Here is a 72,089-nt window from a genome sequence, read left to right on the forward strand (position 1 = left end):
GTGAAAATTGCAGTTATACATCTTGAAGGGGATGCTATACAGTGGTTTGACTGGTTTGAAGATACTTATGGAGTCCTTTCATGGCGACAATTCAAAGAAGGACTGCTGATTCGCTTCAGACCAACCGATTACGAAAATATTGACGAACAACTAGCAAAGATCCGACAAACCTCCACCATTCAGGAGTACCAAACCAGGTTTGAAAGGTTATCTAATCAAACTCGTGATTGGTCTCAAAAACAGCTGTTGAGGACCTTCATTGAGGGCTTGTAGCCGGAGATCCGCGGAGAAGTTAAAGCGCGACAACCGTATACGCTTATGGCAGCCATCTCTTTCGCACGACATCAAGAGGAGCAATTGAACCATGAAGCTCGGAGGACCAGGGTCGCTCCTCAACCAGTAATATTGAAGCCCTCAACCCCCCCTACTATCGACCAAGTCCCTACACCAAAGAGGTTAACAAGAGAAGAGCTTCGGGAGCGATATGCGAAGGGGTTATGTTGGCATTGTGATGAGCCGTAGAGCCGTGAGCATCGCTGTAGTAAAGGGGGACTTCTTATGATTGAACCGATAGAAGAAGAAGTCATTGAACATCCAGAAGAGAGCCTTAAACATGAAGAAGAAGATGCAGAAGAAGATCCACAACCGATCGAAGTTATAGTATATACACTAGCTGGCTTCTCAAACCCGAAACGATGAAAGTTGGAGGCCTTCTCAAACAACAATCGATCACTGTTCTCATCGAAACGGGCAGCACTAATAACTTCCTAAATAGTAAGGTTGCTGTCCATATGAACTTACCTATTGAGAATTGCAGTAGGTTTGTCGCTAAGGTCGCCAACGGACGAATTTTGAAGTGTGATCATAGGTGCCCGCAAGTGAAACTGTTGCTGCAGGACCAAGAGATAATTGCAGATTTCTTCCTCCTCCCTCTTGATGATCATGAGGCCATACTCAGAATTAAATGGTTGATGACATTAGGTGATATTTCTTGGAATTTTATGCAACTATTTATAAAATTTTACAGTAAGGAGAAACAGGTGATACTGCATGGGAAACGTGAGGGCGACGTAACGATGATTTGCCCACAACAAATGGAGAAGGTTTTGCATAAAGCATGCAGGGGCTTTTTGGTACAACTTGAGCAGCAAATTAAAGGAGAGCCAATAGAATTTGAAGATCCAAACCTATTTCCTTTGCTTGCTAAATTTTCAGATATATTTGACGAGCTGCACAACCTACCTCTTACTTTTTTTTTTTGGTAAGTAACCTACCTCTTACTCGTCGGCATGATCATTGTATAATGATTTTTCCAGTCAAATCTCCAGCAAATTCTCATGCAAGATGGTCAACCACTCACATACACTAGCAAGGCATTATCTCCCTCCTATCAAAATAAGTCAACATATGATAAGGAGATGCTTGCCATTGTGCGCGCAGCAACGAGGTGGAGACCCTATTTGATTGGTCGACGATTTCAAATTAAAACCGACCATAAAAGCCTCGAGTACTTTTTGGAGCGAAAGATATCATCCCCTGAGCAGCAAAAATGGGTAACAAAACTTCTTAGATTTGATTATGAAATAACTTACAAAAAGGGGAAAGAGAATGTTCTTGCAGATGCGCTTTCGTAGCTACCCGAGCAAGCTGAAGTTTCGGCTATTTCACTTCCGACCAGCAACTTTCTAAAGGATATTAAGATGGAATGGCAGGAAGATTTAGAGACTAGTAAGATTATAAAAAAATTGGAGGAAGCACCAAGCTCCGTGGCTCATTACAATTGGGACTCAAACGAATTACACTATAAGGGACGCATCGTGCTTATGATAAATTCTACTTGCATCTTCACGAGTAGATTTTGGACCAAGTTATTCTATATGCAGGGTACTAAATTGAAAAGGAGTATGGCATATCACCCACAAATCGACGGCGAGACAGTTGTAAATAGGTGCTTGGAGACAGCCCAAAGCCACCCACCAAATATGACTACCCAAAGAGAACTCCAGACCCAGCGAAGTGCCATTATTGATCGACGGATCGCAACTCGATGACGATGACCCACTAATGAAGTTCTAATACAGTGGGCGAACCTACCAGGAGGAAAGTTTTGCAAAGCAGAAGTCTCGACAGCATTGGCTTACACTAGGATATTCCAATACTAAATTTTTCTATGCTTCAATTGCTACTCGAAGGGCTGTTAACCGTATCAGCAAATGCAGAGACAAAGATGATAATCTTATTGAGAATTTAGATGAGGTTAAAGCACACACAGAGCAATTTTTTTATTCCTTACTCAATCAAGCTGGGAAAACTAATAACATTCATGTGGAGCCGACTAGAAAACTTGATTCGGAAGCTATTTCAATCCTCAATGCCCCAATTACAGACGACGAAATTGTATGTGTTGTCTTTAAGTCACCAAAGCACAAAAGCCCAGGTCCAGATGGATTTTCAGCTGAATTTTACCAAACTGCTTGGTCTATTATTGGAAATTATGTGATCAAGGCTTGCCAACATTTTTTCTCTTCAGGTCAAATTCTTAGAGAGATGAATTGTCCTTTTATTTCTTTAATCCCGAAGAATGCAGGGGCAGATTCACTAGAGAACTATCGACCCATATCATTATGCAACTTTATTTACAAGATCATCTCCAAAGTATTGGCAAATAGAATGCAAAAGGTAATACACAAGATCATTAGCCCAAATCAAGCTGCTTTCATGAAAGGGAGAAGTATACATCATAACATTTTGCTTGCTAATGACTTGGTCAAAGATTTGCATTCAAAAGCAAGAGGGACAAAAATATGTTTTAAAGCTGATTTACGGAAAGCCTTTGATTCAGTTAATAGGAAATTTATCTATAAGATGCTCCTCGATATGAACTTCCCACAGCAATGGGTTAATTGGATTCAATCTTGCCTGGAAACTCCAAAGTTTTCGATACTCTTTAATGGCTCACCTATTGGTTTTTTTGGGAGCACGAATGACATCCGACAAGGTGATCCACTCTCTCCGTATCTCTTTACTATTGCGATGGAAGGACTTAGCTGTATGTTGGAACATGCAGTCTTAAATGGCAGCATTAAGGTACCCAATGCTGGCTCTATTCATATATCACATATAACATTTGCAGATGATTTACTTATCTTCCTCCTAAATGATCCAACTTCAGTAAAGAACCTGGCTACTATTATGAATGACTTTGGTATGGTTTCTGGACTTTAGTTAAATCATGCGAAAAGTAAAGTATATATGAGCCCTTACGTTGAGGATAAGGTCTTTATTGCACAAACTTTGGGGGTTAGTGAAGGAAGCCTGCCAGTTCCTTATTTGGGTCTCCCGCTCATATCCACAGGCATTCACAAAACCCACTGTCAGCCTATCATGCAAAAAATAAAGAATACAATTTCTTCTTGGAAAAATAGGCTTTTATCAAAAGCAGGACGACTCGAACTCATCCGTTCTGTATTGCACTCCTACTCTATATATTGGTGTAATGCATTTCTTTTGCCTGCTGGACTTCTCCAAGATATTGAACGGTTATTAATGAACTTCTTCTGGAATGGCACAAATGATAAGGCAATGCATATGGTAAATTGGGATAGCATTTGCAAACCGAAAGATGAAGGGGGGCTAAACTTGAGAAATACTAGAGATTGGAATCAAGCAAGCCTAGTACAACAATTGTGGGATCTTTTGCAAAACAAATGTTCCTTATGGTCACAATGGGTTTCTGCTAGGTATCTTTCAAAGGAATCAATTTGGGAAATTTCAACAAGAACATACCACTCTGCAGCTTGGAAAGGAATTTTAAAGGCAAGGAATTGGCTAATCAAACACATTTCGTATGCAATCTCTTCTGGAACTAGTACTAATATGTGGTACGATCCTTGGGTGAATGGGAAGAGTATATTTCAATTATATGGCGACAGAATACGAAAAGATCTTGGGGCTCCCAAAGATTGGAAGGCTTCCGAGTTCATTGCTAACGGTACTTGGTGTCTCCCTAATCCTATTTCTCCCGAAATGTTATCACTTTGGCCGACTATCATAGCTATTCCAAACAGGAACAACTCTTCAGATACACTTATTTGGCCTCATGACAATGGCAAATTTAGTGCCACATCCGCATCGAATCAAATTAGGCAAAGAAATAACAAGTGGGTCCCAAGCAGTTGGACATGGGATCGACCGGGATCACAAAGACACTCCTTATGTACATGGCAGGCCCTTCTCAATAAACTACCTATCATGTTATCCGAAGAGGTATCTATCATGTTAACCGATGCTCCCTTTGTTTGCAACAAGAAGAAACTGTTGACCACCTCTATTTTGCTTGTGATTATACAAAATGGATATGGAAGGAGATTCTCCAGCGATTTGAACTCAATAGACCGCCGCAACCAAACTTGCACCAAGAACTAGGCGACCTTATGCAATGTTTCTCAAGAAAAGGGCCTCTTACACAAGTGGCAAAGGTTACTTACAGATGCGCTATTTGAGAAGGGCCTGCCATGTACATAAGGAGTGTCTTTGTGATCCCGGTCGATCCCATGTCCAACTGCTTGGGACCCACTTGTTATTTCTTTGCCTAATTTGATTCCATGCGGATGTGGCACTAAATTTGCCATTGTCATGAGGCCAAATAAGTGTATCTGAAGAGTTGTTCCTGATTGGAATAGCTATGATAGTCGGCCAAAGTGATAAAATTTCGGGAGAAATAGGATTAGGGAGACACCAAGTACCGTTAGCAATGAACTCGGAAACTTTCCAATCTTTGGGAGCCCCAAGATCTTTTCGTATTCTGTCGCCATATAATTGAAATATACTCTTCCCATTCACCCAAGGATCGTACCACATATTAGTACTAGTTCCAGAAGAGATTGCATACGAAATGTGTTTGATTAGCCAATTCCTTGCCTTTAAAATTCCTTTCCAAGCTGCAGAGTGGTATGTTCTTGTTGAAATTTCCCAAATTGATTCCTTTGAAAGATACCTAGCAGAAACCCATTGTGACCATAAGGAACATTTGTTTTGCAAAAGATCCCACAATTGTTGTACTAGGCTTGCTTGATTCCAATCTCTAGTATTTCTCAAGTTTAGCCCCCCTTCATCTTTCGGTTTGCAAATGCTATCCCAATTTACCATATGCATTGCCTTATCATTTGTGCCATTCCAGAAGAAGTTCATTAATAACCGTTCAATATCTTGGAGAAGTCCAGCAGGCAAAAGAAATGCATTACACCAATATATAGAGTAGGAGTGCAATACAGAACGGATGAGTTCGAGTCGTCCTGCTTTTGATAAAAGCCTATTTTTCCAAGAAGAAATTCTATTCTTTATTTTTTGCATGATAGGCTGACAGTGGGTTTTGTGAATGCCTGTGGATATGAGCGGGAGACCCAAATAAGGAACTGGCAGGCTTCCTTCACTAACCCCCAAAGTTTGTGCAATAAAGACCTTATCCTCAACGTAAGGGCTCATATATACTTTACTTTTCGCATGATTTAACTAAAGTCTAGAAACCATACCAAAGTCATTCATAATAGTAGCCAGGTTCTTTACTGAAGTTGGATCATTTAGGAGGAAGATAAGTAAATCATCTGCAAATGTTATATGTGATATATGAATAGAGCCAGCATTGGGTACCTTAATGCTGCCATTTAAGACTGCATGTTCCAACATACAGCTAAGTCCTTCCATCGCAATAGTAAAGAGATACGGAGGGTCTCCCACTCATATCTACTGGCATTCATAAAACCCACTGTCAACCTATCCTGCAAAAAATAAAGAATAGAATTTCTTCCTGGAAAAATAGGCTTCTATCAAAAGCAGGACGACTTGAACTCATCCGTTCGGTGTTGTACTCTTACTCTATATATTGGTCTAATGCTTTTCTTCTGCCTGTTGGACTTATCCAAGATATTGAACGACTATTAATGAACTTCTTCTGGAATGGTACAAATGATAAGGCAATGCATATGGTAAAATGGGACAACATCTGTAAACCGAAAGATGAAGGGGGGCTGAACTTGAGAAATATTAGAGAGTGGAATAAAGCATGTTTGGTACAACAATTGTGGGACCTTTTGCAAAACAAATGTTCCTTATGGTCACAATGGGTTTCTGCTAGGTATCTTTCGAAGGAATCGGTTTGGGAAATTTCAACAATAACATACCACTCTGCAGCTTGGAAAGGAATTTTAAAGGGAAGGAATTGGATAATCAAACACATTTCTTATGCAATCTCTACTGGAACTAATATTAATATGTGGTACGATCCTTGGGTGAATGGGAAAAGTATATTTCAATTATATGGTGACCGAATATGAAAAGATCTTGGGGCTCCCAAAGATTGGAAGGTTTCCGAGTTCATTGCTAATGGTACGTGGTGTCTCCCTACTCCTATTTCTCCTGAAATGTTATCACTTTGGCCGACTATCATAGCTATTCCAATCAGGAACAACCCTTCAGATGTGCTTATTTGGCTTCATGACAATGGTAAATTTAGTGCCACATCCGCATGGAATCAAATTAGGCAAAGAAATAACAAGTGGCTCCCAAGCAGTTGGACATGGGATCGACCGGGATCACAGAGACATTCCTTATGTACATGGCAGGCCCTTCTGAATAAACTACCTACAATAGATAATATTAATAGAAGAGGTATCTATCATGTTAACCGATGCTTCCTTTGTTTGCAACAAGAAGAAACTATTGACCACCTCTATTTTGCTTGTGAATATACTAAATGGATATGGAAGGAGATTCTCCAGCGATTTGAACTCAATAGGCTGCCGCAACCAAACTTGCATCAAGAATTAGGCAACCTCATATAAAGTTTCTCAAGAAAAGGACCTCTTACACAATTGGCAAAGGTTACTTTCAGATGTGCTATTTGGTGGATGTGGAAGGAGAGATGTAGCAGAATCTTTGAATGTCAACACACAAACAATGCTCAGCTCTTGACAGAGATTATTAGAGACTCAAGATCATGCATGGAGAATAATCTCAAAATGGAGCACTTTACACGAAGAGAAAGAGATATTTTTGTCAAATTCAATTTTACTATTAGCTAAAGATCTTGACAACGATGTTAAATGCTGTAACCACTGGTAGTCTTGGCACATCTTAACATGCTCGTTACAGTTAGGAGTTAAAGTCTACAACATGTGTAGTCATAACTACCACATGTGTACTCAATGAGTTACCTGACTTTGTCTATGACTTGTATAGACAAAGCTATTTGCAGAAACATTACACATAATCAATTTACTTTTACATAAAAAAAAAAAGTTCATGAAAAACTATGGAAAGATCAGTGCACCACTTACTTACTTATTGGAAAAAGATGTCTTCCAATGATTGGACAGAACCTCCTCTGCCTTCGACAAACTTAGGGCAGCCATGACGACGACGTCGGTGCTAACACTACCAAATTTCAACCGACCCTTCATTATTGAGGCCGACACATCTGGAGTCAGAATTGGAGTCATTCTCATGCAAGATGGTCGACCACTCGCATACACTAGCAAGGCATTATTTTCCTCCTATCAAAATAAGTCAACATATGATAAGGAGATGCTCGCCATTGTGCGCGCAGCTGTTAGGATCGGAGTGGCACTAAGAGGGGGGGGGTGAATTAGTGCAGTGGATTAAAACTTCGGTTTTAGTAAATTCTTTCGTACGATAAGAACGGAACTTGAAAAGCTTAACTTGAAAGCGTATTCTTAAAGTTGCGCAGCAAAGGTAATGATGAAACAAAGCAAGTAAGAAGATTTGCAGTAATGTAAATGACAATAAGAAATGCAAACCAGAGATTACGCCGTTTTTAAAGTGGTTCGGTCAAGTGACCTACATCCACTTGCGAGGCCCCTCTTCGATGAGGCTTCCACCTTCCACTAGCAAATCTCTTGAAAGTGAAGGGTGAATACCCCTCTTACAACTTTTACAAGCGGTTCACTCTCTTACAGATTTTCAACAAGAAAGAAGGAGGTGAACACTAGCAAATTGAAAACAAGACAAGCTAACACTTTTCTAAGGCTTTTCTCTCAAACACTTGCTGCTCAAAAAGTTGTTATCTCAGCTGAGATTTGAGGGGTATTTATAGGCCTCAAGAGGATTCAAATTTGGGCTTCAAAATTTGAATTCTCTTTGGGTTCCCGCTGTTGGAGGTGCCACCGCCCAGCCAAGCGGTGCCACCGCCCAAGGCTCGGGTGCTGGGCGGTGCCACCGCCCAGCCAGGAGGTGTCACCGCCCAGCTCTCGGGTGGTGGGCGGTGCCACCGCCCAGCTAGGCGGTGCCACCGCCTACAGTGTTTTCAGCCCGACTACAGTGTTTTCAGCCACTAGTTGGGCTTCAATCTTGCCCCAAACTAGTCCGAACCTGGGCCCAATTGGCCCCTACTTGGGTTATAGGATTAACACCTAATCCTAACCCTAATTAACGTGCTAACTACGAATTTAAAGACATTTTCTAAGCTATTACAAAGTCCGCAAGTCAAGACTTCTTCCGGCGAGCTTCCAGCGAACTTCCGACGGTCTTCCGATAAACTCTCGGAAACCATTCTGCGGACTCCCGGCAAGCTCCTAGACTTCACGATTTGATCTTGGCGAGTTCCAACGAGCTTCTTTGGTAAGCTCCGATCTTTCTCGGCGAGCTCCGCGAACTTCCAACGAATCTTCCGGCGAGCTTCCGAAAAACCCTTCGGCAAGCTCCCTACTCATTCTCGGCTAGTTCCGGCAGCATTCCCGACGAACCTTCGGACTTCCGTCGAACTCTCGAACTCCCAACGAATCCTTCGCGCTTGACTCCAGCACTTTGTTTCGCTTTATGTCTTCATCGTTATCGTAGTTAATCCTGCACACACAAGCAAACACTCTACTCCGATCTAGACAATTATTATAACGCAAATTGACATTCTGTTGCCCGGCACGTCATTGGTTGGCGCTTCATCCGATTCTTCGGTGCATCGTCCTCTCTTGCAGCTTGTTGCCCAATCGGCGGTTGACTTCCGCAACCCCGATATCCTTGGCGCAATTTCGCTCTCCTTGGCCCGATGCCCGACGCCCGAAGCCTTCTGCCACCCAATATCCTGACGTGATCTCCTCCGACGCAACGTCAATTCCTCTTGCGTTAATTGTCTAATCCTGATCGAGTAGACCTGTATCACTCAAAATGTAGTCAAACATTTAAACACAATCAATTAGTTTCATCATCAAAATCCGAGATTCAACAATCTCCCCCTTTTTGATGATGACAACTAATTGATGACTAACGGAGTTAACCTTAACTCCCCGGAGTTTAACTAAACTCCCCCTATCAATATGCCATTGATAGAACACTTGGATTATCCCAAATCCAAGTAACATTCATCACATGTTATGAAAAACATTTAAACTATCATGCAAATATATAATATTTAATTCAATGCATGAAGTCATCAATATACTTCTCCCCCTATGTCATCAACAAAAAGGAGAAGTAGCTACTCTTATGTGTTTATTATATGGGTTCAAACCATTGCATGAAAAACATAATATTAAATTTTTATCATCATGCAATTTTGAAGATAGAAAATTTAGCAAGTAATGCATCATGCTTGGGACATTCAAGCTATCAAGTTTTAGATATACAAGTTTTACAGCATATAAGATAGCACTTTTGGTAATGTTCAAGATAGCAAGTTCTACATCATGCAAGCTAGCAATATTGAGATGTTCAAGAAAGCAACTCTTGCTTCTTGAAATATGCAAATTGTAAACTAGCAAATATTTGCTTCCTTTGCAATGTTTGAGCTAGCAATTTTGCTTCCGTTGCAAAGTGCAAGTTAGTATGTTTTGCATCTTGAGATAAACAAGATTGTATTTTTGGTATGCAAATTTATAGTATACAAGCTATCAACTTTTGCACATAAAAAGTTAGCAAAATTTTACATCTTTTGAGATGTGCAAGATGGACTATTTTGCCTCTTTTCAAATTGTGCAAGCTTGCAAATTTGCTATCTAGCAAGTTTTGCTCCCCCTTTGTCAGTGTCAAATAGAAGGGAATAACAATACAATCATGTAATTCATTTCTCTTTACTATAATATTCAAATCATGATAAGGGTAAATAATAAAGATGAAAAATGAATGTCAAAAGACATATATCATTTTTGACAAATTTCTTCTTTTGTAGATAGAAAACATGATAGGAAACAATCTTGATTCAAAAAGAAAACTCAAGTTATAAATTATCAAGATGTCAAGTAGCATGTCATGGTTTACAAAAACAAGTTTCTTGCTAGTTAATAGCAAAAAGAATCTCAATTCATGCATATAAAATCTTATGATTCACATAGAACATCTCCTCTTTTATAAAACGAGAGAATCATGATGAAGAATCTTGATTTACATAGAGTTTCAAAATATAATTATCAATATCATGAATACTAAAAGACCATGAAAATTTTGATAAATATCCTTTTAAATAGAAAACAAACTTGATTCATTCAATAGAAAATTGTAAGAAATCAAGATCATGACTTCAATAAAATCCATTAAATTCAAATCATTTTCATAATCCATGAGATTCATAAAAATAATACAAATAGATTCATCAAAATCAATAATATAGAAAAAATAATTTTCAAGAAGAAAAATGTTCTTCTCTTTTAGTTGCTTCAATTCATGTTATTTATTTCATTCAAGCATGCCTCCCCTTTTTTTTTTATGTCAAATAAAAACATGTATCATGTTTAAAACCGAAAGTGCTAGATTTATTATGACAAGGATCAATAAGGCACTTTCATTATGGTAAAAAGAAAATCGATAATCTGTAAATTACAAGATTCATTATGCATAATTTTAAAAATCTTATGCATAGAACAAAATCATTAATCATGATATCAAGACATTTATCATTTAAAGCATTCATGATTCACATCATATGCAATACATCACATATATTATCATAATAAAAGGCATAAGTATTGCATGCATCATTCCAAATTATAAATATTTCAAATCATAATGGTATTAATTTGTCAAATTGCATCCTACCATGCATGATCATAACTTTTCATTTGTATGCATCAAAATAATCTCAAGAGTATTTCATGCATGATTTTATATCACCAAATAAGGAATATCAAGAAGAAAATAATTGGTGATGAGATAAACATTTCATGAATATAAGGAATTACATAAAAATTTTATCATGAAGGATTAGAACATGTGAATACCAGAAGACATGATTTCTTTTTGAAAAACCTACTCATTAATAATCAAAAGAAAATCTTAGGAGATCGATTAATGAAAAATCTTGATTCATAATAAATCTTAATTTGTAAATATCACGGAATCAAGATCATGATTTTAGATAAAACTCATTCAAATTCAAATCGTCTAAATCATCAAAATCTCAACATTTCTTTCAAGAGATTCAAAATGACATAAATAATTTTATTTGTCTCTTAGGTATAAATCAATAAGATAGAGAAAAAGAAAATTTTCAATAAAAAATCTTTCCTCCTTTTGTTTCAACTTATTGATTGATTCCATGCATGCATCTCCTTTTCTTTCAAATCCATGCATCATCGTTTTAAAACAAAAAAAAATCAAAGATCATCAAGATAAAAAAGTGCAACACATAATTCCAAAAAAAAATGATTTCAACTCATTACTTCAAGTCAAATCAATATCATGATTTTGATATAACTCATTTGTAATTCAAATCATCAAACCAAAATCATTTTCAAGGGATTCATATAAATCAACAAGATAGAGAAAAATAATTTTCAAGAACAATGCTTTTCTCTTTTTAGTTATTTAAATTCATGTCATTTATGCTAGATAAAAATGTGCATCAACATTTAGGATCGAAAAATGAATTTTGTCATAAAAACCATCAAGACCAAAAAATCATCATGTATAACTTTACAATCTCATGCATAAAATCATCAAATCATAGCATCAAAACTTTCAATAGTTTCATTACAACATCAAGTAAGGTTTTATTGAACATAATTTTGAATGATTCTTATAGATATTTAAAATTTCTTTAGTTTTACTTTATATGATTGACTTTATATTAGCATGCTTCAAATTTTTGTTCTTATGTCAAAACTATACATCATGTTTGAAAACCAAAGATAAGGTTCATAAAAAAAATCATAAAACCTTCCATTCAAAAGTCATGCATCGTCATTGAAAATCAATATGGAAATCGTCAAAGTACAAATTCTTGCTTCTCAAGCACATATATAAGATTAATCTTACTAGGTGTATAAGCATTATATTTATATCTAACATTTTATTGCATTAACAAGCAATTTTCAAGAAAATTAATCCTAAACTAAATTAAAAATAACTCAAGAAAGTATTATGTAATTTCGAAATGAATTAGTGGGATTTTGATTACCTCATTGTTGAAAGAGGGTGAGGCATAGTTTGCCACCTCGCCTTTCTTGATTTTCTCCTCGTCTTCGGAAGAGCTCAATTCATCCCAACTTTTGTTCTTCTTGCGTTCAAAGCAAGTAGTTCCATTCTTTTTGCTTTTTAATTTTTGTTTCATTTGTTGTTTAAGTTCACCATCACTTGAGCTTATGCTCGAGTGGTATTCATGTGTTCTATGTCCCAAATCCTTCCTATCATTTGGAAGGTTGTTCTCGAGTTTCTTTTTTGCCACATTGTTTATTTCGTAGGTCATTAGAGACCCAATAAGTTCTTCGAGAGGGAATGTTTTAAGGTCCTTGGCCTCTTGAATGGCCGTAACTTTTGGATCCCAACTTTTTGGAAGGGATCTTAAGATTTTAGTGACTAGTTCAAAATTAGAAAAATCTTTACCAAGAGCTTTGAGTCCATTGATGACATCCGTAAACCGGGTGTACATGTCTCCGATGGACTCACTTGGTTTCATTCGGAAAAGTTCGTAAGAGTGCACAAGGATGTTGATTTTGGACTCTTTCACTCGGCTAGTGCCTTCATGAGTGACCTCAAGAGTTCTCCAAATATCAAAAGCCGAATCACACATTGAAACACGATTAAATTCGTTTTTGTCTAGTGCACAAAACAAGGCATTCATAGCCTTTGCATTTAAAGAAAAAACCTTCTTCTCCGATTCATTCCATTCGCTCATCGGAAGAGAAGATTTTTGAAATCCATTCTCGACAATAGACCAAAGCTCAAAGTCCATAGAAATGAGGAAGATTCTCATGCGAGTCTTCCAATATGTGTAATCCGACCCATTAAACAAAGGTGGTCGTGCAATAGAATGGCCCTCTTGCATGCCGGAGTAAGCCATCTCTCTTGGGTATTAAACCAAATATGAGAGATAACCTTGCTCTGATACCAATTGTTAGGATCGGAGTGGCACTAAGAGGGGGGGGGTGAATTAGTGCAGTGGATTAAAACTTCGGTTTTAGTAAATTCTTTCGTACGATAAGAACGGAACTTGAAAAGCTTAACTTGAAAGCGTATTCTTAAAGTTGCGCAGCAAAGGTAATGATGAAACAAAGCAAGTAAGAAGATTTGCAGTAATGTAAATGACAATAAGAAATGCAAACCAGAGATTACGCCGTTTTTAAAGTGGTTCGGTCAAGTGACCTACATCCACTTGCGAGGCCCCTCTTCGATGAGGCTTCCACCTTCCACTAGCAAATCTCTTGAAAGTGAAGGGTGAATACCCCTCTTACAACTTTTACAAGCGGTTCACTCTCTTACAGATTTTCAACAAGAAAGAAGGAGGTGAACACTAGCAAATTGAAAACAAGACAAGCTAACACTTTTCTAAGGCTTTTCTCTCAAACACTTGCTGCTCAAAAAGTTGTTATCTCAGCTGAGATTTGAGGGGTATTTATAGGCCTCAAGAGGATTCAAATTTGGGCTTCAAAATTTGAATTCTCTTTGGGTTCCCGCTGTTGGAGGTGCCACCGCCCAGCCAAGCGGTGCCACCGCCCAAGGCTCGGGTGCTGGGCGGTGCCACCGCCCAGCCAGGAGGTGTCACCGCCCAGCTCTCGGGTGGTGGGCGGTGCCACCGCCCAGCTAGGCGGTGCCACCGCCTACAGTGTTTTCAGCCCGACTACAGTGTTTTCAGCCACTAGTTGGGCTTCAATCTTGCCCCAAACTAGTCCGAACCTGGGCCCAATTGGCCCCTACTTGGGTTATAGGATTAACACCTAATCCTAACCCTAATTAACGTGCTAACTACGAATTTAAAGACATTTTCTAAGCTATTACAAAGTCCGCAAGTCAAGACTTCTTCCGGCGAGCTTCCAGCGAACTTCCGACGGTCTTCCGATAAACTCTCGGAAACCATTCTGCGGACTCCCGGCAAGCTCCTAGACTTCACGATTTGATCTTGGCGAGTTCCAACGAGCTTCTTTGGTAAGCTCCGATCTTTCTCGGCGAGCTCCGCGAACTTCCAACGAATCTTCCGGCGAGCTTCCGAAAAACCCTTCGGCAAGCTCCCTACTCATTCTCGGCTAGTTCCGGCAGCATTCCCGACGAACCTTCGGACTTCCGTCGAACTCTCGAACTCCCAACGAATCCTTCGCGCTTGACTCCAGCACTTTGTTTCGCTTTATGTCTTCATCGTTATCGTAGTTAATCCTGCACACACAAGCAAACACTCTACTCCGATCTAGACAATTATTATAACGCAAATTGACATTCTGTTGCCCGGCACGTCATTGGTTGGCGCTTCATCCGATTCTTCGGTGCATCGTCCTCTCTTGCAGCTTGTTGCCCAATCGGCGGTTGACTTCCGCAACCCCGATATCCTTGGCGCAATTTCGCTCTCCTTGGCCCGATGCCCGACGCCCGAAGCCTTCTGCCACCCAATATCCTGACGTGATCTCCTCCGACGCAACGTCAATTCCTCTTGCGTTAATTGTCTAATCCTGATCGAGTAGACCTGTATCACTCAAAATGTAGTCAAACATTTAAACACAATCAATTAGTTTCATCATCAAAATCCGAGATTCAACAGCAGCAACACGGTGGAGACACTACTTGATTGGTCGACGATTTCAAACCGACCAAAAAAGCCTTAAGTACTTTTTGGAGCGAAAGATATCATCCCCTGGGCAGCAAAAATGGGTAACAGAACTTCTTAGATTTGATTATGAAATAACTTACAAAAAGGGGAAAGAGAATGTTCTTGCATATGCACTTTCGCAGCTACCCGAGCAAGATGAAGTTTCGGCCGTTTCACTTCTGACCAGCAACTTCCTTGAGGATATTAAGATAGAATGGTAGGAAGATTCAGAGACTAGTAAGATTATAAAAAAAATTGGAGGAAGCACCAAGCTCTATGGCTCATTACAATTGGGACTCAAAAGAATTACACTATAAGGGATGCATTATGCTCGTGACAAATTCTACTTGCATCTTCACAAGTAGATTTTGGACAAAGTTATTCCATATGCAGGGTATTAAATTGAAAAGAAGTATGACATATCACTCACAAATCGATGGCGAAACGAAAGTTGTAAATATGTGCTTGGAGATAGCCTAAAGTCATCCACCAAATATGACTACGCAAGGAGAACTCCAGACCCAACCAAGTGCCATTATTGATCGACGGATTATGACTCAACGATGACGACCCACTACTGAAGTGCTAATACAGTGGGCGAACCTATTATCAGAAGATGCCACTTGGTAGAACTATTACGACTTGAAGATCAAATTCCCAGAATTCATGAATCGTCAGCCTCGAGGACAAGGCTATTTTGAAGAGGGCGGGTCTGTTAGGACTCTAGCTAGGAGAGTCCTAATTGAGAGGGTCATTCATGTAAAACCTACCTAAGCCGGCCCCTATTAAAGAGGTAAAGAGGTCGGCTAGGGTTAGGAGGTTGTTTCTTAGAGAAGAATTAGGAGTTGTAAAGGAATAGGAGTCTTAAGTAGGAGTCATATTAAGAGTTGGTTAGTAGTAGGAGTCTTGAGTAGGATTCCTATTAGGAGTTAGGGTTTAGAAGCCCTATAAATAGTCATGTATTCCTCCTCTTTTGATAAGCAATAGATGAATCTTTTCTGCAGCCTTTGAGCAGCAACTTGGAGGGAGGAACCCCTATAGAGTTCCAAGGAGGCCGATCCCCTAAAGAGATCAACCCCAAGTTTAGAATCTGCAAGGGTTCTAACACATCACTATTCTTCTAAACAGCAGTAGTTATGAGATCTAGAAGATCCTCAAGGGACAAAGGAAAGAGGAGATTAGTAGAAGATTTTGATCTCACCCTTTTCGATTCAAAATACCATGCTGAAAAGTTTTCCTCTTTCGAACTTAGGAGTATCAATAAGGGAAAATATGTAGATTTAAATGGTTTGCAAACTTAGATCTACTCCCTATTTTGTAAATTAATGAACCCATCTATCCAAGACTTGTTAGATTGTTTTACAACAACATACAAATAGATGAAGAGAAAAGAATGTCTACCTATCTTTTAGGACAACACATCTCAATGACGGATAAATTCATTTGCGACATGATAGGCATTCCCATAAAAAGTAGAGGACTTTACTTTAGAGGATCATGGGATGATGAAACTGTTGGAACAACATATGTTAAAGCCTTAGGAATAATTTTTGCCAATCCCAACTTAGCATTTGTTCCTAAAAGTTGTGAACATCTACTACCTCTAAACACTAAGATACTTCATCATATCCTAACTAGCATCATTCTCCCTAAACAATACCATCATGATGAAGTAAGTCAATTAGAATTAGGAACTATGTATTTGATCATGAAAGGACATGACATCTGTCTTTGTTATCTTATCCAACAAAACATGTTAGAACTATCTAAGAAAGACATGATGCTCCCATATGGTGGTATAATCACTAGAATAATGAAAGCCTACGATATTCTAATACCACTGGAAGAAGAAGTAATAAAAGTAGATAGGTTTAGCATAATAAATAAAAATCTACTTCATCGAGTAAGATGTTTTTATAGAAACGGTAACTGGGTTAGAATGCCTAGAAGAACCGATCCCCCTCAACCTGAACCAGAACCGGAAACACCAGTCTTTAGGGGTACCCAATCTCCTCTGATCTGTCCCTTTGAGGAAACACATTCATTTGAGCAAACTCATACATCATCTGTCGAAGATATTGGGATTCGGATGGACCGATTCGAACAAAGACAAGAACGGCTTGAACATCGACAAGATCAAATCCTATCTGAGCTACAGCAAATTCATCGACAATTTGACTCTTTATTTAGGCACTTCAATTTTTCATCTCATGAATGAGCTTGTATGAACACAATCATCTATTGTTATTGTAAACTCCTTATGTTACTCATCATGATGGGCTTTGCCTTGATCCTTGATATGGTTACCTGATATATTTTGTGAGAATATGTAGAGTTACAAACATCTCTCATTGTTTATCTCGGATTTTACATTGAAACTAAATGTTTTGAAAACCTTGTGTCTTGATTTCCATGATAAATATAATTTGAGAAAGTGATATACCAATGCAGTTGATAAGTCATGACATTGCCATGATATTGATACTAAACATCAACTAGCTGATATTTTTACAAAACCTCTGAGTGAAGTGCAATTTGATTTCATAAGAAGAGAATTAGGAATGTTGATGTGTCCGAATACATAAACTAGTTAAAATTATTTTTCGGACTTTATTAAATGCTCAAATCACTTGATTGCCATTACATGCCTAAATAACATGTTGTAAATTATGTGTTGAATACAAAAATGTTTTGTCTTCATGATTGTATTTGAAAATCTATAGCATAGTCTTGTCCGAATGCATGAAAAAGTTCATTTCATTTTCGGATTCGCTTAACAATCGGAATACTAAAAATCGGATTTTCTCATACATTCTTATGAAAAATATTTCTTCTAAAATGAATTTGATGAAATAATTCCTGCTTATGAATTCCATCTTGAAATATGGATGATAGTATTTTCACTTGCAAAAAGTTGTTTCACACACATATCTTGACTCAAAGTAAACTCACAAATAGCTGGTATTACAAATGGCTTTCCTCCTTCATGCAAAAAGGATTATAACAAAAAAGAGGAAGAAGTATTCAACGCAATCTACGTATCATGCCTTCCTTTATATTCTTGATAATTTGCTGGTATCATAACTACCATGCTTTTTGTTGATAACAAAGGGGAGAAATATATGAATTGATGCTATAAACACTGATGCTATGATTATGCCATGTTTGCATCATGCGTTAAGATATCAAAAACTTGTATCGTAATTTTACGCGTTGATATCTTACCATGTGATGAAATGCTACAATTGATAAACACTTGAAATTTTCGCGTTATGATATCAAAAGCTTACATCGCAATTTTAAATGTTGATATTTGATAATAACAAACTTTTTTTTTGGTAAGTTGCATGATGATAAAACTTGCATGATAATAGCAAACTTTTTTTTTGGTACGTTTGATAATAGCAAACTTGCATGATGATAAAACTTGATATTATGTTTTTCATGCAATCAGTTGAACCAATATCACAAACACTTGATTGTGTGTTAGGACTCTAGCTTGGAGAGTCCTAATTGAGAGGGACATTCATGTAAAAATATTAGGGCTCTAGCTAGGAGAGTCCTAATTGAGAGGGACATTCTGTTAGGACTCTAGCTAGGAGAGTCCTAATTGTGAGGGGCATTCATGTAGGAGGTTTTTTCTTAGAGAAGAATTAGGAGTTGTAAGGGAATAGGAGTCTTGAGTAGGAGTCCTATTAGGAGTTGGTTAGAAGTAAGAGTCTTAAGTAGGAGTCCTATTAGGAGTTGGTTAGAAGTAAGAGTCTTAAGTAGGAGTCCTATTAGGAGTTAGGGTTTAGAAGCCCTATAAATAGCCATGTATTCCTTCTCTTTTCTTAAGCAATAGATGAATCTTTTCTGCAGCCTTTGAGCAGCAACTTGGAGGGAGGAACCCCTATAGAGTTCCAAGGAGGCTGATCCCCTAAAAAGATCAATCCCAAGTTTAGAATCTACAAGGGTTCTAACACCTGGTATTAGAGCAGCGTTCTTGGCATCTCGCTGCCCTTCCACAGCCATCCATCGACCCTCTACAACCATCCAAAGCAATTCCCACAATTGCTTAAAAGATCGTCACCGAATTCCGTCATCATCTCCACCACCACGGATCATCCTTTGATCTCCCCGTGAATTGCAACAGGTTCTGGTTTCCTACCTTACTGCTGCTGCAATTTAGTTATCCTTATTCGAAAATCCAAAAAAAAAAATTGTTCCTATATTGTTGCATAAACTTTTCGTCACAAAGTTTTGATCTCTACGACGAAAGATGAATTGCAGAATTCCAGCCGCATAGCACCATCTGTTTGATCTTGCTACTGTGCCTTTTCTATCCAAATTTCTACGAAATTTTTATGACATCTTTTAAACTTCCTAATAGTATATTTCCCTTTGGTTTCATCAAAAAATTCTCAATATAAACTACTGATCTTTTTGTTAGGATCGGAGCGGCACTAAGAGGGGGGGGTGAATTAGTGCAGCGGATTAAAACTTTGGTTTTAATAAAAACTTTCGTACGAAAAGAACGGAACTTGAAAAGCTTTAATCTTGAAAACGTATTCTTAAATATGTGCAGCAAAAGCAATAAGGAACTTAAAGCATATAAGAAGGTTTGCAATAATGTAAATAGCAATAATGAAATGCAAACCAAGAATCACGCCGATTTTAGAGTGGTTCGGTCAAATGACCTACTCCACATGCGAGGCCCCTCTTCGATGAGGCTCCCACCTTCCACTAGCAAGTCTCTTGAAATGGAAGGGTAAATACCCCTCTTACAACTCTTTACAAGCGGTTCACTCTCTTACAGATTTTCGAGAAGAGATGAGGTGAACACTAGCAAATTGAAAAGAAGACAAGCTAACACTTTTCTAAGACCTTTCTCTCAAACTTTTGCTACCCAAAAAGTTATGCTCTCAGCTGAGATTTGAGGGGTATTTATAGGCCTCAAGAGGATTCAAATTTCGGCTTCAAAATTTGAATTCTCTTTGGGTTCCCGCTGTTGGAGGTGCCACCGCCCAGCCAAGCGGTGCCACCGCCCAGGGCTCGGGTGCTGGGCGGTGCCACCGCCCAGCCAGGAGGTGTCACCGCCCAGCTCTCGGGTGGTAGGCGGTGCCACCGCCCAGCTAGGCGGTGCCACCGCCTACAGTGTTTTCAGCCCGACTACAGTGTTTTCAGCCACTAGTTGGGCTTCAATCTTGGCTCTCTAGTTCGCTAGTTTAGCTTAATTTTTAGCCTAAACCAACTCTGACTTTGGGCTCAGTTGGCCCCTAACCAGGATATAGGATTATCTCTTAATCCTAATCCTAATTACAAGTGGACTACATAACCAAAACACATCCTAAGCAAATTTTCAACCGCGAACGTCGAGTCTTGTTCCGGCGAGCTTTCCGACGAACTTCTTCCGACGGACTCCCTGCAAGCTCCCAATCTTTGTGATGACTTTAACGAGTAGCCGAGCCTTCTCGGTGATCTCCGCGAGCCTCCGACGATTTCTTCGGCGAACTTCCGACACGTTCCCGATTTCTTCTCGGATGGTTCCGGCAGCATCTCCGATGATTCTTCGGTCTCTTAAACGTCCATCGAGCTTGACTCCGGTATTCTCGCTTTGTGTTTTTTGGTTATCGTAGTTAATCCTGCACACACAAGCAAACACTCTACTCCGATCTAGACAATTATTATAACGCAAATTGACATTCTGTTGCCCGGCACGTCATTGGTTGGCGCTTCATCCGATTCTTCGGTGCATCGTCCTCTCTTGCAGCTTGTTGCCCAATCGGCGGTTGACCTCCGCAACCCCGATATCCTTGGCGCAATTTCGCTCTCCTTGGCCCGATGCCCGACGCCCGAAGCCTTCTGCCATCCAATATCCTGACGTGATCTCCTCCGACGCAACGTCAATTCCTCCTGCGTTAATTGTCTAATCCTGATCGAGTAGACCTGTATCACTCAAAATGTAGTCAAACATTTAAACACAATCAATTAGTTTCATCATCAAAATCCGAGATTCAACACTTTTATGTCCAATCTGCTGCACTTGAAAATCTATGCTGCAGAAAATTTCAGCTGCATATCGTTGCCTTAACCCATCTATTTGCAATCTTTTTTGAATGAAATTTCTTATACACTTCATAGATCATCTTGGCTTCCATCTAAGATTGATCTATTAAGAAATTCATCTCTAAAAACGATTTTATGTTGCTGCAAATTTTCATCGTAACCCGCTGAAATTTTTCGACGATAATTTTGCAATTGCAACTTGCACCAATTTCCTTGCTGTTATACTGCCGAAATTTTCTTGATTAAATTAGATATCCTTGCTGTCATATAAACTGTGATTTTGCTATCAATTCCCTCCTCAATTCTCTCAAGTTTTTGGTGGAAATCACGTCGAGAAATCGTTGTTTCTTCGACGACAATTCTACTCTTACAAGACAGCACATACTTGCTGCAACTTCCACGGATTTCTGTCAAACCTTTGCTACCATCTACCACAGATCCAAAACTTTCAACCACAGCCCTAAAACTCTACTAAACCACACCCTCAAACTGCACCCAAAACTGCCACAGAACAAGCCTAAATCGTAGCCTACATCCACCAATCCACCAACCCTTTTGACCATCACTTCTCTCAACCTATACATGCCTTTAACCTAACAACAAAAGAGAGATCTTAACATCATAGATTTGGAGGCATATATTATGGCATCTAAGGAGGCAATCAATGCTAAATTCGAAGCCTTGGAGGCGCGAATGGAGGATAAGATTCGGACGCTCTTTACCGAACTCAGATTGTGCCGACCACTAAGCCTGAAGAAATCATATCAAGAAGAGAGCTTTGCCCAATCACACCAAGCCCGAAGAGATGACTTCCAAGGGAGGAGAGGCTCTATGACCGACCCCAACTATCCATGCATGAGAGTGGACTTCCCTAGATGGGAAGAAGGAGACCCGATTGGTTGGATCTCACGTGCGGAGCGAAATTTTCGGTACCACAAAATCGCAGATGCATCTATGGTGAAAATTGCAGCTATACATCTTGAAGGGGATGCTATACAGTGGTTTAAACAGTTTGAACATACTTATGGAGTCCTTTCATGGCAACAATTCAAAGAAGGATTGCTGATCCGCTTCAGACCAACCGATTACGAGAATATTGACGAACAACTAGCAAAGATCCGACAAACCTCCACCATTCAGGAGTACCAAACCAGGTTTGAAAGGTTATCTAATCAAAATCATGATTGGTCTCAAAAATAGCTATTGAGGACCTTCATTGAGGGATTGAAGCCGGAGATCCGAGGAGAAGTTAAAGCGCGACAACCATACACGCTTATGGCAGCCATCTCTTTCGCACGACATCAAGAGGAGCAATTGAACCACGAAGCTCGGAGGACTAGGGTCGCTCCTCAACCAGTAATATTGAAGCCCTCAGCCCCCCCTACTGTCGACCAAGTCCCTGCACCAAAGAGGTTAACAGGAGAAGAGCTTCGGGAGCGATATGCGAAGGGGTTATGTTGGCATTGTGACGAGCCGTGGAGCTGTGAGCATCGCTGTAGTAAAGGAGGACTTCTTATGATTGAACCGATAGAAGAAGAGGTCATTGAACATTCAGAAGAGAGCCTTGAACATGAAGAAAAAGATGCAGAAGAAGAGCCACAATCGACCGAAGTTACGGTACAAACACTAGCTGGCTACTCAAACCCGCAAACGATGAAAGTTGGAGGCCTTCTCAAACAACAACCGATCACTATTCTCATCGAGATGGGCAGCACTAATAACTTCCTAAACAATAAGGTTGCTGTCCATGTGAACTTACCTATTGAGAATTGCAGCAGGTTTGTCATTACGGTCGCCAACGGACGGATTTTGAAGTGTGATCATAGGTGCCCGCAGGTGAAACTGTTGCTGCAGGACCAAGAGATAATTGCAGATTTCTTCCTCCTCCCTCTTGATGATCATGAGGCCATACTCAGAATTAAATGGTTGATGACATTAGGTGATATTTCTTGGAATTTTATGCAACTATTTATAAAATTTTACAGTAAGGAGAAACAGGTGATACTGCATGGGAAACGTGAGGGCGACGTAACGACGATTTGCACACAACAAATGGAGAAGGTTTTGCATAAAGCATGCGGTGACTTTTTGGTACAACTTGAGCAGCAAACTAAAGGAGAGCCAACAAAATTTGAAGATCCAAATCCACTTCCTTTGCTTGCTGAATTTTCAAATATATTTGACGAACCGCGCAACCTACCTCTTACCTGTCGGCATGATCATTGTATAATGATTCTTCCAGGCAAATCTTCAGCAAATGCTCAGCCATATCAGTATCCACATCTCCAGAAGGATGAAATAGAAAGGATTATAAAAGAGATGCTCGAAACAGGAGTTATTCGGCCAAGTAGCAACCTCTACTCTTCGCCGGTGCTACTTGTACGCAAGAAGGACGGAACAAGGCGAATATGTGTTGATTACCGAGCTCTCAATGGCATAATCATCAAGGACAAATACTTTATTCCAATAGTAGATGAATTGCTAGATGAAAGGGAGCACAAATCTTTACAAAGCTGGACCTTTGATCCGGGTATCATCAAATACGAGCATGCGAAGAAGACATACGGAAAACCACCTTTTGAACACACAACAACCACGAATTTTTGCTTTCTTCAACAAAAGGTGGAATATCTTGGGCATATCATATCAGAGGAAGGTGTGACAATGGACCCCTTCAAAATTGGAGCAATGCAAAACTGGCCGATCTCGAGAAATATAAAATTGTTACATGGCTTTCTGGGTTTAACAGGCTACTACCGCAAGTTCGTGAAAAACTATGGAAAGATCAGTGCACCACTTACTTCCTTACTAGAAAAAGATGTCTTCCAATGGTTGGACAGAGCCTCCGCTGCCTTCGACAAACTTAAGGCAGCCATGACGACGATGCCGGTGCTAACACTACCAGATTTCAACCGACCCTTCATTATTGAGGCCGACACATCTGGAGTCAGAATTGGAGCCATTCTCATGCAAGATGGTCGACCACTCGCATACACTAGCAAGGCATTATCTCCCTCCGATCAAAATATGTCAACATATGATAAGGAGATGCTTGCCATTGTGCGCGCAGCAACGAGGTGGAGATTGTACTTGATCAGGCGATACTTTCAAATCAAGACCGACCATAAAAGCCTAAAATATCTCTTGGAGTAGAAGATATCTTCCCCCGAGCAGCAAAAATGGGTAACAAAACTTCTTGGATTTGATTTTGAAATAACTTACAAAAAGGGGAAAGAGAATGTTCTTGCAGATGCGCTTTCGCTGCTACCCGAGCAAGTTGAAGTTTCGACCGTTTCACTTCCGACCAGCGACTTCCTTGACGATATTAAGATGGAATGGCAGGAAGATTCAGATACTAGTAAGATTATAAAAAAATTGGAGGAAGCACCAAGCCCCATGGCTCATTACAATTGGGACTCAAAAGAATTACATTATAAGGGACGCATTGTGCTTGTGACAAATTCTACTTGCATCTTCAATAGCAGATTTTGGACAAAGTTATTCTATATACAGGGTACTAAATTGAAAAGGAGTACGACATATCACCCATAAACCAACAGCCAACCGGAAGTTTTAAACAGGTGCTTGGAGACAGCCCAAAGCCACCCACCAAATATGACTACCCAAAGAGAACTCCAAACCCAGCCAAGTGCCATTATTGATCGACGGATCGTGACTCGACGACGACGACCCACTAATGAAGTGCTAATACAGTGGGCGAACCTACCAAAAGAAGATGCCACTTGGGAGAACTATGACGACTTGAAGATCAAATTCCTAGAATTCATGAATCATCAGCCTCGAGGACAAGGCTGATTTGAAGAGGGCGGGTCTGTTAGGACTCTAGCTTGGAGAGTCCTAATTGAGAGGGACATTCATGTAAAAATGTTAGGGCTCTAGCTAGGAGAGTCCTAATTGAGAGGGACATTCTGTTAGGACTCTAGCTAGGAGAGTCCTAATTGTGAGGGGCATTCATGTAGGAGGTTTTTTCTTAGAGAAGAATTAGGAGTTGTAAGGAAATAGGAGTCTTGAGTAGGAGTCCTATTAGGAGTTGGTTAGAAGTAAGAGACTTAAGTAGGAGTCCTGTTAGGAGTTGGTTAGAAGTAAGAGTCTTAAGTAGGAGTCCTATTAGGAATTAGGGTTTAGAAGCCCTATAAATAGCCATGTATTCCTTCTCTTTTCTTAAGCAATAGATGAATCTTTTCTGCAGCCTTTGAGCAGCAACTTGGAGGGAGGAACCCCTATAGAGTTCCAAGGAGGCTGATCCCCTAAAAAGATCAATCCCAAGTTTAGAATCTACAAGGGTTCTAACATTGTGGTACTTCTCCTTTTTGTTGATAACAAAGGGGGAGAAGTATGTTGATGACATGACATGTTATGCATAAGTTTATGCATAAGTTCATGATAACGTGTTGCAAGTATTCATGATAAATATTGCAATGACTTGAATTCAGTTTGAATTCAAGATTCTATCAATATGGCATATTGATAGTGATACCGGGGAGGGTAAAAATGCAGAATGGATTTCCAAATACCACCGATGGAAAATTTGTTCAGATAGAAAATGTCACAGTAGACAAGGAAGAACTGATACTAGAACCACTAACGAAGCAGCTTAGATAAAAACGAAAAGTAGCTCACCACCAAGTTTAAAATCGCAATGGGATACAGAAAGTTCACCACCCAACGGAAATTAAACGAGGATACAGAACTAGAAAATAAAAGACTCACCACTCAAGGACGCATCCAAGAGATACAGAGTTTAAGGGGTTCTCTAAGAGCTTCTGCCCAGATATCATCAGTTTCTAAAAAAAATCCTTTCTAAGTCCTAAATGCCAAAATAAATACTAGTGAATGAAACAACCCTTCATGCATAGGGAATTTCGAAATTAAGTGTTTACAGCTACTAACCAACTATTTTAATGCACTCATTGGTAATGAAGAAATGTTCACAGCTGCCAACCAACTCCTTTAATGCATTCCTTTGTCTTGAAGAAAAGCTCCTTGAAACAGCTTTAACTTTGTGCAGAGAATATGCTGATGAGCTGTCATATTTGAGTGTGCTGAGATAAAGATTATGTGGCATCATTATTGACTGAAAAATATACTAGATCATAATCAAGGCTCATATAATCAGATTGTAGTAAATTAGACACTCCCGTGTCAATCTCCCCCGGTTGAATGAGACTTGTCCTCAAGTCTTCGTTTGATTCATCAACATGATTATAAAAAGGACTCAAATCAGCCACATTAAATGTTGGGGATACTCCGTAATCTTCAGGTAGCTCTATCTCATAAGCATTTCTGCCAATTCTCTTAAGCACCTTGAATGGACCATCAGCCTTTGGTTTCAATTTTCCAAATTTGCCCGGTGGAAACCTCTCCTGCCTTAGATGAATCCAGACCAAATCACCTACATTAAACTCCACATGTTTTCTGTGTTTGTTGGCAGCATGCATGTATCTCTCATTTTGCTTCTCAATGGTTGCTTTCACACCCTCATGCAGCTTCTTTATCTGCTTAGCTCTTTCATCAGCATCTCCACTAAATTGCTTTGTTATAGAGTGAGGGATTAAGTCCAAAGGACCAGCAGGATTAGCACCATAAACTACCTCTAAATGACTCTTACCAATACTATGATGCATAGAACGATTGTAAGCAAACTCAATTTGTGGAAGAATGACATCCCATTGCTTAATATTCTTGCCAACATAGCTTCTAAGTAAATTTCCCAAGCTTCGGTTTATTACCTCAGTTTGCCCATCGGTTTGTGGATGATGCGAGCTACTGAAATTCAAAGAAGTACCCAGATTCCTCCAAAGAGTTCTCCAAAAATGACTAACAAATTTTGAATCTCGATCAGACACCATAGTTCTTGGAATAACATGCAATTTAAAAATCTCCTTAAAATATAAATCAGCAATATGAGATGCATCATTTGATTTATTGCATGGAACAAAGTGAGACATTTATGAAAATCTATCAACAACAACCATGATAGAATCCTTGTTCCTTTGAGTTCTTGGCAGTCCCAAAACGAAATCAAGACTCACATCCTCCAATGGAGCATTTGGCAATGGCAATGGAGTGTACAACCCAGAATTTTGACTTTTTGTTTTTGCCAAATGACATAATCGGCATTACTTCACATGTCTATCCACATCTCTGAACATTTTAGGCCAGTAGAAATTTGATTGAACAAGAGCTAGAGTCTTGTCCCTACCGAAATGTCCTCCCAAAACACCACTATGAGCTTCAGCTAGAATTACTTGTCTCAAAGAACAAGTTGGAACACATAAAGCATTAGCTCGAAAAAGAAAACCATCAAAGATCGAAAATTATTGAAAGGAACCTGATTTGTAATTCTGCCATATCGAGCCAAAATCCACATCATTCTCATATAGATCTTTGAATGTTTCAAATCCAACCACTTTGACTTCCATTGCTGATAATAAAGAATGCTTTCTGCTCAATGCGTCAGCAACTACATTTTGAACACCAGATTTGTGCTTGATTGTAAAGTTGTAAGATTGTAAGAACTCCACCCAAGCTGCATGCCTCTTGTTTAGCTTGTGCTGATGATTAATGAACTTTAATGCCTCGTGATCAGAATATAGAACAAATGGCTTGGCGAGAAGATATTGACTCCAATGAGACAAAGCTCGATAAATCGCATAAAACTCCTTATCATAAGTAGAGTATTTCTTTCTTGTATCATTCAGCTTTTCACTAAAAAATGCAATGGGCCTTCCGTCTTTGACTCAAAACAGCACCAATTCCCACATTAGATGCATCACATTCAACTTCAAACACATTATCAAAATTTGGTAGAACTAAGATAGGAGCCTCAATAACCTTTCTTTTCAAAAGCTCAAAAGCATCGTTAGCCTCACTAGTCCATTTGAATTTGTCACATTTCAGACATTCGGTGATTGGAGCGACAATAGAGCTGAAACTCTTGATGAATCTTCTATAAAAAGATGTTAAGCCATGGAAACTCCTCACATCATGTAATGAAGCAGGTGTTAGCCAATTGAGAATAGCTTCAACCTTACTTTGATCCATCATGATTCCATCTTTTGAAACAACATACCCCAAAAACACCACACTAGAAGTAAAGAAATCACATTTCTTTAGATTAGCATAAAGTTTTTGCTGCCTCAAAATAAGAAAGATTTCTTTCAGATGAGTCATATGCTCCTCTTCACTCTTGCTGTACACCAATATATCGTCAAAATAAACTACAACAAATATTCCAATGCATGGCTTAAGTATGTGATTCATAAATCTCATGAATGTGCTAGGAGCATTAGATAGTCCAAATGGCATAACCAACCATTCATATAAGCCTTCTCTAGTTTTAAACGCTGTTTTCCACTCATCTCCGGGCCTCATTCTTATTTGGTGATAGCCACTCCTCAAATCAATTTTAGAGAAAATATAAGCACCACACAATTGATCAAGTAAATCATCTAACCTTGGAATAGGAAAGCGATAGTCTACTGTGATTTTGTTGATGGTTCGACTGTCCACGCACATTCTCCAAGAACCATCTTTCTTAGGCACCAACAAGGCTGGAACTGCTCAAGGACTTATGCTCTCCCGAATTAACCCCTTTTTAACCAATTCATCAACTTGCCTTTGAAGTTCTTCATGTTCTTTAGGACTCATTCTGTACGCAGCCTTATTAGGTAGAACAGCCCCCGGAATAAGATCAATGTGATGTTGAATGTCTCTCAAAGGTGGAAGGCCATGTGGAATCTCTTCCGGTATAACATCTTGAAATTCTTCTAGAATTGGTTGCATGATTTTCGGTGTCTCCTTATGTTGTTCGTTCTCCTCTACTACCATTAGGGCCAAAACATGACCGCCCTTGTCCAATTCATATTTGCATTCTCTATAAGAAATAAAAGCACTAACTTCCTTCTTTGGCGCACTGATTTCGGAAGGTTGTAATGGAGCTAAGATAATCTTCTTTTCATTCACTTTAAAAGAATAAGTATGTTTATAACCATCATACAACACTCTTCTATCATAATGCCAAGGTCTTCCCAATAGTAAATGACAAGCATCCATAGGGGCAACATCACACCACACTTTATCTTTATAATACTTGCCAAAAGAAAATGAAACTAAACATCTTTTAGTTACCTTGATGTCATTTCCTTTTTGCAACCAACATAATTGGTATGGATGTGGATGAGGGATCGTATCCAACTTCAGCTTCTGCACCATCTCCAAAGAAACCACGTTCTCAAAACTGCCACTGTCGATGATCACCAAGCACACCTTGCCAAAAGAAGTGCATTTAGTGTGAAACACATTTTTTCTCACCCAACTTTCATCGTCGGCCACATATGACACTTGTAAACTACGTTGCAATACAATAGACAAACCATGATCAGCATAAGTAATCTCTTCCTCATCATCAAAGTATTTTGGTTCGTCGTCAGCTTCATCTTCGCCTCCATCACTATGATCTTCAACCAAAGTTACAATCCTACTATTTGGACAATCCGAAGCAATATGCCCAAAACCATGACATTTGAAGCATTTTCGGCCACTTGGGGTAGAAGAATTAGGTGTTTTTTTGCTGCCAGCAGATTCTTCACCCTTTTCTTGCACCTTTGATATCACCTTACTTTGGACAGTAGGCTTGGAACTTCCTCCTTTTGTGTAGCCTTCTTTTGAGCCATACCGAAAACTCTTTTCAAACTTCTGTTGCTTTTCAACTTTTAATGCCAGCTTGCTCACATCATTTAAAGACCAATATGGTTGTAGCTGAACAACTTTAACAATCTCATACTTCAGACCTCCTAAGTATCTTACAATTGTTTGCTCTTCCGGTTCCACAAGCTCTCCTTTTAACATCAAATTATCAAATTCTGCAGTGTACTCCTCCACACTAAGATTTTTTTGCTTGAAATCATGTATTTTGAGAAAGATCTCTTGTCTATAATTATCAGGTAAATATTTTCTCTTTAGCTCCCTTTTCATTTTCTCCCATGTAACGATCTTACTCTTCCCCTCACGTTCTCTTTGTTTCTTCAGATTTTCTCACCAAAAAGATGCATTCCGCCTGAGTTTGAGTGCCACAAGTTTGACCTTCTTTTGTTCTGGTGGTTCATGAAAATCGAAGATTCTTTCTACTGTATTAAGCCAATCGATAAAGTCATCAACATTTATTTTCCCTTCAAATTCTGGAATATCAAATCTGGGATTATATTTATTCTGCCACTCATCTTGGACTTCATTTCTTCTCCGACATCTTCTTGACTCCCTTGGAAGATGAGGTGTTTCATCATCAGAAGTAAACTCTCGAGCGTCATTTTCATGCTAGTTGTGTCTACTTTGAAGTTCGTCGATTATTTCATTTTTTTCTTGTAGGCTACGCAGCAATTTTTGTAGCTGCAGCCTCAACGACTCAACGTCATCTCCATGGTCGCTACCTTCACCAACTACACCTTTTCCATTCCGCCTTGCCATGATCTCTAGCCTTTAGCTCTGATACCAAACTGATACCGGGGAGGGTAAAAATGCAGAATGGATTTCCAAATAACACCGATGGAAAATTTGTTCAGATAGAAAATGTCACAATAGACAAGGAAGAACTGATACCAGAAGCACTAACGAAGCAGCTTAGATAAAAACGAAAAGTAGCTCACCACCAAGTTTAAAATCGCAATGGGATACAAAAAGTTCACCACCCAACGGAAATTAAACGAGGATACAGAACTAGAAAATAAAAGACTCACCACTCAAGGACGCATCCAAGAGATACAGAGTTTAAGGGGTTCCATAAGAGCTTCTGCCCAGATATCATCAGTTTCTAAAAAAATCCTTTCTAAGTCCTAAATACCAAAATAAATACTAGTGCATGAAACAACCCTTCATGCATAGGGAATTTCGAAATTAAGTGTTTACAGCTACTAACCAACTATTTTAATGCACTCATTGGTAATGAAGAATTGTTCACAGCTGCCAACCAACTCCTTTAATGCATTCCTTTGTCTTGAAGAAAAGCACCTTGAAACTGCTTTAACTTTGTGCAGAGAATATGCTGATGAGCTGTCATATTTAGTGTGCTGAGATAAAGATTATGAGGCATCATTATTGACTGAAAAATATACTTGATCATAATCAAGGCTCATATAATCAGATTGTAGTAAATTAGACACTCCCGTGTCAGATAGGGGGAGTTTGTTTAAACTCCGGGAGTTAAGGTTAACTCCGTCATCAAGTAGTTGTCATCATAAAAAAGGGGGAGATTGTTGAATCTCGTATTTTGATGATGAAACCACTTTATATAGATTTATTATTTAATATTTTTTTTGAGTGACGCAGGATGCTTCGATCAGGATGAGACAATTAAAGTAGGAAAATCATGTTGTGCCGGAGGAACATGTCAGAAGATTGGACGTCGGGCCGGTGGATCGGTCGACGTATCGACAGAAGGCTTCGGGCCGTGGACTCGGGCATCGGGCCAAGAAGAGTGGGTATTGTGCCAAGGATATCGGAGTTGCGGAGTCAATTGGCCGATTGGGTAATAGGCTGCAGGAGAGGGCGATGCGCCGAAGAATCGGACGAAGCGTCGAGGGACCAATGACATGCCGGACAACTTGGTTAATTGCTTAGGATTAATTGTCTCGATCGAAGTTTTGTTTTAAGTGTGCAGGATTAACTACGATAGAAGAAAGACATGCAGCAAGAGTTGCGCCGGAGTCAAGACAATGATCACGTTGGGAGTTCGAGAGTTCGATGGAAGTTCGGACAGTCGTTGGAGGTTCTACGGGAACAAATCCGAGAAGGCCATGAGCTTGCCAATGAAGCTCGCCGGAACTCGCCAAGTGGATCGTCGCAAGTCCAGGAGTTTGCCGGAAGTCCGCAAGAGCATCACCGAGGGTTCATCGGATGATCGACGGAAGTTCGCTGGAAGCTCGCCGGAAGAAGCGATTGACGCACCGGAGCAAGTTGGAGTAAATGTCTTAGGAAAAATCGTTGTTAGCACATTGATTAAGTTGGAAATGGGAGGTGATCCCATTAACTTAATCTTGGGACAATTGGGCCCCTGAAAAACCAAAATTGGGCCGAATGGATCAACCCATTCGGACCCTGATTTCTGCCAGGCGGTTGAACTGCCCAAGACAGGAGGTTGCACCGCCTGGGCTCAGTCTCCGAGCGAGACTGGGAGGGTGTTAGAACCCTTGCAGATTCTAAACTTGGGGTTGATCTCTTTAGGGGATCGGCCTCCTTGGAACTCTATAGGGGTTCCTCCCTCCAAGTTGCTGCTCAAAGGCTGCATAAAAGATTCATCTATTGCTTATGAAAAGAGGAGGAATACATGACTATTTATAGGGCTTCTAATAGGACTCCTACTCAAGACTCCTACTTCTAACCTTAACTCCTAATAGGACTCCTACTCAAGACTCCTACTTCTAACCAACTCCTAATAGGACTCCTACTTAAGACTCCTATTCCTTTACAACTCCTAATTCTTAAGACTCCTATTCCTTTACAACTCCTAATTCTTCTCTAAGAACAAACCTCCTAACCCTAGCCGGCCTCTTTACCTCTTTAATAGGGGTCGGCTTAGGTAGGTTTTACATGAATGTCCCTCTCAATTAGGACTCTCCTAGCTAGAGTCCTAACAGAGGTGCAACCGCTCCAGCCAGGCGGTGGCAACGCTTGGGGCTCAGTCTCCGAGCGAGACTGGGCGGTGCAACCTCCCTTGACAGGAGGTGGCACCGCCTGAGCTCAGTCTTCGAGCTTTGCCAAGCGGTGCAACCGCCTCAGTCAGGAGGTGCAACTGCCTGAGCTCGGTCTTCGAGCTCTGTCAGGAGGTGCAACCGCCCCTGACAGGAGGTAGCACCGCCCAGAGGCTTAGTCTTCGAGCTCTACCAGGCGGTGCAACCGCTCCAGTCAGGAGGTGCAACCGCCTGATCCCGGAATTCCGGGAATTGACAGTTTTGAGGTCCAAATTTGAACTGGGTTGGGGCCTATAAATACCCCACCCATTCAGCACTGAAAGCACAGAACTTACACCGAAATCTTGATCTTTTTCTGTGATTCTAAGAGCTCAAAATTGTTGAGAGAAGTGATGGTTGAAAGGGTTGGTGGATTGGTGGATGTAGGCTGCGGTTTAGGCTTGTTTTGTGGCTGTTTTGGGTACAGTTTGAGGGTGTGGTTTGGCAGAGTTTTAGGGTTCTGGATGAAAGTTTTGGATCTGTGGTAGATGGTAGCAAAGGTTTGACAGAAATCCGTAGAAGTTGCAGCAAGTATGTGCTGTCTTGTAAGAGTAGAATTGTCGTCGAAGAAACAATGGATTCTCGACGTAATTTCCACCAAAAACTTGAGAGAATTGGGGAGGGAATTGATAGCAAAATCACAGTTTATATGACAGCAAGGATATCTAATTTAATCAAGAAAATTTCGGCAGTATAACAGCAAGGAAATTGGTGGAAGTTGCAATTGCAGAATTATCGTCGAAAAATTTCAGCAGGTTACGATGAAAATTTGCAGCAACATAAAATCATTTTTAGAGATGAATTTCTTAATAGATCAATCTTAGATGGAAGCCAAGATGATCTATGAAGTGTATAAGAAATTTCATTCAAAAAAGATTGTAAATAGATGGGTTAAGGCAACGATATGCAGCTGAAATTTTCTGCAGCATAGATTTTCAAGTGCAGCAGATTGGACATAAAAGATCAGTAGTTTATATTGAGAATTTTTCAATAAAACCAAAGGGAAATCTACTGTTAGGAAGTGTCAAAGATGTCATAAAAATTTCGTAGAAATTTGGATAGAAAAAGCACAGTAGCAAGATCAAACAGATGGTGCTATGCGGCTTGAATTCTGCAATTCAAGTGCAGCAGATTGGACATAAAAGATCAGTAGTTTATATTAAGAATTTTTTGATGAAACCAAAGGGAAATCCACTGTTAAGAAGTGTCAAGATGTCATAAAAATTTCGTAGAAATTTGGATAGAAAAAGCACAGTATTAAGATCAAACAGATGGTGCTATGCGTCTGGAATTCTGCAATGTATCTTTCGTCGTAGAGATGAAAACTTTGTGACGAAAAGTTTATGCAGCTATATAGGAATAATTTTTTTGGGATTTTCAAATAAGGATAACTAAATTGCAGCAGCAGTAAGGTAGAAAACCAGAACTTGTTGCAATTCACGGGGAGATCAAAGGATGATCCGTGGTGGTGGAGATGACGGTGGAATTTGGCAACGATCTCTTAAGCAATTGTGGGAATTGCTTTGGGCGGTTGTGGAGTGTTGATGGATGGCTGTGGAAGGGCAGCGAGATGCCAAAAACGCTGCTCTGATACCAGGTGATAGAACCCTTGCAGATTCTAAACTTGGGGTTGATCTCTTTAGGGGATCGGCCTCCTTGGAACTCTATAAGGGTTCCTCCCTCCAAGTTGCTGCTCAAAGGCTGCAGAAACGATTCATCTATTGCTTATCAAAAGAGAAGGAATACATGACTATTTATAGGGCTTCTAAACCCTAACTCCTAATAGGACTCCTACTTAAGACTCTTACTTCTAACCAACTCCTAATATGACTCCTAGTCAAGACTCCTATTCCCTTACAACTCCTAATTCTTCTCTAAGAAAACACCTCCTAGATGAATGCCCCTCTCAATTAGGACTCTCCTAGCTAGAGTCCTAACAGAATGTCCCTCTCAATTAGGACTCTCTTAGCTAGAGTCCTAACAGTTTTACATGAATGTCCCTCTCAATTAGGACTCTCTAAGCTAGAGTCCTAACAGCAAACCTCTAGCAAATACTCGGCCATATCAATATCTCCCGAAGGATGAAATAGAAAGGATTGTAAAAGAAATGCTCAAAACAGGAGTTATTCGGCCAAGTTGCAACCTCTATTCTTCACCGGTGCTCCTCATACGAAAGAAGGATAGAATATGGCGATTATGTGTTGATTACCGAGCTCTCAATGGAATAACCATCAAGGATAAATACCCTATTCCAATAGCAGATGAATTACTAGATGAAAGGGAGCACAAATATTTACAAAGCTTGACCTTCGATCCGGGTATCATCAAATACGAGTATGCGAAGAAGACATACCGAAAACCACCTTTTGAACACACAACAACCACTATGAATTTTTGCTTTCTTCAAAAGAAAGTGGAATATCTTGGGCATATCATATCAGAGGAAGGTGTGGCAGTAGACCCCTTCAAAATTGGAGCAATGCAAAACTGGCTGACCCCGAGGAACATAAAATTGCTACATGACTTTCTGGGTTTAACAAGCTACTACTGCAAGTTCGTGAAAAACTATGGAGAGATTAGTGCACCAGTTACTTCCTTACTGAAAGAAGATGTCTTCCAATGGTCGGGCAGAGCCTCCGCTGCTTTCGACAAACTTAAGACAACCATGACGACGACACCGGTGCTAACACTACCAGATTTCAACCGACCCTTCATTATTGCGGCCGACGCATCTAGAGTCGGAATTGGAGCCATTCTCATGCAAGATGGTCAACCACTCACATACACTAGCAAGGCATTATCTCCCTCCCATCAAAATAAGTCAACATATGATAAGGAGATGCTTGCCATTGTGCGCGCAGCAACGAGGTGGAGACCCTACTTGATTGGTCGACGATTTCAAATTAAAACTGACCATAAAAGCCTCGAGTACTTTTTGGAGCGAAAGATATCATCCCCTGAGCAGCAAAAATGGGTAACAAAACTTCTTAGATTTGATTATGAAATAACTTACAAAAAGGGGAAAGAGAATGTTCTTGCAGATGCGCTTTCGCAGCTACCCGAGCAAGCTGAAGTTTCGGTCATTTCACTTCCGACCAGCAACTTTCTTAAGGATATTAAAATGGAATGGCAGGAAGATTCAGAGACTAGTAAGTTTATAAAAAAATTGGAGGAAGCACCTGCCTCCGTGGCTCATTACAATTGGGACTCAAAAGAATTACACTATAAGGGACGCATTGTGCTTATGATAAATTCTACTTGCATATTCACGAGTAGATTTTGGACCAAGTTATTCTATATGCAGGGTACTAAATTGAAAAGGAGTATAACATATCACCCACAAATCGACGACGAGACAGTTGTAAATAGGTGCTTGGAGACAGCCCAAAGGCACCCACCAAATATGACTACCCAAAGAGAACTCCAGACCCAGCGAAGTGCCATTATTGATCGACGGATCATGACTCAACGACGACGACCCACTAATGAAGTTCTAATATAGTGGGTGAACCTACCAATAGAAGATGCCACTTGGGAGAACTATGACGACTTGAAGATCAAATTCCCAGAATTCATGAATCATCAGCCTCGAGGATAAGGCTGATTTGAAGAGGGCGGGTCTGTTAGGACTCTAGCTTGGAGAATCCTAATTGAGAGGGACATTCATGTAAAACTGTTAGGACTCTAGCTAAGAGAGTCCTAATTGCGAGGGGCATCCATTTAAAACTGTTAGGACTGTAGCTAGGAGAGTCCTAATTGAGAGGGATATTCTATTAGGACTCTAGCTAGGAGAGTTCTAATTGAGAGGGGCATTCATGTAGGAGATGTTTTCTTAGAAAAGAATTAGGAGTTGTAAGGGAATAGGAGTCTTGACTAGGAGTCATATTAGGAGTTGGTTAGAAGTAAGAGTCTTAAGTAGGAGTCCTATTAGGAGTTAGGGTTTAGAAGCCCTATAAATAGCCATGTATTCCTTCTCTTTTGATAAGCAATAGATGAATCTTTTCTGCATCCTTTGAGCAGCAACTTGGAGGGAGGAACCCCTATAGAGTTCCAAGGAGGCCGATCCCCTAAAGAGATCAACCCCAAGTTTAGAATCTGCAAGGGTTCTAACAAAATTCTGTAAGGGTTGTCTCCTAAGCCCATCAAAAGGAGTGAAACTGTAAAAGGATGGTTGACCTTCGCCTATTGAAGGAAGGTCTTTAGTTGACGTCGGTGACCTCGTCGGTGGAGGAAGCCAAAAGTGGAGTAGGTTAAGATTGACCGAACCACTCTAAATCTCGGTTTGCATTTACTTTGAGCATATCATCTTTACTGCAAACCTCTTCTAAAGCTTACTACTTTCTGCGCATATACGATCGGGTTTCATGTTTTGCACTTTCCGAATAAGCGTTTAGACGTAAATCTATTTTTCGTACGGTCATCATATTTCAGTTTGCGTTTACATTTGATTTCTATCTTAACTGCAAACTGCCTTTATATCCTTGCCTAAGCTGTATCTCGCCTAATCAAAGTGATTTACGAATCAGCATTTAGACGTAAATCAGTTTCTTCGTACGAACGTCGTATTTCAGTTTGCGCTTATATTATAGTTTTCATCATAACTGCAAACTGCCTTCATAGATTGACTTTAACGTCATCTCGCTTGATCTTAAGTTAAAGTAATCTTAGAATCGGCTTTCACACCGAAATCGTCTTTATCGTTCGAACGTTTTTTTTATCGTCGAAAGATTTCCGCTGCACTAATTCACCCCCCCCCCCCCCCCCCTCTTAGTGCTCTTGATCCTAACACGATGGCCATTAAGGTTTAATGAGCAACTTGCTCAGTGTTGGACTCCCCTTCTTCGGACGCGCTCGAGTCATCCCATGTTTTTTTTTTTTTGTAAGTAAAAGTAAATTGATTATGTGTAAAGTTTCTACAAATAACTTTGTCTATACAAGTCATAGACAAAGTCAGGTAACTCATTGAGTACACATGTGGTAGTTATGACTACACATGCTGTAGACTTTAACTCCTAACTGTAGCGAACATGTTAAGATGTGCCAAGACTACCAGTGGTTACAGCATTTAACATCATTGCCAAGATCTTTAGCTAATAGTAAAATTGAATTTGACAAAAATATCTCTTTCTCTTCGTGTAAAGTGCTCCATGCATGATCTTGAGTCTCTAATAATCTCTGTCAAGAGCTGAGCATTGTTTGTGTGTAGACACTCAAAGATTCTGCTACATCTCTCCTTCCACATCCACCAAATAGCACATCTGAAAGTAACCTTTGCCAATTGTGTAAGAGGTCTTTTTCTTGAGAAACTTTGTATGAGGTCGCCTAGTTCAAATCGCTGGAGAATCTCCTTCCATATCCATTTAGTATATTCACAAGTAAAATAGAGGTGGTCAATAGTTTCTTCTTGTTGCAAACAAAGGGAGCATCGGTTAACATGATAGATACCTCTTCTCTTAATATTATCTATTGTAGGTAGTTTATTAAGAAGGGCCTGCCATGTACATAGGGAATGTCTCTGTGATCCCGGTTTATCCCATATCCAGCTGCTTGGGATCCACTTGTTATTTTTTTGCCTGATTTGATTCCAAACGGATGTGGCACTAAATTTACCATTGTCATGAGGCCAAATAAGTGTATCTGAAGAGTTGTTCCTGATTGGAATAGCTTTGATAGTCAGCCAAAGTGATATCATTTCAGGAGAAATAGGATTAGGAAGACACCAGGTACCTTTAGCAATGAACTCGAAAACCTTCCAATCTTTGGGAGCCCCAAGGTCTTTTCGTATTCTGTCACTATATAATTGAAATATACTATTTCCATTTATCCAAGGATCGTACCATATAAAAAGGATCGTACCATATATTAGTACTAGTTCCAGAAGAGATTGCAGAAGAAATGTGTTTGATTAGCCAATTCCTTACCTTTAAAATTCCTTTCCAAGCTGTAGAGTGATATGTGTTGAATCTCGGATTTTGATGATAAAATCAATTGATGGGTTAATTGATCTAATCCATATTATTGAGTTAAGTATGCAGGAGTAACTACGATAACCAGAAAACACAAAGCAAGAATACCGGAGTCAAGTTCGATAGACGTTTAAGAGTCCGAAGAATCGTCGGAGATGCTGCCGGAACCAACTGAGAAGAAATCGGGAACCTGTCGGAATTTTCGGAAGTTTGCCGAAGAGATCGTCGGAGGTTCACGGAGTTCACTGAGAAGGCTCGGCTACTCGTTAAAGTCATCACAAGTTCGGGAGCTTGCTGGGAGTCCGTCGGAAGAAGTTCGTCAGAAAGCTCGCCGGAACAAGACTCGACGTTCGCGGTTGAAAACTTGCTTAGGATGTGTTTTGTTATGTAGTTCACTTGTAATTAGGATTAGGATTAAGAGATAATCCTATATCCTGGCTAGGGGCCAACTGGGCCCAAAATTAGACTTGGTTTGGACTAAATTTGAAGCCCAACAAGTGAACCGAAGGGTCTGGCGGTGGCACCGCCCAGCACTGTCAGTGTCTGACACTGACAGGCGGTGGCACCGCCAACATCGGGAACCCAACGAGAATTCAAATTTGGAGCCCAAATTTGAATACTCTTGAGGCCTATAAATACCCCTCAAATCTCAGCTGAGATTACAACATTTTGAGAAGCAATTGATTGAGAGAAAAGTCTTAGAAGAGTCTTTGCTAGTCTTGTTTTCAATTTGCTAGTGTTCACCTCCTTCTTTCTTGCTGAAAATCTGTAAGAGAGTGAACCGCTTGTAAAAGTTGTAAGAGGGGTATTTACCCTTCCCTTTCAAGAGATTTGCTAGTGGAAGGTGGGAGCCTCATCGAAGAGGGGCCTCGCAAGTGGATGTAGGTCATTTGACCGAACCACTGTAAAATCGGCGTAATCTCTGGTTTGCATTTACTTACTGTCATTTATATTACTGCAAATCATTTGCACTTTAATGCTATACTGCTTTGTCTCCGTCTTACTTATCTCTTCAAGTTAAAACACAATCGAAATGGTTTTAAACGAAAACGTTGCTTTTATCCTACGAAGTTTCCGAAAAGTATTTAAATCGTGAAAAGTTTATCGCACTTCACCGCTGCACTAATTCACCCCCCCCTCTTAGTGCCGCTCCGATCCTAACAATTGGTATCAGAGCTAGGCTCACTCTCATATTTGGTTGAATACCCAAGAGAGATGGCTTACTCCGGCATGCATGAGGGTCATTCTATCACACGTCCACCCTTGTTTAATGGGTCGGATTATACTTATTGGAAGACTCGGATTGACACGGGAGTGTCTAATTTACTACAATCCGATTATATGAGCCTTGATTATGATCTAGTATCTTTTTCAGTCAATAATGATGCCTCATAATCTTTATCTCAGCACACAAAAAAAATGACAGCTCATCAGCATATTCTCTGCACAAAGTTAAAGCTGTTTCAAGGTGCTTTTCTTCAAGACAAAGGAATGCCTTAAAGGAGTTGGTTGGCAGCTGTGAACATTTCTTCATTACCAATGAGGGCATTAAAATAGTTGGTTAGAAGCTGTAAACACTTAATTTCGAAATTCCCTATGCATGAAGGGTTGTTTCATGCACTAGTATTTATTTTGGTGTTTAGGACTTAGAAAGGACTTTTAGAAAACTGAGGATATTGGCAGAAGCTCTCTTGGAGTGCTCTTTTGAACTCTGTATCTCTTGGATGCGTCCTTGAGTGGTGAGTCTTTCGCTTTCAGTTCTGTATCCTTGTTTATTATCATTAGGGTGGTGATCTTCTGTATCCCTTTTGATTTTTAAACTTGGTGGTGAGCTATATATCGTTTTATCGAAGTTTCTTCAAAAGTGCGTTCCTTGCCTTTTGTGACATTTTCTATCTGAACAACTGTTATATCGGTTTTCTATCGACATCCATTCTGCATTTTTACCCTCCCCGGTATCAGTTTGGTATCAGAGCTAAAGGCTAGAGATCATGGCAAGGCGGAATGGAAAAGATGTAGTTGGTGAAGGTAGCGATCACGAAGATGACGCTGAGTCGTTGAGGCTGCAGCTACGAAAATTGCTGCGTAGCCTACGAGAAAAAAATGAGATAATCGATGAACTTCAGAGTAGACATAACAAATATGAAAATGAAGCTCGAGAGTTTACTTATGATGATGATACACTTCTTCCAAGGGAGTCGAGAAGATGTCGGAGCAGAAATGAAGTCCAAGACGAGTGGCAGAATAAATATAACCCCAGATTTGATATTCCTGAATTTGAAGGCAAAATAAATGTTGATGACTTTATCGATTGGCTTAATACAGTAGAAAGAATTTTTGATTTTCATGAACCACCAGAACAAAAGAAGGTCAAACTTGTGGCACTCAAACTCAAGCGGAATGCATCTTTTTGGTGGGAAAATCTGAAGAAACAAAGAGAACGTGAGGGGAAGAGTTAGATCGTTACATGGGAGAAAATGAAAAGGGAGCTAAAGAGAAAATATTTACCTGATAATTATAGACAAGAGATCTTTCTCAAAATACATGATTTCAAGCAAAAAGATCTTAGTGTGGAGGAGTACACTGCAGAATTTGATAATTTGATGTTAAAAGGAGAGCTTGTGGAACCGGAAGAGCAAACAATTGCAAGATACTTGGGAGGTCTGAAGTATGAGATTGCTAAAGTTGTTCAGCTACAGCCATATTGGTCTTTAAATGATATGAGCAAGCTGGCATTAAAAGTTGAAAAGCAACAGAAGTTTGAAAAGAGTTTTCGGTATAGCTCAAAAGAATGCTACACAAAAGGAGGAAGTTCCAAGCCTACTGTCCAAAGCAAGGTGATATCGAAGGTGCAAGAAAAGGGTGAAGAATCTGCTGGCAGCAAAAAAACACCTAATTCTTCTACCCCAAGTGGCCGAAAATGCTTCAAATGTCATGGTTTTGGGCATATCGCATCAGATTGTCCAAATAGGAGGATTGTAACTTTGGTTGAAGATCATAGTGATGGAGGAGAAGATGAAACTGACAACGAACCAAAATACGATGATGATGAGGAAGAGATTACTTATGCTGATCATGGTTTGTCTATTGTATTGCAACGTAGTTTACAAGTGTCATATGTGGCCGACGATGAAAGTTGGGTGAGAAAAAATGTGTTTCACACTAAATGCACTTCTCTTGGCAAGGTGTGCTTGGTGATCATCGACAGTGGCAGTTTTGAGAACGTGGTTTCTTTGGAGATGGTGCAGAAGCTGAAGTTGGATACGATCCCTCATCCACATCCATACCAATTATGTTGGTTGCAAAAAGGAAATGACATCAAGGTAACTAAAAGATGTTTAGTTTCATTTTCTATTGGCAAGTATTATAAAGATAAAGTGTGGTGTGATATTGCCCCTATGGATGCTTGTCATTTACTATTGGGAAGACCTTGGCATTATGATAGAAGAGTGTTGTATGATGGTTATAAACATACTTATTCTTTTAAAGTGAATGAAAAGAAGATTATCTTAGCTCCATTACAACCTTCCGAAATCAGCGCGCCAAAGAAGGAAGTTAGTGCTTTTATTTCTTATAGAGAATGCAGATATGAATTGGACAAGGGCGATCATGTTTTGGCCCTAATGGTAGTAGAGGAGAACGAACAACATAAGGAGACACCGAAAATCATGCAACCAATCCTAGAAGAATTTCAAGATGTTATACCGGAAGAGATTCCACATGGCCTTCCACCTTTGAGAGACATTCAACATCACATTGATCTTATTCCGGGGGCTGTTCTACCTAATAAGGCTGCGTACAGAATGAGTCCTAAAGAACATGTAGAACTTCAAAGGCAAGTTGATGAATTAGTGAAAAAGGGGTTAATTCGGGAGAGCATGAGTCCCTGTGCAGTTCCAGCCTTGTTGGTGCCTAAGAAAGATGGTTCTTGGAGAATGTGCGTGGACAGTCGCACCATCAACAAAATCACAGTGGACTATCGCTTTCCTATTCCAAGGTTAGATGACTTACTTGATCAATTGTGTGGTGCTTGTATTTTCTCAAAAATTGATTTGAGGAGTGGCTATCACCAAATAAGAATGAGGCCCGGAGATGAGTGGAAAACAGCGTTTAAAACTAGAGAAGGCTTATATGAATGGTTGGTTATGCCATTTGGACTATCTAATGCTCCTAGCACATTCATGAGATTTATGAATCACATACTTAAGCCATTCATTGGAATATTTGTTGTTGTTTATTTTGACGATATATTGGTGTACAGCAAGAGTGAAGAGGAGCATTTGAGTCATCTGAAAGAAATCTTTCTTATTTTGAGGCAGCAAAAACTTTATGCTAATCTAAACAAATGTGATTTCTTTACTTCTAGTGTGGTGTTTTTGGGGTATGTTGTTTCAAAAGATGGAATCATGATGGATCAAAGTAAGGTGGAAGCTATTCTCAATTGGCCAACACCTGCTTCATTACATGATGTGAGGAGTTTCCATGGCTTAACATCTTTTTATAGAAGATTCATCAAGAGTTTCAGCTCTATTGTCGCTCCAATCACCGAATGTCTGAAATGTGACAAATTCAAATGGACTAGTGAGGCTAACGATGCTTTTGAGCTTTTGAAAAGAAAGGTTACTGAGGCTCCTATCTTAGTTCTACCAAATTTTGATAATGTGTTTGAAGTTGAATGTGATGCATCTAATGTGGGAATTGGTGCTGTTTTGAGTCAAGACGGAAGGCCCATTGCATTTTTTAGTGAAAAGCTGAATGATACAAGAAAGATATACTCTCCTTATGATAAGGAGTTTTATGCGATTTATCGAGCTTTGTCTCATTGGAGTCAATGTCTTCTCGCCAAGCCATTTGTTCTATATTCTGATCACGAGGCATTAAAGTTCATTAATTATCAGCACAAGCTAAACAAGAGGCATGCAGCTTGGGTGGAGTTCTTACAATCTTACAACTTTACAATCAAGCACAAATCTGGTGTTCAAAATGTAGTTGCTGATGCATTGAGCAGAAAGCATTCTTTATTATCAACAATGAAAGTCAAAGTGGTTGGATTTGAAACATTCAAAGATCTATATGAGAATGATGTGGATTTTGGCTCGATATGGCAGAATTGTAAATCAGGTTCCTTTCAACAATTTTTTATCTTTGATGGTTTTCTTTTTCGAGCTAATGCGTTGTGTGTTCCAACTTGTTCTTTGAGACAAGTAATTCTAGCTGAAGCTCATGGTGGTGTTTTGGGAGGACATTTCGGTAGGGATAAGACTCTAGCTCTTGTTCAATCAAATTTCTACTGGCCTAAAATGTTCAGAGATGTGGATAGACATGTGAAGCAATGCCGAATGTGTCATTTGGCAAAAACAAGAAGTCAAAATTCTGGTTTGTACACTCCCTTGCCAGTGCCAAATGCTCCATGGGAGGATGTGAGTCTTGATTTCATTTTGGGACTGCCAAGAACTCAAAGGAACAAGGATTCTATCATGGTTGTTGTTGACAGATTTTCAAAAATGTCTCACTTTGTTCCATGCAATAAATCAAATAATGCATCTCATATTGCTGATTTATATTTTAAGGAGATTGTTAAATTGCATGGTATTCCAAGAACTATGGTGTCTGATTGAGATTCAAAATTTGTTAGTCATTTTTGGAGAACTCTTTGGAGGAAGCTGGGTACTTCTTTGAATTTCAGCAGCTCGCATCATCCACAAACCGATGGGCAAACTGAGGTAACAAACCGAAGCTTGGGAAATTTGCTTAGAAGCTATGTTGGCAAGAATATTAAGCAATGGGATGTCATTCTTCCACAAATTGAGTTTGCTTACAATCGTTCTATGCATCATAGTATTGGTAAGAGTCCTTTTGAGGTAGTTTATGGTGCTAATCCTGCTGGTCCTTTGGACTTAATCCCTCACTCTATAACAAAGCAATTTAGTGGAGATGCTGATGAAAGAGCTAAGTAGATAAAGAAGCTGCATGAGGGTGTGAAAGCAACCATTGAGAAGCAAAATGAGAGGTACATGCATGCTGCCAACAAACACAGAAAACATGTGGAGTTTAATACAGGTGATTTGGTCTGGATTCATCTAAGGAAGGAGAGGTTTCCACCGGGCAAATTTGGAAAATTGAAACCAAAGGCTGATGGTCCATTCAAGGTGCTTAAGAGAATTGGCAGAAATGCTTATGAGATAGAGCTACCTGAAGATTACGGAGCATCCCCAACATTTAATGTGGCTGATTTGAGTCCTTTTTATAATCATGTTGATGAATCAAACGAAGACTTGAGGACAAGTCTCATTCAACCGGGGGAGATTGACACGGGAGTGTCTAATTTACTACAATCTGATTATATGAGCCTTGATTATGATCTAGTATCTTTTTCAGTCAATAATGATGCCTCATAATCTTTATCTCAGCACACAAAAAAAATGACAGCTCATCAGCATATTCTCTGCACAAAGTTAAAGCTGTTTCAAGGTGCTTTTCTTCAAGACAAAGGAATGCATTAAAGGAGTTGGTTGGCAGCTGTGAACATTTCTTCATTACCAATGAGGGCATTAAAATAGTTGGTTAGAAGCTGTAAACACTTAATTTCGAAATTCCCTATGCATGAAGGGTTGTTTCATGCACTAGTATTTATTTTGGTGTTTAGGACTTAGAAAGGACTTTTAGAAAACTGAGGATATTGGCAGAAGCTCTCTTGGAGTGCTCTTTTGAACTCTATATCTCTTGGATGCGTCCTTGCGTGGTGAGTCTTTCGCTTTCAGTTCTGTATCCTTGTTTATTATCATTAGGGTGGTGATCTTCTGTATCCCTTTTGATTTTTAAACTTGGTGGTGAGCTATATATCGTTTTATCGAAGTTTCTTCAAAAGTGCATTCCTTGCCTTTTGTGACATTTTCTATCTGAACAACTGTTATATCGGTTTTCTATCGACATCCATTCTGCATTTTTACCCTTCCCGGTATCACGGATGAGGATCTTTCTCATTTCTATGGATTTCGAGCTTTGGACAATTGTTGAAAACGGATTTCAAAAATCTTCTCTTCCGATGAGCGAATGGAATGAATCGGAGAAGGTTTTTGCTTTAAATGCAAAGGCTATGAATGCCTTGTTTTGTGCACTAGACAAAAATGAATTTAATCGTGTTTCAATTTGTGATTTGACTTTTGATATTTGGAGAACTCTTGAGGTCACTCATGAAGGCACTAGCCGAGTGAAAGAGTCCAAAATCAACATCCTTATGCACCCTTATGAACTTTTCCGAATGAAACCAAGTGAGTCCATCGGAGATATGTACACCCGGTTTACGGATGTCATTAATGAACTCAAAGCTCTTAGTAAAGATTTTACTAACTTTGAACTAGTAACTAAAATCTTAAGATCCCTCCCTAAAAGTTGGGATCCAAAAGTTACGGCCATTCAAGAGGCCAAAGACCTTAAAACATTCCCTCTTGAAGAACTCATTGGGTCTCTAATGACCTACGAAATGACATGTCAAGCTCATGACGAGCTCGAGAACCCCCTTCCAAAGAACAGGAAGGATATGGCACTCAAATCATAAGAAGACCACTTGAAAGGAACATCAAGTGATGAGGACAGTGACAATGACATTGCACTTTTGACTCAAAAATTTAAAAAATATTTAAGAAAGAACAAATTTAAAAATAATACAAAAAATAAATTTGAACAAAAGAAGGACCAAGTGATTTGCTATGAATGCAAAAAACCGGGACACTACAAGAATAATTGTCCTCAAGCCAAAAAGAGAACATCAAAGAAGAAGGCGCTCAAGGCAACATGGGATGATTCAAGCGCGTCCGAAGAAGAGGAGTCCAACACCGAGCAAGTTGCTCATTACGCCCTAATGGCCATCGGAGATGAGGTAACGGATTTAATTGATGCAGATTTACCTTATCATGAATTGTTAAATGCTTTCCATGAGTTATTTGATGAATGTAAGACAATTAGTGGAAAATATAAATTGCTTAAAAAGGAGCATGATAGTCTCACTTGTGATATCGATAAATTAAAAACTGAATATCATGATAGTTTAGCTCCATGCATAAAATGCCATGATCTAGAATCTCTCCAAAAGGAGAACTTGCTACTTAAGGACACCTTGAAGAAATTCGAGGTTGGTAGCAAATCTTTTAACATGATCCTTACAAATAAGGGTCACGTTCCTAAAAGAAGTGGAATCGGATTTGTGAGAAGTCCTCACCAAAATCCAACCACCTTCATTAAAGGCCCCCGTCTTACATGTTCGGCACCAAAGCAATTGCAACTTTTGTTGCAAATATGGACATAAAACTTATAAATGTCCATTCAAGAAAATTAGTCCGAACAAACTAATTTGGGTTCCTAAAGGAACCATGATCAGTTCTATGCAATATGATGAACAAGTTTTTAAGGCACCCAAAAGAAAATGGGTACCTAAAAATAATCCTTTCTTGTAGAAACATACACCATCACAAGCTAGGAGCAAGAGATGGTATCTAGATAGTGGATGCTCAAGACATATGACTGGAGATCCATCTCATTTCTCTATGCTCACTAGCAAAGAAGAAGGGTACGTCACCTTCGGAGACAACAACCAAGGCAAAATCATTGGCAAGGGAACCATAGGTAACAAATTAAAATTTTCTATTGATTATGTCTTACTAGTTGATAGATTGAAACATAATCTCTTGAGTGTTAGTCAATTATGCGATAAAGGTTATATCGTTAGATTTGAATCAAATGTGTGTATTATTGAAAAACCAAATCATAACATAACTATGATTGCATTAAAACAAAATAATGTCTACACCATCAACTTTGATGAACTAAGTAATGAAATGTGCTTCTCCGCTTTAAATGATGATGTTTAGCTTTGGCATAGGAGACTAGGCCATGCAAGCATGAAACTAATATCTAAGATCTCATCTAAAGATTTAGTGCGAGGAATTCCAAATATAAAGTTTATCAAGGACAAAGTATGCGATGCATGTCAACTAGGTAAACAAATAAAAACTAGTTTCAAACCAAAAACTTTTTTTTTTTGGTAAGTAAAAGTAAATTGATTATGTGTAAAGTTTCTACAAATAGCTTTATCTATACAAGTCATAGACAAAGCCAAGTAACTAATAGAGTGCGAATGCGATAGTTATGACTACACATGCTGTAGACTATAACTACCTGTGGGTACATTATTTGACATCATTCCCAAGATCTTTAGCTAATAGCAAAATTAAATTTGATAAAAATATCTTTTTCTCTTCGGGTGAAGTGCTCGGTTTTGAGATCATGCTCCATACAGGATCTTGAGTCTCTAATAATCTCTTTCAAGAGCTGAGCATTGTTTGTGTGTTGACATTCAAAGATTCTATTACATCTCTCCTTCCACATCCACCAAATAGCGCATCTGAAAGTAACCTTTGCCAGTTGTGTAAGAGGCCCTTTTCTTGAGAAACATTGCATAAGGTCGCCTAGTTCTTGGTGCAAGTTTTGTTGCGGCAGTCTATTGAGTTCAAATCGCTGGAGAATCTCCTTCCATATCCATTTTGTATAATCACAAGCAAAATAGAGGTGGTCAACAGTTTCTTCTTGTTGCAAACAAAGGGAGCATCGGTTAACATGATAGATACCTCTTCTTTTCATATTGTCTATTGTAGGTTGTTTATTGAGAACGGCCTGCCATGTACATAAGGAGTGTCTTTGTGATCCCGATCGATCCCATGTCCAACTGCTTGGGACCCACTTGTTATTTCTTTGCCTAATTTGATTCCATGCGGATGTGGCACTAAATTTGCCATTGTCATGAGGCCAAATAAGTGTATCGGAAGAGTTGTTCCTGATTGGAATAGCTATGATAGTCGGCCAAAGTGATAACATTTCGGGAGAAATAGGATTAGGGGGACACCAAGTACCGTTAGCAATGAACTCGGAAACCTTCCAATCTTTGGGAGCCCCAAGATCTTTTCGTATTCTGTCGCCATATAATTGAAATATACTCTTCCCATTCACCCAAGGATCGTACCACATATTAGTGCTAGTTCCAGAAGAGATTGCATACGAAATGTGTTTGATTAGCCAATTCCTTGCCTTTAAAATTCCTTTCCAAGCTGCAGAGTGGTATGTTCTTGTTGAAATTTCCTAGATTGATTCCTTTGAAAGATACCTAGCAGAAACCCATTGTGACCATAAGGAACATTTGTTTTGCAAAAGATCCCATAATTGTTGTACCAGGCATGCTTGATTCCAATCTCTAGTATTTCTCAAGTTTAGCCCCCCTTCATCTTTCGGTTTGCAAATGCTATCCCAATTTACCATATGCATTGCCTTATCATTTGTGCCATTCCAGAAGAAATTCATTAATAACCGTTCAATATCTTGGAGAAGTCCAGCAGGTAAAAGAAATGCATTACACCAATATATAGAGTAGGAGTGCAATACAGAACGGATGAGTTCGAGTCGTCCTGCTTTTGATAGAAGCCTATTTTTCCAAGAAGAAATTCTATTCTTTATTTTTTGCAGGATAGGCTGACAGTGGGTTTTGTGAATGCCTGTGGATATGAGCGGGAGACCCAAATAAGGAACTGGCAGGCTTCCCTCACTAACCCCCAAAGTTTGTGCAATAAAGACCTTATCCTCAACGTAAGGGCTCATATATACTTTACTTTTCGCACGATTTAACTGAAGTCCAGAAACCATACCAAAGTCATTCATAATAGTAGCCAGGTTCTTTACTGAAGTTGGATCATTTAGGAGAAAGATAAGTAAATCATCTGCAAATGTTATATGTGATATATGAATAGAGCCAGCATTGGGTACCTTAATGCTGCTATTTAAGACTGCATGTTCCAACATACAGCTAAGTCCTTCCATCGCAATAGTAAAGAGATACGGAGAGAGTGGATCACCTTGTCGGATGCCATTCGTGCTCCCAAAAAAACCAATAGGTGAGCCAAAAACTTAGCTCACAAAAGTGATTGCTTTAAGTGTTTCTCTAAATTTTGTAAACTCACTCAAAACGAAAAAGGTTTCATGATTTCATCAATTCGGAGTGATCACGGTGGCGAATTTCAAAACTGTGACTTTCAAAATTTTTGTGAAGTAAATGGATACAATCACAACTTCTCCACTCCGAGGAATCCCCAACAAAATGGAGTAGTTGAAAGAAAAAATAAAAACCTACAAGAAATGGCAAGAACTATGTTAAATGAACATAGTTTACCTAAGTATTTTTGGGCCGAAGCCGTAAATACGGCTTGCTACATCATGAATAGAGTCCTAATAAGACCATCCTTATCAAAAACTCCCTATGAATTATGGAATAACAAAAAACCAAATATTTCTTATTTTAAAGTTTTCGGTTGTAAATGCTTTATTTTGAATGAAAGGGATGCCTTAGGAAAATTTGATGCTAAATCCGATGAAGGCATCTTTCTTGGTTACTCTTCCGTTTCTAAGGTTTTTTGGGTTTTTAACAAAAGAACGCTAGTAATAAAAGAGTCTATTCATGTAGTTTTTAATGAAATTTTTAATTAAAAGAAAAATGATTTTGATGATGATCTTGGTTTTGATAATTTGAATTTAAATGAACCCCCTCCTCAAAATAGCAACTTGGATGCACCTTCTTCCGAAATTTTCTTACCCAAGGAATGGAAGTATATAGATGCTCATCCAAAGGAGCTAATTATAGGAGATATATCAAAAGGGGTTCAAACTCGTTCCTCTTTCAAGAATTTTTGTGCTAACGCCGCCTTCATTTCTCAAATCGAACCTAAATGCATTGACGAGGCCATAAAAGATTATTTTTGGGTTATTGCAATGCAAGAGGAATTGAATCAATTTGAGAGAAATAAGGTATGGAAGCTTGTTCCTAGACCTAGTGACCATTTAGTCATTGGTACTAAATGGGTCTTTAGAAATAAGCAAGACGAAAATGGTATCGTGGTTACTTTCAGATGCGCTATTTGGTGGATGTGGAAGGAGAGATGTAATATAATCTTTGAATGTCAACACACAAATAATGCTCAGCTCTTGAAAGAGATTATTAGAGACTCAAGATCCTGTATAGAGCATGATCTCAAAACCGAGCACTTCACCCGAAGAGAAAAAGTTATTTTTATCAAATTTAATTTTGTTATTAGCTAAAGATCTTGGGAATGATGCCAAATAATGTACCCACAGGTAGTTATAGTCTACAGCATGTGTAGTCATAACTATCGCATTCGTACTCTATGAGTTACTTGGCTTTGTCTATGACTTGTATAGATAAAGCTAGTTGTAGAAAACTTTACACATAATCAATTTACTTTTACTTACCAAAAAAAAAAATGGTATCGTGGTTAGAAACAAGGCTAGATTAGTGGCCAAAGGTTTCAACCAAGAAGAAAATATCGATTACGAAGAAACCTTCGCTCCCGTGGCTCGATTTCAAGCCATAAGGATGCTCCTTGCCTATGCTAGTAGTAATAATTTTAAATTTTTTTTTTTTGGTAAATAAAAGTAAATTGATTATGTGTAAAGTTTTCTACAAATAGCTTTATCTATACAAGTCATAGACAAAGCCAAGTAACTCATAGAGTGCGAATGCGATAGTTATGACCACACATGCTGTAGACTATAACTCCTAATTATAGTCAACATAGAAAATGTTTATCCAGATATATCAAAACTACTTATGGGTACATAATTTGGCATCATTCCTAAGATCTTTAGCTAATAGCAAAATTAAATTTGATAAAAATATCTTTTTCTCTTTGGGTAAAGTGCTCCGTTTTGAGATCTTGCTCCATACAGGATCTTGAGTCTCTAATAATCTCTTTCAAGAGCTGAGCATTGTTTGTGCGGGTAGCGGCGGCCAGATCTAGGGCGACCACTGTAGCGGCGACGACACTGTAGCGGTGGCCAGATCTCCCTAGGGCGATCTGACTCCTGCAGCATCGGCTTTCTCCCACGGGCGACGACACTGTAGCGGAGATCTGATTTCCTGCAGTGTCGGCTGTTTCCCAAGGGCGACGGTACTGTAGCGGCGACGACGACACTGTAGCAGCGACGGTACTATAGCGACGACGACACTGTAGCGGCGACGAGATCTCCCTAGGGCGATCTGACTCCTGCAGCGTTGGCTTTCTCCCACGGGCGACTATACTATAGCAACGATTTGATCTCCCTTATTGTAGTGGTGATCGGATCTCCTGCAGCGTCGGCTTCTCCCCAAGGGCGACGATACTATAGCGGCGACCAGATCTCTCTAGGGCGACAGTACTGTATCGGCGATCTGATATACTGCGACGGTGGCTTTTCCCTATGGAGACGATTCTATAGCCGCGACAAGAAGAGGGATCAAACATGGCAGCGACGGCCCCTACGGCTGGCGATGGTGGCGGGAGGGTTGATACGATGGTAAGACTCCCTACCGTTACCCCTCAATTGGCTCCTCCTCCATATCCTCTCCAGAGAGAAACTCCTTCGACGAAACAGCATCGAAGTAGGTCGCGCTCTAGATCGCCGAAGCCTGCCCTCATTTCCAGTGACCCTAGGTCTTGGACTAGCCTCTTCAAGGCTCCGGTTGGAAGTCCGGATCTAAGCTTGGAATTCTTTACTCCAGAAGTTCAGGCTGATAAGAAGATTGCTGTATACGAGACTGCTGATTCAGCAGAGCTTATTGAGACGTGGTCTATGGCGATTGTTGGCTATGTGGTAGGTCTCAAAACATCTTATTTCCCACTATCATCATTTATCAAAACTCGATGGGGAATATCGTCATTTGATCTTCATATGCTGGAGAACGGATTCTTTGTTTGCAAGCTATACTCTGAAGAAGATTTACAACGGGTCCTCGAAGGATTCTGGACTATTCGCGGCCATCCAATGATTCTACGACGCTGGTCTCCTGATGTCCGTTTGGAGTTAGATAGCCTACAGTCTATTCCATTATGGGTATCCTTTCAAGGTCTTCCTCTACATCTTTGGAGTCGACGTTTTATTGCAAAGTTATGCAGCACTCTGGGACAGCCACTCTACATCGACAAAGCAACAGCTGCTCAGACGAGATTAGCATTTGCACGAGCATGTGTACTGGTTTCTTCCGACGAAGATCTTCCAAATGAGGTTTTCTATCGTGATCTTGATGGGAACACTCGGAAGGTACATGTCTCATATTCCTGGAAGCCACAACGATGTCAGCACTGCTTATCTTTTGGTCATGCAAATGGAGCTTGTCAGCAAACTCCAAAACAAATCACAAAGGTCTATCGACCACGTCAAGCACCTCAGCAACAAAGCGAGTCTTCTCTAATGGCAGTAGCACCGATGGTGGCGAAGACTATTGAGCATTCCGACTCGCAAGGACAGCACCGCGGACAGAAAGACAAATCCAAAACTATATCTCTTCCTATAATGTCGGAGCCTTCCACAACAGAGGTTTCCCTTGGTACTAGTGGACAGGAGAAACATAAGTCAGGAACTTCATCTCTTCCAATATCATTGGTGGATCCGTCCACAATAACTCAACAAACTCAGGCCCAAACAAATCTCGCCAGCAAGGATATTCTTCCTCAACAAACTCAGGCCACAACAAACATCGTCAACAAGGATATTCTGTCTCAACAAACTCATGCCCCAATAAACCTCTCTAGCCAGGCTACTCCAACAAGTATTATCCAGGATATTGTGCTGCAACAATCTTATCGTGCTTCAACAAACCCTGCCAATCAAGACCACATGATTCAAGGTATTTTAAAGTTTAAAAATCTGCAAGCTGTAGATGAAGTGGATAAATATAGGAATAAAGCCATAAAAGGTAAGGATATTGTGCGGCAGGAAAATACAAAACCGAAGGATAAGAAAAAGGATGGTACAGCCAATCCAAAGTCGTAAGATGAATACCTTACCACCTTTTCATTTCTTTATTACTGATGAAGATAACATGTTGGAATGTTCACGGACTTAATAAGCCGGAGAAATGTCGGGAGCTCAACAGAATAATCAAGTCTGCCGCATGTGATATTGTTATTCTAGTAGAAACGAAAATTAAACAATCGCGCGTTCAAGCTCAAAAGAATTTAATATGGCCGGACGCAGAACTGTTTACCAATGACTCAAATGAAACTTTTGGTAGAATATGGGTCTTATGGCATCCTAACTCTATTAATGCTTGGTTTATTTCTGCTACTGATCAATTCATTCATCTTAAGGTAGAGGACAAAAAGAATGGCTGTCAATTCAATTTCACTGGTATATATGCTTCAAATAGTATGCAAGAAAGAAATACTCTTTGGTTTGACTTGACTAATATTGTAAATGGCTGTCTCAATGTACCTTGGATTGTTCTTGGAGACTTTAATACTGTTCGGTACACAAATGAAAAAGAGGGGGGTAGACAACTTTCAGAAAGCCAGCTTCAAAGTTTTAATGATTACATTGATACTGCAGCTTTGTTTGATATGAAATCTGTGGGTAATTGGCTCTCCTGGAGTAATCAAGGTGCAGCTAACAGAAAAATAATGGCTCGACTTGATAGGTGTTTGATTAATCATGAATGGTTAACAGTTTACCCAGATTCACTTCTTAAGTATGGTGCTCCTTTGTTTTCTGACCATTCTTTAATGTATATACACGCAGACAAAACGACACCAAGAGGCAAGAAACCGTTTAGATTCTTTAATATGTGGAGTACTCATCCTTAATTTCTTGATGTTATCAGATCTGCTTGGAATGTTAATGTGCATGGATCCCCCCCTTACATCTTATGTCAAAAACTCAAAGCCTGTAAAGCAGCACTAAAGGAGTGGAATACAAATACCTTTGGCAATATTACCACCAGAGTTTAATTTTACAGAAAGGAACTAATGTCATTGCAACATGAGCTTCAACTTCAGCCAAATGATGAAAATATTATCTATAAAGAGACAGAAGCCAGAAATAACTTCATGCAAGTCTTAAAACAAGAGGAAAGTTTTGCAAAGCAGAAGTCTCGACAGCATTGGCTTACTGTTAGGACTCTAGATTGGAGAGTCCTAATTGAGAGGGACATTCATGTAAAACAGTTAGGACTCTAGCTAGGAGAGTCCTAATTGAGAGGGACATTCATGCAGAATTCCAACCGTATAGCACCATCTATTTGATCTTACTATTGTGCTTTTTATATCCAAATTTCTACGAAATTTTTATGACATCTTTAACACTTCCTAACAGTGGATTTCCCATTTGTTTCATCAAAAAATTCTCAATATAAACTACTGATCTTTTATGTCCAATCTGCTGCACTTGAAAATCTATGCTGCAGAAAATTTTAGCTGCATATCGTTGCCTTAACCCATCTATTTGCAATATTTTTTGAATGAAATTTCTTATACACTTCATAGATCATCTTTGCTTCCATCTAAGAATTATCTATTAAGAAATTCATCTCTAAAAATGATTTTATATTGTTGCAAATTTTCATCGTAACCCGCTGAAATTTTTCGACGATAATTCTGCAATTGCAACTTGCACCAATTTCCTTGCTATTATACTGCCAAAATTTTCTTTATTAAATTAGATATCCTTGCTGTCATATAAACTGTGATTTTACTATCAATTCCCTCCTCAATTCTCTCAAGTTTTTGGTGGAAATTACGTCGAGAAACCGTTGTTTCTTCGACGACAATTCTACTCTTACAAGACAGCACATACTTGCTGCAACTTCCACGGATTTCTGTCAAACCTTTGCTACCATCTACCACAGATCCAAAACTTTCATCCACAGCTCTAAAACTCTACCAAACAACACCCTCAAACTGTACCCAAAACAGTCACAAAACAAGCCTAAACCGCAGCCTACATCCACCAATCCACCAACACTTTCGACCATCACTTCTCTCAACCTATAAATGCCTTTAACCCAACAGCAAAAGAGAGATCTTAACATCATTGATTTGGGGCCATATACTATGGCATCTAAGGAGGCAATCAATGCTAAATTCGAAGCCTTGGAGGCGCGAATGGAGGATAAGATTCGGACGCTCTTTACCAAACTCAGATTGGGCCGACCACTAAGCCCGAAGAAATCATATCAAGAAGAGAGCTTTGCCCAATCACACCAAGCCCGAAAAGACGACTTCCAAGGGAGGGTAGGCTCTATGACCAACCCCAACTATCCATGCATGAGAGTGGACATCCCTAGATGGGAAGAAGGAGACCCGATTGGTTGGATCTCGCGCGCGGAGCGATATTTTCGGTACCACAAAATCGCGGATGTATCTATGGTGAAAATTGCAGCTATACATCTTGAAGGGGATGCTATACAGTGGTTTGACTGGTTTGAACATACTTATGTAGTCCTTTCATGGTGACAATTCAAAGAAGGACTGCTGATTCGCTTCAGACCAACCGATTACGAGAATATTGACGAACAACTAGCAAAGATCCGACAAACCTCCACCATTCAGGAGTACCAAACCAGGTTTGAAAGGTTATCTAATCAAACTCATGATTGGTCTAAAAAACAGCTATTGAACCATGAAGCTCGGAGGACTAGGGTCACTCCTCAACCAGTAATATTGAAGCCCTCAGCCCCCCCTACTGTTGACCAGGTCCCTACACCAAAGAGGTTAACAAGAGAAGAGTTTCGGGAGCGATATGCGAAGAAGTTATGTTGGCATTGTGACGAGCCGTGGAGTCATGAGCATCGTTGTAGTAAAGGAGGACTTCTTATGATGGAATCAATAGAAGAAGAGGTCATTGAACATTCAGAAGAGAGCCTTGAACATGAAGAAAAAGATGCAGAAGAAGAGCCACAACCGACCGAAGTTACGGTACATACACTAGCTGGCTACTCAAACCCGCAAATGATGAAAGTTGGAGGCATTCTCAAACAACAACCGATCACTGTTTTCATCGACACGAGCAGCACTAATAACTTCCTAAACAGTAAGGTTGCTATCCATATGAACTTACCTATTGAGAATTGCAGCAGGTTTGTCGTTAAGGTCGCCAACGGACGGATTTTGAAGTGTGATCGTAGGTGCCCGCAGGTGAAACTGTTGCTGCAGGACCAAGAGATAATTGCAGATTTCTTCCTCCTCCCTCTTGATGATCAAGAGGCCATACTCAGAATTAAATGGTTGATGACATTATGTGATATTTCTTGGAATTTTATGCAACTATTTATAAAATTTTACAGTAAGGAGAAACAGGTGATATTGCATGGGAAACGTGAGGGCGACGTAACGATGATTTGCACACAACAAATGGAGAAGGTTTTGTATAAAGCATGCAGGGGCTTTTTGGTACAACTTGAGCAGCAAATTAAAGGAGAGCCAACAAAATTTGAAGATCCAAATCTACTTCCTTTGCTCGCTGAATTTTCAGATATATTTGACGAACCGTGCAACCTACCTCTTACCCGTCGGCATGATCATTGTATATCGATTCTTCCAGGCAAATCTGCAGCAAATGCTCAGCCATATCAGTATCCACATCTCTAGAAGGATGAAATAGAAAGGATTGTAAAAGAGATGCTCAAAACAAGAGTTATTCAGCCATGTTGCAGCCCCTACTCTTCACCGGTGCTCCTCACACGAAAGAAGGATGGAATATGGCAATTATGTGTTGATTACCGAACTCTCAATGGCATAACCATCAAGGATAAATACCCTATTCCAGTAGTAGATGAGTTGCTAAGGGAGCACAAATCTTCACAAAGCTGGACCTTCGATCCGGGTATCATCAAATACGAGTATGCGAACAAGACATACCGAAAACCACCTTTTGAACACACAACAACCACTATGAATTTTTGCTTTCTTCAAAAGAAGGTGGAATATCTTGGGCATATCATATCAGAGGAAGGTGTGGCAGTAGACCGCTTCAAAATTGGAGCAATGCAAAACTGGCTGACCCCGAGGAACATAAAATTGCTACATGGCTTTCTGGGTTTAACAGGCTACTACTGCAAGTTCGTGAAAAACTATGGAGAGATTAGTGCACCAGTTACTTCTTTACTGAAAAAAGATGTTTTCCAATGGTCGAACAGAGCCTCCACTGCCTTCGACAAACTTAAGGCAGCCATGACGACGACGCCGGTGCTAACACTACCAGATTTCAACCGACCCTTCATTATTGAGGCCGACACATCTGGAGTCAGAATTGGAGCCATTCTCATGCAAGATGGTCGACCACTCGCATACACTAGCAAGGCATTATCTCCCTCCTATCAAAATAAGTCAACATATGATAAGGAGATGCTCGCCATTGTGCGCGCAGCAACGCGGTGGAGACCTTACTTGATTGGTCGACGATTACAAATTAAAACCGACCAAAAAAGCCTTAAGTACTTTTTGAAGCAAAAGATATCATCCCCTGAGCAGCAAAAATGGGTAACAAAACTTCTTAGATTTGATTATGAAACATCTTACAAAAAGGGGAAAGAGAATGTTCTTGCAGATGCGCTTTCGCAACTACCCGAGCAAGCTGAAGTTTTGGTCGTTTCACTTCCGACCAGCGACTTCCTTGAGGATATTAAGATAGAATGGCAGAAAGATTCAGAGACTAGTAAGATTATAAAAAAAAAAAATTTTGGAGGAAGTACCAAGCTCCGTGGCTCATTACAATTGGGACTCAAAAGAATTACACTATAAGGGACACATTGTGCTTGTGACAAATTCTACTTGCATCTTCAAGAGAAGATTTTGGACAAAGTTATTCCATATACAGGGTACTAAATTGAAAATGAGTACGACATATCACCCACAAACCAACAGCCAGACGGAAGTTTTAAATAGGTGCTTGGAGACAGCCCAAAGCCACCCACCAAATATGACTACCCAAAGAGAACTCCAGACCCAGCCAAGTGCCATTATTGATCGACGGATCGTGACTCGACGACGACGACCCACTAATGAAGTGCTAATACAATGGGCAAACCTACCAATAGAAGATGCCACTTGGGAGAACTATGACGACTTGAAGATCAAATTCCCAGAATTCACGAATCATCAGCCTCGAGAACAAGGCTGATTTGAAGAGGGCGGGTCTGTTAGGACTCTAGCTTGGAGAGTCCTAATTAAGAGGGACATTCATATAAAACTGTTAGGACTCTAGCTAGGAGAGTCCTAATTGAGAGAGACATTCTGTTAGGACTCTAGCTAGGAGAGTCCTAATTGAGAGGGGCATTCATGTAGGAGGAGTTTTCTTAGAGAATAATTAGGAGTTGTAAGGGAATAGGAGTCTTGACTAGGAGTCCTATTAGGAGTTAGTTAGAAGTAAGAGTCTTAAGTAGGAGTCCTATTAGGAGTTAAGGTTTAGAAGCCCTATAAATAGTCATGTATTCCTTCTCTTTTCATAAGCAATAGATGAATCTTTTCTGCAACCTTTGAGCAGCAACTTGGAGGGAGGAACCCCTATAGAGTTCCAAGGAGGCCGATCCCTTAAAGAGATCAACCCCAAGTTTAGAATTTGCAAGGGTTCTAACACTTACACTAGGGGATTCCAATACTAAATTTTTCTATGCATTAATTGCTACTCGAAGGGATGTTAACCGTATCAGCAAATGCAGAGACAAAGATGATAATCTCATTGAGAATTTAGATGAGGTTAAAGCACACATAGAGCAATTTTTTTATTCCTTACTCAATCAAGCTGGGAAACCAAATAACATTCATGTGGAGCCGATTAGAAAACTTGATTCGGAAGCAATTTCAATCCTCAATGCCCCAATTACAGATGACGAAATTGTATGTGTTGTCTTTAAGTCACCAAAGCATAAAAGCCTAGGTCCAGATGGATTTCCAGCTGAATTTTACCAAACTGCTTGGTCTATTATTGGAAATGATGTGATCAAGGCTTGCCAACATTTTTTCTCTTCCGGTCATATTTTTAGAGAGATGAATTGCACCTTTATTTCTTTAATTCCGAAGAATGCAGGGGCTGATTCACTAGAGAACTATCGACCCATATCATTATGCAACTTTACTTACAAGATCATCTCCAAAGTATTTGGCAAATAGAATGCAAAAGGTAATACACAAGATCATTAGCCAAAATCAAGCTGCTTTCATCAAAGGGAGAAGTATACATCATAACATTTTGCTTGCTAATGACTTGGTCAAAGATTTGCATTCAAAAGCAAGAGGGACAAAAATATGTTTTAAAGCTGATTTACGGAAAGCCTTTGATTCAGTTAATAGGAAATTTATCTATAAGATGCTCCTCGATATGAACTTCCCACAGCAATGGGTTAATTGGATTCAATCTTGCTTGGAACTCCAAAGTTTTCGATACTCTTTAATGGCTCACCTATTGGTTTTTTTGGTAGCACGAATGGCATCCGACAAGGTGATCCACTCTCTCCGTATCTCTTTACTATTGCGATGGGAGGACTTAGCTGTATGTTGGAACACGCAGTCTTAAATGGCAGCATTAAGGTACCCATTGCTGGTTCTATTCATATATCACATATAACATTTGTAGATTATTTACTTATCTTTCTCCAAAATGAACCAACTTTAGTAAAGAACCTGGCTACTATTATGAATGACTTTAGTATGGTTTCTAGACTTCAGTTAAATCATGCGAAAAGTAAAGTATATATGAGCCCTTACGTTGAGGATAAGGTCTTTATTGCACAAACTTTGGGGGTTAGTGAGGGAAGCTTGCCAGTTCCTTATTTGGGTCTCCCGCTCATATCCACAGGCATTCACAAAACCCACTGTCAGCCTATCTTGCAAAAAATAAAGAATAGAATTTCTTCTTGGAAAAATAGGTTTCTATCAAACGCATGACGACTCGAACTCATCCGTTCGGTATTGCACTGCTACTCTATATATTGGTGTAATGTATTTCTTCTGCCTGCTGGACTTCTCCAAGATATTGAACGGTTATTAATGAACTTCTTCTGGAATGGCACAAATGATAAGGCAATGCATATGGTAAATTGGGAAGCATTTACAAACCGAAAGATGAAGGGGTGCTAAACTTAAGAAATACTAGAGATTGGAATCAAGCATGTCTGGTACCGCAATTGTGGTATCTTTTGCAAAATAAATGTTCCTTATGGTCACATTGGTTTTCTGCTAGGTATCTTTCAAAGGAATCAGTCTGGGAAATTTCAACAAGAACATACCACTCTGCAGCTTGGAAAGGAATTTTAAAGGCAAGGAATTGGCTAATCAAACACATTTCTTATGCAATCTCTTTTGGAACTAGTACTAATATGTGGTATGATCCTTGGGTGAATGGGAAGAGTATTTTTCAATTATATGGCGACAGAATACGAAAAGATCTTGGGGCTCCCAAAGATTGGAAGGTTTCCGAGTTCATTGCTAACGGTAACTGGTGTCTCCCTAATCCTATTTCTCCTGAAATGTTATCACTTTGGCTGACTATTATAGCTATTTCAATCAGGAACAACTCTTCAGATATACTTATTTGGCCTCATGATAATGGCAAATTTAGTGCCACATCCGCATGGAATCAAATTAGGCAAAGAAATAACAAGTGGGTCCCAAGCAGTTGGACATGGGATCACAAAGACATTCCTTATGTACATGGCAGGCCCTTCTCAATAAACTACCTACAATAGACAATATGAAAAGAAGAGGTATCTATCATGTTAACCGATGCTCCCTTTGTATGCAACAAGAAGAAACTGTTGACCACATCTATTTTGCTTGTGATTATACAAAATGGATATGGAAGGAGATTCTCCAGCGATTTGAACTCAATAGACTACCGCAACCAAACTTGCACCAAGAAATAGGCGACCTCATACAATGTTTCTCAAGAAAAGGGCCTCTCACACAACTGGCAAAGGTTACTTTCAGATGCGCTATTTGGTGGATATGGAAGGAGAGATATAACAGAATCTTTGAATGTCAACGCACAAACAATGCTCAGCTCTTGAAAGAGATTATTAGAGACTCAAGATCCTGTATGGAGCAATATCTCAAAATGGAGCACTTTACTCAAAGAGATAAAGATATTTTTATCAAATTTAATTTTGCTATTAGCTAATGATCTTGGGAATGATGCCAAATTATGTACCCACAGGTAGTTTTGATATATCTGGATAAACATTTTCTATGTTGACTATAATTAGGAGTTGTAGTCTACAGCATGTGTAGTCATAACTATCGTATTCGCACTCTATGAGTTACTTGGCTTTGTCTATGACTTGTATAGATAAAGCTATTTGTAGAAAATTTACACATAATCAATTTACTTTTACTTACCAAAAAAAAAATAATACCGTCATTCAAGACAGCCTGTTCCAACATACAGCTAAGTCATTCCATTGCAATAGTAAAGAGATATGGAGAAAGTGGATCACCTTGTCGGATGTCATTCGGGCTCCCAAAAAAACCAATAGGTGAGCCATTAAAAAGTATCGAAAACTTTAGAGTTTCCAAGCAACTTTGAATCCAATTTACCCATTTCTGTGGGAAGTTCATATCGATGAGCATCTTATAGATAAAACTCCTATTAACTGAATCAAAGGCTTTCCGTAAATCAGCTTTAAAACATATTTTCGTCCCTCTCGCATTTGAGTGCAGGTCCTTTATCAAGTCATTAGCAAGCAGAATATTATGATGTATACTTCTCCCTTTGATGAAAGCTGCCTGATTTGGACTAATGATCTTGTGTATTACCTTTTGCATTCTATCTGCCAACACTTTGGAGATGATCTTGTAAATAAAGTTGCATAATGATATGGGTCGATAGTTTTCTAGTGAATCAGCCCATGCATTCGTGGGAATTAAAGAAATAAAAGTGCAGTTCATCTCTCTAAGAACACGACCTGAAGAGAAAAAATGTTGGCAAGCCTTAATCACATCATTTCCAATAATAGACCATGTAGTTTGGTAAAATTCAGTTGGAAATCCATCTAGACCAGGGCTTTTATCCTTCGGTGACTTAAAGACAACTCTTATAATTTCATCATCTGTAACTAGGGCATTGAGGATTGAAATGTCATCCAAATCAAGCTTTCTAGTTGGCTCCACATGAATGTTATTAGGTTGCACCGCTTGATTGAGTAAGGAATAAAAAAATCGCTCAATGTATGCTTTAACTGTTGGGAAATCTTGGGGGCGACATCACATGCGCAGCGGAAGAACAAGAAAATAAAATCCCCGATTCCCAAAAAGATGTTCGTCGTCGTGCGAAGATTGGTGCGCAAAATCCGCGAAACTCAAAACTGCGTATAGAGTAGATTGTGTTACCTAGGGAGATCGTATATCCCTGTTTACTTGCAGATCCTTAGGAGAGGGTGAAGGAGGTCAAGCGTCCTCCTCTCTAGTGGTGATCCACACAGCAGGGTTGCGACGACACTCCTCAAAACTCCAGGCCTGCTCTGAGGTGGAGAGGGAGAGGAGAATAGGAAAGGCAAGCAAAGACTCTAGCCTCTGAGGCTCTGAATCTCTCCTATTTATAGAGATCCCTTGTCAAACCCTAATGGGTCCTCCCCTAGTGGATATTGGATCTACATCCAATAAGACAAGGACTCCGTCGGATATCTCATATCTTTTTTTTTTGTAAGTAAAAGTAAATTGATTAAGTGTAAAGTTTCTACAAATAGCTTTATCTATACAAGTCATAGACAAAGCCAAGTAACTCATAGAGTGCGAATGCGATAGTTATGACTACACATGCTGTAGACTATAACTACCTGTGGGTACATTATTTGACATCATTCCCAAGATCTTTAGCTAATAGCAAAATTAAATTTGATAAAAATATCTTTTTCTCTTCGGGTGAAGTGCTCAGTTTTGAGATCATGCTCCATACAGGATCTTGAGTCCTTGAGTCTCTAATAATCTCTTTCAAGAGCTGAGCATTGTTTGTGTGTTGACATTCAAAGATTCTATTACATCTCTCCTTCCACATCCACCAAATAGCGCATCTGAAAGTAACCTTTGCCAGTTGTGTAAGAGGCCCTTTTCTTGAGAAACATTGCATAAGGTCGCCTAGTTCTTGGTGCAAGTTTGGTTGCGGCAGTCTATTGAGTTCAAATCGCTGGAGAATCTCCTTCCATATCCATTTTGTATAATCACAAGCAAAATATAGGTGGTCAACAGTTTCTTCTTGTTGCAAACAAAGGGAGCATCGGTTAACATGATAGATACCTCTTCTTTTCATATTGTCTATTGTAGGTAGTTTATTGAGAAGGGCCTGCCATGTACATAAGGAGAGTCTTTGTGATCCTGGTCGATCCCATGTCCAACTGCTAGGGACCCACTTGTTATTTCTTTGCCTAATTTGATTCCATGCGGATGTGGCATTTCGGGAGAAATAGGATTAGGGAGACACCAGGTACCGTTAGCAATGAACTCGGAAACCTTCCAATCTTTGAGAGCCCCAAGATCTTTTCGTATTCTGTCACCATATAATTGAAATATACTCTTCCCATTCACCCAAGGATCGTACCACATATTAGTACTAGTTCCAGAAGAGATTGCATACGAAATGTGTTTGATTAGCCAATTCGTTGCCTTTAAAATTACTTTCCAAGCTGCAGAGTGGTATGTTCTTGTTGAAATTTCTCAGATTGATTCCTTTGAAAGATACCTAGCATAAACCCATTGTGACCATAAGGAACATTTGTTTTGCAAAAGATCCCACAATTGTTGTACCAGGCATGCTTGATTCCAATCTCTAGTATTTCTCAAGTTTAGCCCCCCTTCATCTTTCGGTTTGCAAATGCTATCCCAATTTACCATATGCATTGCCTCATCATTTGTGCCATTCCAGAAGAAGTTCATTAATAACCGTTCAATATCTTGGAGAAGTCCAGCAGGCAGAAGAAATGCATTACACCAATATATAGAGTAGGAGTGTAATACAGAACGGATGAGTTCGAGTCGTCCTGCTTTTGATAGAAGCCTATTTTTCCAAGAAGAAATTCTATTATTTTTTTTTGTAGGATAGGCTGACAGTGGGTTTTGTGAATGCCTGTGGATATGAGCGGGAGACCCAAATAAGGAACTGGCAGGCTTCCCTCACTAACCCCCAAAGTTTGTGCAATAAAGACTTTATCCTCAACGTAAGGGCTCATATATACTTTACTTTTCGCATCATTTAACTGAAGTCCAGAAACCATACCAAAGTCATTCATAATAGTAGCCAGGTTCTTTACTGAAGTTGGATCATTTTGGAGAAAGATAAGTAAATCATCTGCAAATGTTATATGTGATATATGAATAGAGCCAGCATTAGGTACCTTAATGCTGCCATTTAAGACTGCATGTTCCAACATACAGCTAAGTCCTTCCATCGCAATAGTAAAGAGATACGGAGAGAGTGGATCACCTTGTCGGATGCCATTCGTGCTCCCAAAAAAACAATAGGTGAGCCATTAAAGAGTATCGAAAACTTTGGAGTTTCCAGGCAATATTGAATCCAATTAACCCATTGCTGTGGGAAGTTCATATCGAGGAGCATCTTATAGATAAATTTCCTATTAACTGAATCAAAGGCTTTCCGTAAATCAGCTTTAAAACATATTTTTGTCCCTCTTGCTTTTGAATGCAAATCTGTGACCAAGTCATTAGCAAGCAAAATGTTATGATGTATACTTCTCCCTTTGATGAAAGCAGCTTGATTTGGGCTAATGATCTTGTGTATTACCTTTTGCATTCTATTTACCAATACTTTGAAGATGATCTTGTAAATAAAGTTGCATAATGATATGGGTCGATAGTTCTCTAGTGAATCTGCCCCTGCATTCTTCGGAATTAAAGAAATAAAAGTACAATTCATCTCTCTAAGAATATGACCTGAAGAGAAAAAATGTTGGCAAACCTTGATCACATCATTTCCAATAATAGACCAAGCAGTTTGGTAAAATTCAACTGGAAATCCATCTGGACCTGGGCTTTTGTGCTTTGGTGACTTAAAGACAACACATACAATTTCGTCGTCTGTAATTGGGGCATTGAGGATTGAAGTAGCTTCCGAATCAAGTTTTCTAGTCGGCTCCACATGAATGTTATTAGTTTTCCCAGCTTGATTGAGTAAGGAATAAAAAAATTGCTCTGTGTGTGCTTTAACTGTAGCGGCGGCCAGATCTAGGGCGACCACTGTAGCGACGACGACACTGTAGCGGCGGCCAGATCTCCCTAAGGCGATCTGACTCCTGCAGTGGCGATGACACTGTAGCGGCGACCAGATCTAGGGCGACCACTATAGCGGCGACCAAATCTCCCTAGGGCGATCTGACTCCTGCAGCGTCGGCTTTCTCCCATAGGCGATGGGCGACGACACTATAGCGGCGATCTGATTTCCTACAGCGTCGGCTGTTTCCCAAGGGCGACGGTACTGTAGCGGCAGCGATGACACTGTAGCAGCGATGGTACTGTAGCGACGATGATACTGTAGCGGCGACGAGATCTCCCTATGGCGATCTAAATCCTGCAGCGTTGGCTTTCTCCCACGGGCGACGATACTATAGCAACGATCTGATCTCCCTTACTGTAGTGGTGATTGGATCTCCTGCAGCGTCGGCTTCTCCCCAAGGGCGACAATACTATAGCGGCGACCAGATCTTCCTAGGGAGACGGTACTGTATCGGCGATCTGATATACTGCGACGGTGGCTTTTCCCTATGGAGACGATTCTATAGCCGCGACCAGAAGAGGGATCAAACATGGCAGCCACGACCCCTAGGGATGGCGACGGTGGCGGGAGGGTTGATATGATGGTAAGACTCCCTACCGTTACCCCTCAATTGGCTCCTCCTCCATATCCTCTCCAGAGAGAAACTCCTTCGACGAAACAGCATCGAAGTAGGTCGCGCTCTAGATCGCGGCAGCCTGTCCTCATTTCCAGTGACCCTAGGCCTTGGACTAGCCTCTTCAAGGCTCCGGTTGGAAGTCCAGATCTAAGCTTGGAATTCTTTACTCCAGAAGTTCAGGCTGATAAGAAGATTGCTGTATACGAGACTGCTGATTCAGCAGAGCTTATTGAGACATGGTCTATGGCGATTGTTGGCTATGTGGTAGGTCTCAAAACATCTTATTTCCCACTATCCTCATTTATCAAAACTCGATGGGGAATATCGTCATTTGATCTTCATATGCTGGAGAACGGATTCTTTGTTTGCAAGCTATACTCTGAAGAAGATTTACAACGGGTCCTCGAAGGATTCTGGACTATTCGCGGCCATCCAATGATTCTACGACGCTGGTCTCCTGATGTCCGTTTGGAGTTAGATAGCCTACAGTCTATTCCATTATGGGTATCCTTTCAAGGTCTTCCTCTACATCTTTGGAGTCGACGTTTTATTGCAAAGTTATGCAGCACTCTGGGACAGCCACTCTACATCGACAAAGCAACAGCTGCTCAGACGAGATTAGCATTTGCATGAGCATGTGTACTGGTTTCTTCCGACGAAGATCTTCCAAATGAGGTTTTCTATCGTGATCTTGACGGGAACACTCGGAAGGTACATGTCTCATATTCCTGGAAGCCACAACGATGTCAGCATTGCTTATCTTTTGGTCATGCAAATGGAGCTTGTCAGCAAACTCCAAAACAAATCACAAAGATCTATCGACCACGTCAAGCACCTCAGCAACAAAGTGAGTCTTCTCTAATGGAAGTAGCACCGATGGTAGCGAAGACTATTGAGCATTCCGACAAGCAAGGACAGCACCCCGGACAGAAGGACAAATCCAAAACTATATCTCTTCCTATAATGTCGGAGCCTTCCACAATAGAGGTTTCCCTTGGTACTAGTGGACAGGAGAAACATAAGTCAGGAACTTCATCTCTTCCAATATCATTGGATCCGTCCACAATAACTCAACAAACTCAGGCCCAAACAAATCTCGCCAGCAAGGATATTCTTCCTCAACAAACTCAGGCCACAACAAACATCGCCAACAAGGATATTCTGTCTCAACAAACTCATGCCCCAATAAACCTCTCTAGCCAGGCTACTCCAATAAGTACTATTCAGGATATTGTGCTGCAACAATCTTATCGTGCTTCAACAAACCCTGCCAATCAAGACCACATGATTCAAGGTATTTTAAAGTTTAAAAATCTGCAAGCTGTAGATGAAGTTGATAAATATAGGAATAAAGCCATAAAAGGTAAGGATATTATGCGGGAGGAAAATACAAAACCGAAGGATAAGAAAAAGGATGGTACAGTCCATCCAAAGTCGTAGGATGAATACCTTACCACCTTTTCATTTCTTTATTACTAATGAAGATAACATGTTGGAATGTTCGCGGACTTAATAAGCCGGAGAAATGTCGGGAGCTCAACAGAATAATCAAGTCTACCGCATGTGATATTGTTATTTTAGTAGAAACGCAAATTAAACAATCGCACGTTCAAGCTAAAAAGAATTTAATATGGCCGGATGCAGAACTATTTACCAATGACTCAAATGAAACTTTTGGTAGAATATGGGTCTTATGGCATCCTAACTCTATTAATGCTTGGTTTATTTCTGCTACTGATCAATTCATTCATCTTAAGGTAGAGGACAAAAAGAATGGCTGTCAATTCAATTTCACTGGTATATATGCTTCATATAGTATGCAAGAAAGAAATACTCTTTGGTTTGACCTGACTAATATTGCAAATGACTGTCTCAATGTACCTTGGATTGTTCTTGGAGACTTTAATACTGTTCCGTACACAAATAAAAAAGAGGGGGGTAGACAACTTTCAGAAAGCCAGCTTCAAAGTTTTAATGATTACATTGACACTGCAGCTTTGTTTGATATGAAATCTGTTGGTAATTGGCTCTCTTGGAGTAATCAATGTGCAGCTAACAGAAAAATAATAGCTCGGCTTGATAGGTGTTTGATTAATCATGAATGGTTAACAGTTTTCCCAGATTCACTTCTTGAGTATGGTGCTCCTTTGTTTTCTGACCATTCTTTAATGTATATACACGTAGACAAAACGACACCAAGAAGCAAGAAACCGTTTAGATTCTTTAACATGTGGAGTACTCATCCTCAATTTCTTGATGTTATCAGATCTGCTTGGAATGTTAATGTGCATGGATCCCCCCCTTACATCTTATGTCAAAAGCTCAAAGCCTGTAAAGCAGCACTAAATGAGTGGAATACAAATACCTTTGGCAATATTACCACCACAGTTCAATTTTGCAGGAAGGAACTAATGTCATTGCAACATGAGCTGCAACTTCAGCCAAATGATGAGAATATTATCTACAAAGAGACAGAAGCTAGAAATAACTTCATGCAAGCCTTAAAACAGGAGGAAAGTTTTGCAAAGCAGAAGTCTCGACAGCATTGGCTTACACTAGGAGATTCCAATACTAAATTTTTCTATGCTTCAATTGCTACTCGATATCTCATATCTGAACCTCTACTCATCGCAATGCCTACCATATGTGTGTGACCCCCTAGGCCCAATATCGAGCTGGCCGTGAGTCATACCTGTCAGAACTCCTTCTAACTGAGTGAATTATTATCTCTGTAATAATTTACTTGACTCATCGCCTACGGAAGTACTATGCCACTATGTCGTAGTCCCCAGACGATACAGGGGAATCCAATCCATTGGACCTGTTTGTCCTCAATTACCATGTACCTATAGTCCCTCATCCATCTAACAACCCAGAGACCGTATATCGAACATGGTGTTGTCAGACCCATACGGTTTCTACTCGAGTCTCGCTCTAATCGGATTCTCCCGGAGAACTCTTTCTCTCTCAACCCGAATGACCCTGACCAGGGATTTGTCTGAGCAAGAACACATGGGATATTCCTCTCATGACGTCGAGATTGGATGATCCTCTATCGACACTCAATAGCCCTTGTAAGGTCGACTACCACTCCCAATGACCTACTGTACTAGATCTGGGACAGCCAAACCTATAAGTCTGGTATCAAAGAGTGGAGCACTCATACAGGACATCCTTGGTGTCTCAAGTCTAAGGACCAGATATACCACTAGGACTACAGAATCGTTGTCTAACAATAAGGCATCATCAACCATCCACCATTCCGTAAGCGGATCAATCAGTAAACTCATTCTCCAATGAGCACCTGTACTGTATCCCTAGTGTCCCTACACGAGCAGCTATTAGACCAACTACATCCATCATATGGACGGGTATACAACACACCAGTCTGTCCGGTTATCACGATGTCCCTCTCGAGTAACCTATGACCGGGATTATTTAGGATATGTGTTTAAAGGTGAATCGATCTCATTATCGTGATCTCATCACGATCTGATTCCCATTGCACAAATCCAAGGACATCACAATATATATATGCATTTATGCAATAGTTATAAAGTGATATACGCCAAAATATAATAAGCAAAAAGATTTTGTATCAAGTCATACGTGCCATCACTCACGTGATTGGCTTGCCGGGCACCTATGACTAGCAATCTCCCACTTGACCTAAAACCAATCACCTATGTGTTTGATCTCCATCAGACCCCTGTGACGCTCAAAGACAATCTGAGACAACGGCTTTGTCAGTGGATCTGCAATGTTATCTTCGGATGAAACTATTTCCATTACTACATATCCTCGTGTTACGATCTCTCTAATAAGTTGGAACCTCCTTAGAACACTTCTGATAAGACCCGGGTTCCCTTATTTGAGTAATCGCCCCATAGTTGTCGCAATATAAGGAAGTCGACTTCTCGCTATCCGGAACGACTCTCAAATCTGTGATGAACATCTTCAACCAGACTCCCTCTTTTGCTACATCTAATGCAGCAATGTACTCCGCCCTTGTGGTCGAGTCAGAAGTGGTATTTTTCTTGGAACTCTTCTAACACACTGCTCCTCCATTCAAGGTGTATGTTAGGACTCTAGATTGGAGAGTCCTAATTGAGAGGGACATTCATGTAAAAATGTTAGGACTCTAGCTAGGAGAGTCCTAATTGAGAGGGACATTCTGTTAGGACTCTAGCTAGGAGAGTCCTAATTGTGAGGGGCATTCATGTAGGAGGTTTTTTCTTAGAGAAGAATTAGGAGTTGTAAGGGAATAGGAGTCTTGAGTAGGAGTCCTATTAGGAGTTGGTTAGAAGTAAGAGTCTTAAGTAGGAGTCCTATTAGGAGTTAGGGTTTAGAAGCCCTATAAATAGCCATGTATTCCTTCTCTTTTCAAAAGCAATAGATGAATCTTTTCTGCAGCCTTTGAGCAGCAACTTGGAGGGAGGAACCCCTATAGAGTTCCAAGGAGGCCGATCCCCTAAAGAGATCAACCCCAAGTTTAGAATCTGAAAGGGTTCTAACACCTGGTATCAGAGCAGCATTCTTGGCGTCTCGCTGCCCTTCCACAGCCATCCATCAACCCTCTACAACCATCCAAAGCAATTCCCACAATTGCTTAAAAGATCGTCACCGAATTCCGTCATCATCTCCACCACCACGGATCATCCTTTGATCTCCCCGTGAATTGCAACAGGTTCTGGTTTCCTACCTTACTGCTGCTGCAATTTAGTTATCCTTATTCGAAAATCCAAAAAAAAAAATCGTTCCTATATTGCTGCATAAACTTTTCGTCACAATGTTTTCATCTCTACGACGAAAGATACATTGCAGAATTCCAGCCGCATAGCACCATCTGTTTGATCTTGCTACTGTGCTTTTTCTATCCAAATTTCTACAAAAGTTTTATGACATCTTTGACACTTCTTAACAGTGGATTTCCCTTTGGTTTCATCAAAAAATTCTCAATATAAACTACTGATCTTTTATGTCCAATCTGCTGCACTTGAATTGCAGAATTCAAGCCGCATAGCACCATCTGTTTGATCTTGCTACTGTGCTTTTTCTATCCAAATTTCTACGAAATTTTTATGACATCTTTGACACTTCCTAACAGTAGATTTCCCTTTGGTTTAATCGAAAAATTCTCAATATAAACTACTGATCTTTTATGTCCAATCTGCTGCACTTGAAAATCTATGCTGCAGAAAATTTCAGCTGCATATCGTTGCCTTAACCCATCTATTTGTAATCTTTTTTGAATGAAATTTCTTATACACTTCATAGATCATCTTGGCTTCCATCTAAGATTGATCTATTAAGAAATTCATCTCTGAAAACAATTTTATGTTGCTGCAAATTTTCATCGTATCCCGCTGAAATTTTTCGACGATAATTCTGCAATTGCAACTTGCACCAATTTCCTTGCTGTTATACTGCCGAAATTTTCTTGATTAAATTAGATATCCTTGCTGTCATATAAACTGTGATTTTGCTATCAATTTCCTCCTCAATTCTCTCAAGTTTTTTGTGGAAATTACGTCGAGAAACCTTTGTTTCTTCGACGACAATTCTACTCTTACAAGACAGCACATACTTGCTGCAACTTCCACGGATTTTTGTCAAAC

This window comes from Musa acuminata, chromosome BXJ1-6, assembly GCF_036884655.1.
Source record: "Musa acuminata AAA Group cultivar baxijiao chromosome BXJ1-6, Cavendish_Baxijiao_AAA, whole genome shotgun sequence".
NCBI lineage: Eukaryota > Viridiplantae > Streptophyta > Magnoliopsida > Zingiberales > Musaceae > Musa > Musa acuminata.